This window comes from Periplaneta americana, chromosome 14 (genome assembly GCF_040183065.1).
Source record: "Periplaneta americana isolate PAMFEO1 chromosome 14, P.americana_PAMFEO1_priV1, whole genome shotgun sequence".
NCBI classification, from domain to species: Eukaryota; Metazoa; Arthropoda; class Insecta; order Blattodea; family Blattidae; genus Periplaneta; species Periplaneta americana.
In genome coordinates this window covers 76,982,797-77,044,932 of record NC_091130.1, presented here as the reverse complement: position 1 = coordinate 77,044,932, position 62,136 = coordinate 76,982,797, and the positions used below count along the sequence as shown (strand labels likewise).

The 62,136-nt window shown below is 35.5% G+C and overlaps 1 protein-coding gene across 1 annotated transcript; it reads left to right on the top strand.

Annotated features, from left to right (window-relative positions):
• The first annotated feature begins 25,435 nt into the window (after positions 1-25,435).
• Positions 25,436-38,169, top strand: LOC138713474 (hemolymph lipopolysaccharide-binding protein-like). The gene is made up of 4 exons (XM_069845600.1): positions 25,436-25,572; positions 29,605-29,716; positions 34,857-35,138; positions 36,632-38,169. Exons 1-4 carry the CDS (start codon positions 25,441-25,443, stop codon positions 36,784-36,786), a joined length of 681 nt encoding a protein of 226 aa, XP_069701701.1. The 5' UTR covers positions 25,436-25,440; the 3' UTR covers positions 36,787-38,169.
• The last annotated feature ends 23,967 nt before the right edge of the window (positions 38,170-62,136 follow it).

Here is a 62,136-nt window from a genome sequence, read left to right as displayed (position 1 = left end):
TGCTTTCAAAATTAGTGAGAAAATATATTATGAAGTTGATCAACTGGCCAATGCAAGAGGACCTGAATTTGTATGGTTCTGTCTTAAGACAGTCAGTATGAGGCAAGTGAATTTGTTTGGACGCAGATTGAAGGGAAACGCGAAAGAAAAACACGATGTTCAAAATGTCGGAGATAGAAAAATTTCTTAACTACGAACTTCATGGGGGATTGGAAAAAACTAAATTTTTTATGTTGAACTGCGGAGAAATTATTATGATGTCCTAAAAATTCTCAAAATAGAGTATACAGGAATCATCCCCAACTGTAGAGGAACTTGGAGACAAGACATACCCCTATCATTACGGAAACAGAACATTGATTTTGAGTACAAATTTTATAAAAAGACATCGGGAATCTATAAATACAGACGTGGGCCAACACAACTTAAAAATACATTAGGCTAATAACGCAGGTTAGTACTAATTGTGAATTAAAATATTGTGTGCGTTCTATTATCAATCAAAATTATATGAGTAAAACTATAAGGAAGGTAACGGACCGATAATTATGCAATCTACGCCGGCCAAGAAAACATGCCTGAAGCGCGTGTTCTAAGGAGCCGAAATTAACGTTAAAAATGTTATGTTTTATTAACGACGCTCGCAACTGCAGAGGTTATATCAGCGTCGCCGGATGTGCCGGAATTTTGTCCCGCAGGAGTTCTTTTACATGCCAGTAATCTACTGACATGAGCCTGTCGCATTTAAACACACTTAAATGCCATCGACCTGGCCCGGGATCGAACCCGCAACCTTGGGCATAGAAGGCCAGCGCTATATCAACTTGCCAACCAGGTCGACGAAATTAACGTTCTGTATAATAAGAAAGTACGTATATGCACGTACATTGCATCAACTTTTTCATATATATTTTTTTTCAATGACTGCTTTATTCACTTATAATTAGGGACCGGATTTATAGGTTTTTACCTACTTTTTCCTCACTTCTAAACTCATAATGTCTTACAAGGGAACCTTCTATCATGGTGAATTGAAAAGGCGGTAATGGCATATATTTTTGGAAAGAGGAGACAAAGATAAGTCAGCAGGTGAAATTTTTCCGCCTGAGCTCCATAGGGATAAAAGTTATGTGACTTTAAATTTAACATGGCAATCTGAGGGAAGTGACTCAATGTGCATACTCAAAGGTTAAAATGAAGTTATTTTTGAAGTCACTGCATTGCAAACGAGATATTCAGCTATTGTGCATTTGTATTGCAAACATTATGGATATCGATCTTCATGCAATGAAAAAATTCTGGGCGAAAATACTTGCGAAAGCATATCCTTCATATCTGCCTTCCGCATATTCGCTGAATCAGAAGCATATGATTTGATGTTATATAAGTCAGCAAGTTTATTTTTAGGGAACATTTTCTGTGAATCGGCTGACAGAAGATACATTGGGGAGGAGATTTGTCCGTCCATGGAAATGACTGGCGTACGTCGTCGCAGCCTCTGATACTACTGTGGGATAAAATTTCTTCCCTCCTTTGAAACGCAGGGTTCGTCAGGAGTGAATCTCTTTTTTTCAAATCGACTTTGATCAGTATTGAGGATCCAGCGAAGAGTGAAGCCACGATCGATGAACAACAGCTTCATCTTCGACACGAAGCTGTCTGATTTCTGCTTCACCTCTGTCTCTTTGCTGCGAAGTTTCTACTCACTTTATGCGCCACAGAACGAGAAACGGTACGATTCCGCTGCTTGAATCTTCATGCCCACGACTCAGAAGATCTCAAGTTAAGACGGTCGTCAGGATCAATTTGAGCTCCACCTGTAATGCCCCAAAGCCTGATAGTTCTGTCATGTATGACAGCGTTCGTACTTGACATTTCTTTGAAATGTTGCAGAACCATGGCATTATTATCTGTCATTCCAGGTTTCTTCTTCTTCTTCTTCTTCTTCTTCATCTTCACTTTTGCATCGTAATCGTAAAGCATCTTCCGTGTGATGAGAAGGAATCGATTTTTTTTACAGAGGTGAAGGATCGTCTCTTTCCGCTGACTGTATCGTTCGTATAGTCAAGCGATTTCTGCTCGTAATCGTCGTCGACTACGTTTTGATTCTTTTAGGAGAGGGACGTAAGAAGATGTGCTGATTTGCGACGACGCGATGTCTCCGTCTCTTCAGCGTCCTCCGCTTTCTGGCGTCTCGTCATTAGTTCGTTTTCTATGCCACCATAATCTTGCTGCCCATTTTCCACGTCCAAATCTGATATTTCATCAATAAGAGCGATATGTACGTTTCCATGGCCTCCTGTTCGTCTTTTAACTCATTCTTCAACTGATGAAACATCCCGATGAATACGACTGACGGTTTAGCGTCACTGGTGCCAAACTCCCGCACCACCATCTGAACCACAACTTTCGGATCCATCCTGTATATGGCACAAATGAAACGTAAGAGTAGCTGATACACCAGAATTAGCTCGAGAAAGACTTACCTTCCCGTAATAAAAGTAGGTGAACGCATCCCAGCGATAATACGCAGTATTATTTAAAAGGCACAACAGCTGCAATATCTCGTTTGCAATGCAGTGACTTAAAAACAACTTCATTTTAACATTTAAGTGTCCACATTGAGTTACTTGCTACAGACTGTCATGTTAAATTTACAGTCCCATAACTTTAGTTCCTATGGAGCTCAGGCGGAAAAATTTCATATGCTGACTTACTTTTGCCTCCTCTTTCCAAAAATATGCGGCATTACCGCCTTTTCAATTCACCATGATAGAAGGTTCCCTTGTTAGATAATTTTCCGAATCAAGGTCATAAGAGTCATATTTGTAAATTCAATTGAACCTAAAACACCTAAATTGATCTTTAAGAACTAAAAGAAGCTACATCATAATTAATATGTAGTCTATTCTTCTTTATTTACTGCTTTTATAAAAATATATTTGGAACTTTTAATTTATCTTCAATTTTTATCCTCTTGTGCACTGGAGAAAGTGACTGCGGTCTTTACCCCTTCAGTCTTTTCTTGTTTTCGATAAAATGGTTAACAGGGAATTTATTTTTCTTTTATAGCGGGTCGTCCTTCAGAGACAATGATTGGGACTGTATGGATCTTTGAATTTCCACTAATCATAGATATGACATGCCAGTAGAAATGACTGAACTTTCTCTTGAGGTGAATGACCTTGAGGGTGGTTGTCGTTACTCTGGCCACACGTTGGGCTCCATTTGAGGATGGGTGGCTCGGTGTTGCGTGAGATTCACTCAGGGTAGCCGAGGTACTGTTGTGGTATAGGATGATGTCGGGAATAATACCAAGCCGGCTACTTATATAAAAGGCAGTGTAAACTCCAAAACTATAAGTTTATTGTCGTATTCACTTGGTAAACCCTAGAGTATGTATTTCCGGCTGACTTATAATTCAATCGTTGGTCGCACTTCTGTATCGACTCTATGGCAACTCTGAATAAGACCTAACCGATACTATAAATTCAATACTCTGCCCAGTACACTATGAGCGAAGCTCCTAAACGTTGACGAGTGGTCTCGCCGATGACAAAGTTCAATCTATCGAGTCTTCGCCGGAAGAAAGACTATTAAGTTGGGCCGCCGACACGAAAAAAAGATGTCGCGCCGTCTACACGAAGAAAAGTAGTTATCCTGTCGACACGAAACGAAGTAGTTATTCTGCCCTGTATGTATGGCCGTCGACACGAAAAGGAGTAGTGATTGTGCCCTGTATGTAGGGCCGCCGACACGATGAGATGTTGTGATGCTCTTCGCTCCCCGTCACCCTTATTTATAAAAACCTATCCTACGCTAAAACTAACTATCCTATTGTTTAAAAACTACGTCACTTAACCGGCCTAAAATCTATTCTCTATTGGTCCAAAGTGACCTCATAAGTTGAACCACGATCTCTTCTTATTGGGCGCGAAATACGTCATCTCTAAATTTAAACTTTGCATTTCCCATAACATAAAATTAGTTAGTAGATCTTTAGAGAACCCCCGTTCTTTGGAAAACCCAAGCTTGGCAGTATCTTTCCCACGGGTCCAGTCCAACTTTAGGATTTTACGCATCGCCGAGTGTCTATATACAATCCCGCACAAGGTGGCCCTAAATCTGTCCGATGCTGACAGGTGACGAGAGGATGTGAACCATCTGCGTGGGAAGCTAATTCTAACCAAGTCGCCAGAACATCCCCGCGATTACATGTCACAAAAATATGGAGATATCACTTCGCTATTAAATCGATCTCTCCCTCTCCTAATTACTGCTTCAACCTGGAAAACGTCTCATTGTTGAAATTCTTGAAGTTTTCGGACAAGTTCCCAATAGAAGACTGTGATCTTCAATGTGCGATTATGAGCTGTGAACTTTTCTGAGATATCTGTGCATTCTGTCTTATTCTAATGCTCCTAGTGTTAACATTAAATTTTTATATTTTGTGTTTTGTTAAGCTATGTTAAAATAAGTGAAATCACATTTGAAGGGTTCGGAACCATTCGTTAAAATGGAGAAAGCAAGGGATAAAGTTAAGTGAATACCATAGTTTAATGAAGATTGACGTATCATTCAGTTTGAATGTGTATACTTTATATTACTTGCTATACGTTTCCATTGAATTATCGTAATAACTTCATTTTAACCCTTGTTTTCTACGGTTATAGTAAATGGCGCTTGGCCCACTATGGTTCTGAACCCTTCATTTATTACGACAATGGATTGGAAATGATTCCATCCTTACCATCGAGGGAAAAGTTATGTTATTTAAAATTGACTACAAGAGTACATTTTTAACAATGAGGCAATTCTTGCGACATCTTACACAGATTTAACAAAAATCCCAAAGAAACCTATTTCACCTATTCCAATAACCTAAAATGGACTTCTTAAAAACCTCAAAAATCGGTCCCTACTTATAATATTCTTTAATTGCCTGTCATTGAACGCATTGGGTGTAATTTCACTCTCTAATAAGCAAACATACGGAATACGTCTGCTGCTGGCATCTGATCTTATATTTCCTTACATAAGAAAATCTCTTGCAGTGAAGGATAATCTGGATAATCCATGCTCTACCAGAGATTTTGCTAGTATATAAAGTGCCATACTTTCCGATCTGTCAGCTGTACATTCTTGTTTACACGATGCTGAAGTGTGTTTTGGCGTGTTGTGTGCAGATGTGCTTCAGGGAATCATCAGGGCTCCAGTGTGCTTCTCCGCACACAAACACACTCAAGATTTGCATTGTTAGTCGTCGCAACCACACAGGACATTGGGTTGCCCAGGTAAGCATCTGAATTTCTAGTCAATAGGGGAAACTTTTAAGCTATGCATTAACGGCACTTCATCAGGTACATGATAGAGGTATTAATTTTAGCTGCATAACGTATTTATAAATGTTCATATTTTTGCTTGAATTTCTTTTAATTTTCGTTTTCTGCTTCCAATTCTACTGTCACAAAATAAGATCGCTGTATGCGAAGAGTTGATACATATGGCAAATCAATTTTGACTGGTTGGTTGGAAGTCAGTGCTTATTTTAAGCAACATAATGGTTATTTAATTATTAACAGTAATACCACAAGTACTTGTAGATTTTGGATAATTTCATTCAACTTAACAAATATTTCCAGTCATAAAAATTATTTCGAAAGCAAAGGTCGAGAAATAATTATATGATGACAATCATTCATTCGCAGTTTTCTGACCAAGAAGAGGTCTTTCACTGCACACCCAACATTCTCCAATCTTTCCTATTTTCCGCCTTCTTCTTAGTCTCCACATAGGATTCATGTATCTCATGATACAATATTGTGCCCCGAAATTTTCCCCCGTTCACCAGTCCTCCAATACATCCTTTAGTATAAGGTTTTTCTTAACCAATGACCCAACCAATTCCTTTTCCTCATCTTGATCTGTTTAAGGTTCATTTTTCCTTCACCCACTGTTCTTAGCACAGCTTCGTTTTCTTTTCTGCCTGTCCATTTCTCAAGCTCCATTCTTCTCCATATCCACATTTCATATGCTTCTAGTTCTTTCTCTTCACTTCGTCGTAATATCCATGTTTCTGCTTTTTACAATGTCACACTCCACACAAAATAATTCACTAACCTCTTGCTTAGTTCTTTTTCTAGAATTATTTATTTGACTGTCAAGTACAATGGGTCTATTGCAGGTATGTTTTCTGGTCAATATGCCTCTACTCTAAGTAGCCATATACAGGCACTCTTATCAGTTATCACTGTCTGTGTACAGTGATTTTTCCTAACTTAACTTACCGATTTTGTTCATATTCAGTGTCTACGCGTCAATTCAACCGGACATAAAAGAAAGACTTGCTGTAGACCTACTTATGCCCTCTTGGGTTTACAGAACAATCCTGAACGACTGTCAAATTGTAGCAGCTAGTTAAGTGTGTGCAGTTAAGCCGTCTGGAGCGTGAGTTTAGATTTATCTTCGTGAAGATAGAAAATATTTTGCACCTCACTCTACTTGCATTTACCTTATTTTTCAGGTGCAACTGGGACATGAAGCCGATCCGAAGGACGCAGGACCGTGGGAATTGGACTTGGACCACACCACTTCCAAATGCGAGAACTCTGAGTCTGTCTTGATAACAGCCATCGTCACAGGTAAAGGAGTTACATTGCCAAGCTTAACAAACTATTAGCCTATTTTAAGCTAATGGAGATTTTGTACTTCTAAAAATCTAGTACTCAACAGAGTTTAAAAAAAATAACAACTTGAGTATAAACGTCATTACCAATTGAGCGTCTCAAATGCTTATATCGGGATGTTTCTACATGTAATCTGTTTTTGTAATATATTAGGCCTATATAAAATGAGAAACATAACTGGATTATATTAAATTAATATCTGATCTAGGACAGTCAGAAAAATGGTAGTGTCAGCATAGGGAATAAGAAAATTTTCATTTAAGCTAGGCTACATAGGTTTACTAAAAAGTCAACATAACGCACTTTTGAAATACTAACTCAAAATTTGTTTGATAGCTAACAATTACATAAAAACCGAGACATTACTAATTATAGGGCTATTAAAAATTGAGTCACGAAAATTTAAATGTTCCGCAACAATGAATTTATTTGCGAGTAATATATTGTCTGTGGCTCAAAGATATCTAAATATATCCAAAATATAACACAACTTCCTATAGTACTCATGTATATTGCCCTAACTGGATTCTTTTCCGTGCTGGAGGTTAACGTCCATAATGCGTTCTAAGACGATACTTAAGAGACACAACAGACTTCTAATTCGGCTACCCATTACACGCATTCTACCTCCTCCTGCGGTATAGACATTGTTCACTGAGCTTGGTCAACGTCACCAAATAGTGATTGCGCTTGAGCGGGAATACATAAAACTTTGGGAGATTGCCTTTGCGTTGACGCAAATCGGAAGTGTGTACATGAAAAGCCTTCCGAGGTATTATTTTTTGTGTGGTGATACGTCTATGTTCCAGGTACAAAAGAGAAATATTGTAACGTTTAAACATGAAAAATTTACTCTGACGTCACTCGTGGTTCCATAGAAACAGAAGTGTAAGATGAACTTCGTGTCTTGTGGTTTTCTACTCGGTCCGTCTCGCTCCATTCTCTATTTAATGTGCCTCGAGGTTTCCCACACAATAGTCGTGGAAATATTGAGTATAATATGGGTTAAGTATAGCCCTATACAAGAATATTAAACTCTGTTAAAGAAAGTACATATTACTTTAGTTTATTACTTTAATTCGAGTATAGATGTTGCAAACTGTCATTGAGATTCTCTTACATCACTTTCTCAACATTTTTAATCGGTTGTTTAATGACACTGTGTCAAATACTACATCATTAAAACCTATGGTATTTATGATAACGAGGTTGAATTTGGTTATAAGACTAATAATTCGACATGAGATTACGTGACATTCTTCTTACATGTGGGAGAAAACTCGGATAGAACCAAGTAGGTAATGAACAAACGTGAATTTCTCCGAAAACCTCAAAATTCAAATTTCCTCGCTTGCCAAACTTTGGTATACTCAATTTTATAAAAACGGAATTTTTTTAACTGAAAGCTTTTTTTCACAACATAGAATCTGTTAAACTTTGTATCATCAAATATTTAATGCTATTCATGAAACAACTTTTCCATGGTACTTGCTTTCGCTTTTGTTTTTAACTAAGTCCTAAGGTTAAATACAGGGACATCATTTTATTTTTACTAACAATTCTAATATTAACCTGGCTGTACCTTTGGATTAATGGTTGGGAATCGGAAACACCGTTTGCTACCCCCTTCCACGATTGGATTTCGATGATACTGCGTAAAATACAAACAAATCACTTTACTAGGTATAGGAGGGAAGAAAAATAGTTCATCCATTTACATAAACTAGGAAATATCGCGATTTTGAGTTTGATAATTTTCATTAGGTTTCTGTTTAATCAAAGTATAGTATATAGTGTTTTTATTCACGAACTGAGCTATCCATTCGGACGTATTCATTATGCAGTGTATATTATACTGTCTACAGCACATTAGCATGCAATATAAAGAATGAAGTTAAATTGAAAAATAATCATAATATGGATATTTAAACACTTTTTGAAAATGGTGGCCGTTCATTTCGATACAGGCTTCCGTTCTTTTGTGCATATTATCGCACTATAGACTATTGTACCTAATTCCAATTACCAGTTTCGTCCTTCGTACTAATAACTCATGTTGAAATCATTCTGTATCTACTCTATAAAAGAGTACCATATGTACTGTAAATTCAATCTTCATTTCTGCTCGATCCGAAAAGATAAAATTACTCAGAGATGCTATCTACTGTCCGTCCAAGTGGTTTTGTCGCAGGGTCGTAGAAAGGCCATTTTATTTAAGTTATTTTAAACAGTTGTATAATATTACGTAGAAAACTAATTCTTAACAGAAATTAATGTTTTCAGAGAAGAACTAAGACAGCCCAGCCACTAGCCTTTACAGAGGGGCGAGCAGAAGGGTGTCGGGGAAACCGGGATGCGACGTAGGCAAACGGACGACAGTACCTGTGCGAAAATATGATTCAATATTGAGAGCTCTTTCGTCACTGAAAAACGCGAACGTATTTCTGGAACGTACTATAGGCCTACTCACTAAGTCAGTACTGTTTACTTTGACTGCATACGAGGCCTTGGTTTTTGTATGGAGTACGGTTGGAAGTTTACTAGTAGAGGGGGTGGGAGTGAAGTACAATCAAAACTCAGGTACAATAAAAATTGAAGTAAAAATAAAAGAATGTCTCTGAATATGTACACTACCGCTTGGTAAGTGTATATCTAAAATAGATATGGTATTTTAACGTCGTTGTTGAATCTGTCTACACCTCTAAACTTTGAGACATGTAAACTTTCTCATTATAACAGACGTATGACACCTATTTCTTCAACAAATAACGCTTTTAAAAGAAATACGCCTACAATCACTAAATTCAGTTAGGCCTATATTTAGTGTTTTAACACCGTGGTTGAATTTGTCCACAGCTCTAAACTTTGAGACAATAAGTTAACTTTCTAATTATAACGGACGTATAACACCATTCCTTACAACAAATAACGCATTGAAAATAAATTAAATCACTAAATTCAGTTATGTTTAGTGTTTTAACACCGTGGTTGAATCTGTCCACAGCTCTAAACTTTGAGACATGTCAACTTTCTGATTGTAGCGGACGTATGACACCATTACTTGCAACAAATAACGATTTGAAAAGGAATGCAAGCACTAAATTCAGATATGGTTAATGTTTTAACGCCATGGTTGAATCTGTCCACAGCTCCGTCGCTCTCTGCTTCGAACGTTGTGGGTCATAAACGCGTCCCGTCTCCTAGATATGAAGTCATGGCCGGCTTTGGTTACTACAAGCTGCATACCACCGGGAAGCCATGGAACGAGGCGCTACAGATCTGCGAGCAGGAAGGTGCTCACCTGCTAATTCTCAACTCTGAGGAGGAAGCCAACATGGTGGGGTCCCTTTGGAACAGGGGTTCGAAATTCGTCAATGTGGTCAACGATGCTTATGCTCATATTGGTTTTCACAGACTGCACAAAGACGAGGAATTCGTTACTATCTTCAGTGAGTTTCTTCTTATCACTGCTAAGGTTACAATAGTAGTTCAGTATTACAGCGTTAGGATCGCTATCGATTGAACGGTTGAGTCCATTGGCACAGGTCATGAGTCCTAGAATTTGATTCAACAGCTAGTTGGAGTTTAATGAATATAGGTGAAAGTGTAAAATATTGATTTAAAATATATTTGATTCCATTTAGCAGAGCAATTGATATAGCAACTAGCTACGGACTGGAAGATTCTGGGTTCAATCTCATGTGGTGACACGATTTTTCTTGTGAAACTTCCATAACTGCCGTGAGATTCAGTCAACCTCTTATAAAATTGAGTACCTGTTCTATCCTGAGGGTAAATGGCGGTCGGAACGTGGTGCCGATCACACCATCTCATTCTAGCGTCGAGGCCAAGAAAGTATGGAGCTTTACCTTCAAGCCTCCCAAGCGTCTTCATGCAGTAGTATATAGACTAGGGGATTTCTTTACCTTTATTTAGCAGAGGGTTAATACTTCCTGTCAAATTTTACTCCTGTTCTCTTGACTGTCACCTCCAGAGATTCAAAATATATTTTCTAACAATTTTAAGTGTTCCTTATTTTAATCATTACCCAAATATTATGCATCACATTGAACAACGTAAAGAATATAAATCGTAAAAATTTACATCACAAAAAATTTAGTACAGTTATACTTTATTTTTATACAAATTGCGAAGAGATAGAAAACCCGTATAGCGAAAAGGAAAGTGGTATATTTTCAAGGATATAGACTTACCCTACATGTTTTCATGCAGAAAGCTTGCTTTTCGCATGCCGTAGGTGTTTCTGAAAGTGCAGCAATTTTTTTCTAATTTGTAGATTGGAATTTGTTCAGGAAGAACGCCGTTATACTGATGGATTGTCTATTTTAATTTCACTCTCAAACACCTTCATTGAACTTCGAAGTACTTCTATCAAGCGTTAAGGTTTCAATATCAATTACCTTTTGATCGATTACCAGAATGTTCTGTGAAGCTTTCAGAGAAAAGTTCAACTGCAGTATAATTTTTCTCGTAGTGCTTCTGTTTCTCCTACCGTTCATTTCACCATGACTCCATTATCTGCTGCTATTATTTTCGTAAACTATAAGCAGGCCCTGTATTATAAAAAAATAACTACTACTTACGCGTACAGATACCTCAAACTAGAAAGCTGCCTGGAGAGGGGAAGTAGTAGAGCTAACGGAGGGGGCCCACCTAGGCTCCGATACCCAGGTATAGTCATATTATCTGAAAAGTTGACCGCTTTACAATGTATTCAAGATGTACCCTCCCTATGCAGCCTTCTCAACTGTTATTAGAACTGAGCTGTACCGTTCTAGTCCACAGTGCACAGTAGTAAGCGGACAGTGGTAGGGGAGAAGTGCTCTATGCGCCTGCGCGAACGAGACAGCTTGCTAGTTTGAGGCATCTGTAAATCTGAATTTTCTTGCTTCGCCAGGTAACCACACCCAATCTCTGTTCTTGATTACAGACCAGTCGTTGACGAGTACGGGTTTTGTAAAGTGGGCTTCTGGACATCCGGCACGAAACGTAAACTTCTGCGGTCTGTTTGGAAGGAACAAGGTGCTTGCAGATGACTCATGTTCCTACAAGAGGGAGTTTTTCTGCGAGGCAGAACTGTAATATGAGGATAAGGAACGGGTTAATATTGGTGTATAACAGCAGATAGTCTGAAGTAATACACATATGTCACATACTGCATTAAAAGCAACAACAATAATAATAATAATAATAATAATAATAATAATAGTAATAATAATGGTAATGATAATCTTCATGGATGGGATCCTTTGATTCGTTCCGTTTCCAAGATTTATATTTATTCTCGTCGACGTTTCTTAGGTTTTCCAATTCTTCTTTTCCCCCTGTGGTTTGTATGTATATGAATGTAATGGTCCACACCTGTGGAGTAACGGTTAGCACGTCTGGCCGCGAAACCAGGTGGCCCGGGTTCGATTCCGGTCGGGGCAAGTTACCTGGTTGAGGTTTTTTCCGGGGTTTTCCCTCAACCCAATATGAGCAAATGCTGGGTAACTTTCGGTGCTGGACCTCGGACTCATTTCACCGGCATTATTACCTTCATCTCATTCAGACGCTAAATAACCTAAGCTGTTGATAAAGCGTCGTAAAATAACCTACTAAATGAATGTAATGGGGTTCGAAGTGTTGGCATTCGCTTTAAAATAATGTAAATACCAGTTTGTTCTGTACTCGTCTATTTTTCTAATATATTTGAAATGTTTAATTCCTATAGACTCGTGTGCTCTATGGTCAAGGAGAGTGTATCCTGTTAGAGGTCTAAACAATCGCATTTCTGCTACTTCAACTCTCTACCTCTATGAGGATGTTAAAATTCAATTTTCTGATCCGTATAAAAAATGTAGGCAATATAAAAGTTTATATATAATTCTAAAATAGTTTCTTTCCTCACTTTTCTCAATATAGTTCGTTTAATGGAATGTGCGCAAGCAAGAAGATGACTTCTCCAAAAAGGACAAGTTTCAGGAGAAGGTAAAAACTGATTTGTATTTGTACTTAATGCAAATAAAATTCATTGCTCATAATATCTCAGAAAGGCAGACATTACCATTGTCTATTGATATGTTGTAATAAAGACGAGTGACTACATATCAGTTTTAACCTTCTCCTGAAAACTTGCTCTTTAGGAGAAGTCACCTTGTTGCATGTGCACATTCAATTAAGCCAATTAATTGTAACAGTTTGCTAATTTGTGTTTCAAATCATATGATGATTGATATGAAATATTACAGTCCAGATAATTAAATTGATAATTAAATAGATGAACTTATTCTAATAGCCTACTTGTTGTATTTTAGTTACTATAATGGTTTTTGTTCTGATGTGATGTGTTGCAACAAAACCAAATATTTTGTCTTCTTCGTGGAAATATCTAAATTATATTCTTTTGATATATTAAATAATGTGTAAGTTGCCATTTGTAAATTATCTTTGTATCTGAAATAATAAACTGATTAACAGTAAATACTAATTATCAGTGTTAAATTTCACTTCTTAAAATATTTGATGCCTTTTAATTTATCATCATCATCATTAACATCATAGTCATCATCGTCGTCATCATAATCATCATCTAAATATAAATTGAATAGTACAGGAGATAGGGGACTCTTTGGGCGATGTGACAGGTGCCTTCCGATATTCCATTTCCATTATTTATTCTTCAAATGTTATTTTTATTGCGCTCACGTAATTGGAATCAGCGACTTAAGTAAGAAATGTAATAATTAAAATAAAATGTACTCAAACTACATAATTAGTGGGTTCTTTTTATAGTACGAGCGTCTCGCTATGCTAGAAAGCACAACCAAGTGTTGAGTAACTTAAGTGTTGCCCAAGTCATAGATGAGCTGCTGATGAGGTAGCAAAGAGGTCCTACGAGTGGCCTAGTTTCGTATGGGATTGTCTTGAACTGCATAGTATGTAACTGAGTTTAATAGAGTTTCAACAATAAATTCTATCTATGAATAACACACATACACTAACTTTTTTTAATTAGAGGAGAACTTAAGTGTGCCAAACGAGTCTTGATACAAAACACATTGTTTCACGCTATAACACACATTATTATTTTTACTTTGGTCGATTACTTATTGACGCTCTCTCATCTATTGGGTTATTTAGCATCGATGGAATTTGTGACAGGGAAAAGGTAGATAGTAAAATATGACAGTATTAGAGACGAACGTGTTTGGGAAATGTGCTAAATTCAAACAATAAATGATATGGACATCAAGGAGACAAAACTGGAACAGCTATGTATCAAGAATGAATAAGGCCATATTATCAAATGTTGTACGAGATGATTTTCAACTAACAAGAGATCCCCTGGAAGATCCTGAAAAAGTTGGAACAACTCACTTCTCAAAAGGCTGGAAGCCTGTAATTAATAGGAGAAGAAGAGATGGTGTTTGGCGAGATGAGGCCTAAGATTCACTATACGATTAGACCTAAATGGAATTCGTCTTTTAGTTGGGATAAACACGGAAAAATTCTAACCACTTAATAAGCCTAAACGAGAATCGAACCTACGTCTAAATTCAACTTCGGATAAGCAAATACACAATTAGTTTCATCATTTATGTAATACCTAGACTGATTTTAAACTGATCGATACGTCCGCTGGCCACTAAATATAAATTAAAAGTAATACTAAAATTTATTATTTTGTCTTTGCTTTCAATTACCCAAATGTAAGCTTAAAAATTCGAATTAAATGTAAACTTTTACAATTGGTTTGAATACGAATTGCAAGATAAATAAATAATTATTCCAATAAAATTATGCTATAACCCGGATTATTCAACGTGGAATTAACCAATTTCTACTGTGTTACTACTAGAGATGGCCGGATTTTTAGTGCAAAAGCAATATCTTCTTTAGAATGTCTAATTATGTAGCTAATTATTATTAAGTAGTACGATAGGAAATATATTAGAAATAAAACAAGATCAAGAAACTATGCAACCCTATACATCTAAATTCCGGCAACCTCTGTCAAGTACGTGGTACACTGTTTATATTGAGTGTTTTGATCTTAGAAGCTTAAGAACGCCACTTGACACGATTGCCCTTTTTAATATACACTGAGGTGCAAAAAAAAGTGTAACACTACGAAGAAGTATGATATTCATTGAAGAAAGACTATTGTAACAAGACTTTGCCATTTAATGAGCCTGTTTTAGTTAATTTAAAACTTGTACAATATTTATAAGCCCATTAACATTTATTTCGACCCATTATGATAAAAGAAATAAGAAATGAAAGAATGTTACACTTTTTCTGTTTAACATTTCATTGCACTGCACAAAAGGAACGAACATTATTAAACAAATAATCATTTCAGTGTCTTTTTACCAGGTTTTAACAACGTATTCCCTCCTCTAGCCGCAATTACAACTTCCATTATCTCAGGAATGCTCTGAATAACATTTCTTGTACCCTAGTGATCCAGGTTGTCCCACTCCTGCTGTATGGCTTCCCTGAGCTGGTGTAAGTTTTCTGATGCAGGCAACCGATTCCGTACACGTATTCTCAGTAAATTCCATACGTTCTCTATGGAATTCAGGTTTGGAATGCGTGCTGGCCAGTCTATTTTCTGAATCCCCATCTCTTGGTAAGAGTTGATGGCACGTTGTGCTACATGGTGGCGGACATTATTCCGCATTAGAATGAAGTTATCCTCAATGAAAGGTCTAAAAGGCACAACGTAGTTCATAAGAGCTTCTTTCACATAGCGGACGGCATTGAGAGCGCCATGCTCAAAGAACACCAGATCCATATTTTCTTGCACAGTCTACTGATTCCGCCCAGACCAGAATGGAACCTTCTAGGAAAGGCATTCTATGAGAGAAAGTACATGCTCTTCAGGACTTCTCCACACTCTCTCTTATCCATCTGGAGAACATAGGGAAAACCTGAACTCATCTGTAAACAAGACAATAGACCACTGCTCCAGGGGTGGCTTTAGGGGTAGTGCTCTCGTGCCATGGCACTGCCTAAATAAAGAATAATTAAATCTCATTTTTAACTTACATTCAGAGATCTATAAGATAGCAAATGAGTTATTATAAACAGTTTGAATTTATCATGGAGTAAATGCAGCAGAACATCGATTTGAACTAGTGCGCTGCTGTACATGGTGGAAGAATTCCACTATGGCAGCTGTATATCTTTATACTGTACTTATCCTTGTCATTCGAGCTAGTTTCCAACTGCCTCTGTATGGGAATGCGCAGAAGTGTTTTGTAATCAATTCGATGGAGCTTCACGGTGGTGCAAAGGGCAAGGGGAAAGGTCTTATCCGTGCCATTCAGTTGACAACTTGATTCGAAGTGGCAGCACTATATAACGAATATTGTTCCATGCCAGGGGTGACTTTCTTCCCGGCAAATACGTTATTGAAAAGAGCTCGAGCGTAGGGAATACAGTGCGGTATCTGGCGTCATACAATTATGCATATAATTGTGCTGTGTTGATGAGAAACAAGTTATGAATAAAATAGATACTCCATTATAAAATACACTTTCTTCATCATATGAAGATAAACAGAAAGTAAATACATATGGAAAGATTGACTCTAGATTTGAACATAAATATGCAAGGGAAAGGTGCTAAAATATTTATGCAAAAATAAATAGATTTGTTGATGTGATATTAAAAATTCTTTCTTCTGTTTTCCTCGTGGCCTTTTTGAATGTATCTGGCATTGGTGTAGGAAAGGTGTGATGGAGTTAGTTCATTTATGGTAGCAAGATCTCCAAAATTTTGTACAGAAAATCATTGAACGTTTTACTGAAAATTACAGGAAAATAGAATTAAAGTATAGAACAGTTCAGAAAAGCTCAAAGTTCCGCGGATTTATTATATTAATTTATTACTACCCCTATTATTATTATTATTATTATTATTATTATTATTATTATTATTATTATTATTTAGCCTATATAAAATATTCACGACGTAAAACGATACATTATCGTTACTTTTAGTTTCTGACTTGAATGTTCTGACACTACTCAGACAAAATAGCTTCAGCCGCCACTGCACTGCTCTAACGTTCAGTTGGCATGTTGATGAGCGAACATAAGTCTTGCAGCACAATGCTTCTGAATCAACTGGGGTCTTGTGACAGATCTTCCTCATTGCAGGATCGATTCGTGGAGACGTCTCCTAACTGTCCACACACTCACTTCCAATTCATGGGCTTGATAGAGTCGATTTTGGACCTAGGTGGCAGTCGTACGCGGATCCCACAATATTTGAAGTCTTATAAAGCGATCGCCCCTCTCGATTGTGGCCCTACTACGACCTCGTCTTGGCATTCTCCTGTGCGAATTTGTTTCTCTAAAGCGTCTTCCAGCTCCGTGAACGCTTCCGACTGATGCTCCAAGTCTCTCCGCTACACAGCGATAAGATTCTCCATCTTCAATCAATTCAACAGCTCTTGCAGAGGATTTCGGATTTAACGGTATGTTGATCGTTTGAAAACTTCTTCGTAACTGCGTCAAGCAGTTAAAAAAACACGTATTTTCGTCGGTTAACTTCAAAATCACAAGTCATCTCCCAAACTGATGGTATAAAAATGTTAACAAAGATTGCCACAGATGTGCGAGTTGTAATGGTAACAAACAACAAATGCATTAAGGGTCTGAAAATTATTATGTAAGATGGCTTTTTCTTTCAGAATATTCCAGCAGCATCATAAAGCCATAAAACTACTTGTAAGTTCAACAGAGAAGATTTTAAGTTCTGGTATTTAATCACAGAATAACATTTTTTCTAGCGTTCTACTTTCTTGCACCACATAGTCGATATGTGTGAGCAGTTGTTTTCCCTTCTGAAAATTAGGCCTACCAAATCTCATCACAGTAGCCAAATTTCTGACTATAATTTACAATGTGTCCTTCGACTGTATTCTACACAAACAATGACACCAATGATATTGGCAAGTTATTCGGAAGAAATTATTAAAAATCCAGGGAAACCATTGCTAATGATCAGCCGAAGTAATGTTTTTTTTTATCAACTTACAGCTTGATTCAGGGATTTTTGCCCCTGCAAAAAGTAAGTAGACAGACTAAGAGCGAGTTACTCATCACTACTAGCGGGCTGGGTCACACAGGTCAGGCAGCACAGTCATAACATCTAACACTTCCTTCTTATCATGTCGCGGTACACACCGTCTTAAAACACAATATTCTTCCACACGTCCCGTACTAACCACTACGTCTGTTGACTAAACAATGTCATGACTTATATTTTCTTGATCTGAGTGTCCCTCAGCTTCGAGCATAGATATTATTTTCATTCGTCTCTTTCCTCTTCCCCTCCTATGCACATTTGTTGTTAAATTTTTTTCTTATGACGCAACACACAGCTCGCTCACTAGCCAAACAACCAAGGACAGGGACCATTAACGCCGAATCGAGCTGTACTTAACATTTTAATAACATAATTTACTTTAGTTTTGTAACAGAAATTATATGTTATATATAAGAAGAAAGAATTATTTTTAATACTCATATATAATGTCAGATACAAAATGGATAATTAATTTTAGTTTATTGACGAGACTTGAACAGACGTGACTTAAATATGGGTTCGATTTGTTTAATACTTGTCACAGTGAAATTACATTATAGGCTGCATGCTCCCAATCACTTTGAAACAAAACAAAACATGTTGTATTACGATATAGAAAAATATTATATTATGCTTGTTATACTAAACTGAAAATGATTTATTTATTACACAGTTCTTCTTAAAATAAACAAAATGCATGTTAATGAATAGAGATTGATTAAAAGGACTGAACATGTGGAAGGACACCACTGCCTTCGCTTGATTCCTTCCCTCCACCAACCCCTGCTGCACAATTGGAGTCTAAAAGGATAGAACTGAGCTAATTTTCCTACATCGCATCATCAATACTTCTTTGCCTAACTATCTCTCTGTGCTTAAACACTTAAAAGGTCAAAATACAACAGTGTTCATTAGCTTAATTAATAGATTACTGGACACTCCTATGTCCATATCAGACTATGACAAGGAACTAGATACAATTTATTTTATAGCTTCAGACAATGGCTACAACAGGCAAATAGTTGATAGGATCATTTATCAAACCAATCGGAATAAACAATTAAAAAATTACACCCATTTGTCAAATAATAAAGAGAAGAAGGATTACGTAAGCTTTGTTTACACAAATCCATACGTTCATAACATTACCTCCATTTTTTAAAAACTAAACTTTGACATAGCGTACAAAACAAACAACTCCTTAGGTAAAATTTTATTTAATAAATTTCCTATTACAAATTTTGACAAATTCAATAATTCAGGAGTATATAAACTGAAATGTCAATTTCCAGAATGCGAAGCAACATATATAGGTCAAACTGGTCGAAACTTCAACATAAGATATAAAGAACACAAAAATATATCTCATGAAGCTTCGCATTCAGCTTTTAGTGAACATATTTTTAACAGTCAACATTTTTTCATCAACATTAATTCCGATAAGGATATTCTACACACCAACAGAAAAGGTAAATTATTAAATATATTGGAATCAATAGAAATTTATAAAGATACGCTTGTTAACCTTCATAATTTGAACGACAAAGCTATTTATGATAATAATATCCTATTTGACCTCTACATCACTTCCGGTTTGAACAAAAAAAGATCAACGTAGTATTGGTTACGTATTCTTTGTCTTGCTCTTTTTCATATTCAGTCCTCTTTAAGATACGACACGCGGTAGAACATCTACACCGTAGGTGAGTTCAGCATTTAAATTGTAGTAATGTCCATTCTTCTAATATATTTCTTATTGTACTTATAATATAAGAACATAAGTTCTATTTTTGAAACTTATTTTTAAATTTTTTAACATCAGTTTTCAACTTCATTGATGGTTAATTTTTAATTTCAAATATTTTGGAATGAATAACATTCACATCTTGTCATTCATATTCTATAATATTTTGATATTTTAACATTATTCTTGGGTCACCATCAATATTACTTAAGATTTATACATTGTATTATCAGAATTGTATTACATATATTCCTTCCATAAGATATCATTTAAAAATATTTAATAACTATTCTTCAAATTCATTCTTAATTAAGTTTATAATGAAATTTTAATTCAATATATTAGATCATTTCACTTTAACGATATTGTCTTAGATTTTGCATTTTATAAATTTCATAATTTTGTAATATACAGTATTCAAGATCTTTATACATTCCATTCTCTTGTTGCAGTCGTGGTACAACCACTGAAGATGGGGAAGCATAGCCCCCGAAACATGTATGGTTTCTAACCAATTTTATTTATTTTATTTATTTTATAAATAAATAGTGTTCAGACAACTGTAATAATTATCTCCATTATTTTTAATCTCTCTGTGCGTTTTAATTTCTCATCCTCTTATCACAGCCTAGACACTTGTTCTAAAAATGACCCTTTATTATCTACGCCTTGCCATAAAACAGCTCACTATTCTTCCTCTTTCATAGCATCGTCAATTCGTTTCTGGAAGTTCCTACTCAGCTCCCTCATGAACTGTCGAACGATACTGCAATTTAAAAATAAATTGTTTAAACACGTGACCAGTACTAAGTCACGTAACTCCCTGCAGATTTAATTTTCCCGTTCCTTTATCCTATCATGATTGTTGTATATACTCTTATCATTGAAATTATAAATATACATTGTAATCCTACAAATTGTTAGTACATATTTTACTCATTTTTCTGAAAATGTCTTCTTTCTTCCTCATTCATGTTTAATTCTCCTTTGTATGCATGTGTGTATAAGTAATTTTCCTCAGTGTTGTATAGGGCCTAGTTATAATTTACATTTGAATTTTTAATTCTTGTAATTTGTAATATTGGTTCACTTACCACTTGCATATTCATTGAGTATAACTTCTAGTCCTATATTTTTTGTAATTATTATTTAGTATGTTTGCAATATTTTACTCAACTTGTGGTTGTATGACTATAAAAATTTTTTCTTAGTGTTCTTTATATATATATATATATATATATATATATATATATATATATGTATGTCTGTAACCATTAACTTGTATTACAGCAAACTGTATCAGCTACTTTTGTTTCTGGCTAAGTGGAAGAGAAGGCCTGATGGCCTTAACTTCGCCAGAATAAATAAATATTAAGCTATTAAATAGAGCTAACTGTGCCTGCACCATAGTGCGTTCAGATGACTTCTCCTGCTGTAACGCATATGTTAACGCCTTACCTGGACGGCAACTTCAACACAAGTGTACAGAGTTACTCTCGACACAGAAGGGGCGTTACGAATGAAGTCTGATTACAGCATTGTGCAATGAAAAGGCATTCGACGCTGTATGGACTCAATATTTAAGAATGAGATTAATAACATGAAATCTGCCTGTCTACATTCATATTCTAGAAAACTTTCTCAGTAATAAAAATTTTAATTTTACAGTAAATGACCTCAGAATAAGTCAGGGACCGCAAACTTGTGTTTCGCGAAACAGCGCCTGAACTCTGACGTAAGTGCCACGTGACAACACCCCTCTCCGCGCTGAACCTCTTCCTCTAGCGTTGTCTGTACTGTCAGTAATGGTTCACTCTGTTATCCAGTGCTATCTGAATAGTGATTTGGCGTTCATAACAGATATTTCTGAATAGCTGAACAAACTAAACTGCCGACGATCAGAACATAGTTGACATGTACAGTTATGACGCGGTGAAATCTTTTTCCATGATGATAAATGTTTGGAAAATGCATTTGAAAGAAAATAAGTTTCATTATTTTTCTTCTCTGATGTCACTTTCTAATGTTTCCGATTCAAGAACAGATAAATGCTGCGACATCCTGGAAACATTACTTTCAGAATTTAGAGATAGAAGGTTTTGTAATTTTAAACAAACGAAAATGATTTCTATTTGCAAACCTTTTTAGTACACCCATTCTGAAGGTACGACTAGACTTACAATTTGAGGTTGCTGATCTCCAAAATGACACCTTTGCGAAAAGCAAGGATTGTGGTGGTTGATATGTATTTAAAAATATTGACTCTTCTAAATATCTACTTCTTAGATCATTTGCTGCTACAATCGCATCTATGTTCGGTTCTATGTATATTTGTCAAGAATCTTTTTTTTTTTTTTTTTTTTTTTTCAAAATAAACATATTAAAATCAAAAAGAAGGACAAGCTTAACAGATGTCAGCCTTCGTGCACAATTGACAGTGCCTACTCACTGTACGAGACAATCCCTTATTTTGAGATCTTACCGAATGGAAATATTGTAATCAAGACATAAAAGATTGCAGATTAAAATTATGTAATCCTAAAAATATATTCATTCCTTCTTTCTCTTGTTATTTCTTTGTTATGAACACGGAAGGTATTACTCGTTGCACGAATGGTTACCGGCGGCCAGTAGGCGAACTAAAGCATAAACAGTAAACACTACGTAGGATATGGATGATGCAGCTCCAACGTCTTTCTAGAAATCGGCAATAATTCGTGGAACGAGTGATAGTGACGATCACAAACCCCTCTGCTGTCTAGCTTACTGAGACCGATGCTCCCTACCCCCGTCTTCACTTTGCGTGTAGCGAGTATAGCGGGTAGTATTTATATTGCTTCATGAATTTGTGATGTTTTGCGTTGTCTCCAGAATAAGGCCTGGAGCATCCATCGACAAATCTTACCTTCCGAATACACCAACAGAATGCAACAAGCTTAGTACTCAAGTGGAAGGGGAAGAAAGGGGGTGGGTACACTTCTCCTCACTACAGCATTTGATGCGCAGTGCCGGACTGTGAACTTTGAAATGCAACGTTGAACACCGTAGTTAGTATTAATATATTGTTTAATTTATTATCTTCACGTCTTTGCACAGATTTCGTAAAAGAATAAATGATAAATTATAACAGAACAAAAACGGAACAGTAATTTAAAATCAATTTGAGTACGTAACTGATCAAAATCAGAAGTAAAATTACATATGGCTGATTTAAACTGTGAAATGAGATGCTCATCTGTAATATGAGTTCTTATTTTTGATTTTGCAATGTTTATTTTCGTAAAAAATTGTTCACATATAATATATGTGGAGCCATACACGACTATGATTTTAGCTGCAGACGACCTCAGATTAGCGTGTTTTAATTTGTTTAGCAATTTTAAATTATTAACGCCTTCCAAATCTTTATACTGGGGTTTCCAAAACATGTCCTTTAGGAGATCTGCAACTTCACCTTGTATTCACGCCTTACTTTCATTATTTCTAAGCAAAAGGGATTTGCATACAATTGGGAATCAGTTTCTGTACTTCAATATGAATGAATCTTTTGTTATAAAAATGTATTTGTAGTTCATCCAAGAGGTCAATGTAATACTGTAATGTTATGTCTGGTTTATTGCTAAATGATTAGGTATTAGTTATGTTATAAGCAAGGAAGATTAAATGTGTCAATTTTACTTCCACACATCTATACAAAAATTATGCTGTCGTACGTTTGAACTGTATTTTTATTATGCCCCTAAATCTGTCGATTTAATTTCTTGAGGTGTTCTGAAATAACGGTAGGGAATGTCAGATCTAGGAGCCAATTTTCGTCCTCCAACTACTGATTTTTTGTGTCCTATAACAGTTAATTATTTATTAAAATATGAAGACAGGGGGGAAAAGCGTGATAAGTCCAAAATTATTGATTTTCTATTTTAGATGTCATATAATAGCTCTGGTACTGTACATTTGTGTAGTTTAACTGTACAGAATAACGATCTTATAGGTCCAAGGAAATTTGAAGAATGATAACCCAAAGACAACACAATATAATGGGTTTTGAAACTTCCAACTTGCTCTATGTGGAAACAATAAAACGTGACTTATCGAGTTTTTTCCCCTGTAGTTTTCGTATTGAAATCCCAGGTAAGAGTAACGTACTTCAAACATAGGCAACAATTACCGGTACTTAAAATATGTTATATGGAAACATATTGTCATCTAGTCTGCTGTCAAAAAAATATAAAAGTTATATTACCTATTGTTCTGTATGGTTGTGAAACTTGGACTCTCACTTTGAGAGAGGAACAGAGATTTAAGATTGTTTGAGAATAAGGTGCTTAGGAAAATATTTGTGATTAAGAGGGATGAATATAGACTATTATTATGATATAGCGAAGTACATAAGATATTTCCGTGCAGAAATTCTGCGTCTCCATATATGATGAAAGATAAGTGGAACAGAGAAAAATTCTCTCCAGCACAGGGAGTCGATAGTGGCTTAGTGGATGGAGCGTCAGCACGTAGAGCTGAAAACTCGGGTTCAAATCCCGGTGCCGGAGAGAATTTTCCTCTGTTCCACTTATCTTTCATCATATAAGAGGGATGAAGTTACAGGAAAATGGAAAAAGTTACACAACGCAGAACTGCATGCATGTTATTCTTCACCTGACATAATTAGAAATATTAAATCCAGACGTTTGAGATGGATAGGGCATGTAGCACGTATGGGCGAATCCAGAAATGTATATAGAGTGTTAGTTGGGAGGCCGGAGGGAAAAAGACCTTTGGGGAGGCCGAGACGTAGATGGGAGGATAATATTACAATGGATTTGAGGGATATGTGATATGATGGTAGGGACTGGATTAATCTTGCTCAGGATAGGGAACGATGGCAGGCTTATGTGAGAACGGCAATGAGCCTCCGGGTTCCTTAGAAACCATTTTTAAGTAAGTAAGACCTACATAGACTACAAAGAACTTGAAGCGCATGGTTTAAAATCTTGTCAAATCTTTATTAATATGAAACAGTCTTTGACAGACTTTAACAAATCTTTCTTAATAGTGATCAATCTTTGACGGTCTTTGATAAGTTTCCTTGTAAATGACCTATTGAATTGGAAGAAAATTTTGATGTTTTACAAGTAGCTTTAAACCTATCATCAGTGAATTAATCCAAATAACTAGTAAGAAGAAAACTTTGTATACAACAGTAGACACTAGCTTCAAATAGGGTTACCTGGTTGGGTTTTCGATTACATGGTTGGTTTTTTCCCCGAGGTTTTCCACAACCATAAGGCAAATGCCAGGTAATCTTTTGACGAATCCTCGGGCCTCACTTCACATCACTACATCTCGCCAAAATATTGTAAAAGTAAGTAAGTAAAATTGTAAAAAATATTTTATAAAATTGCGAAATGGTAGAATTGTAAAAATTGTAACATATTGTAAAAATTTGTAATAATTGTAATGGTAATCTTGTAAAATTTTGACTTGTTCCACATCTTAAAGCTTCATTGCTAATGTAAGATCTATGAAATATAATAAATGAAATGAAATGAAATGAAAAATGAAAAGCTACAAGTTTGATCTTTACATCCAAACCTATTAACGAATCGAGATACTGACTGGCGTTGTACTCGTATGTAGGTCGGAGCGTTGAATATCGCTACTTAGGTACAAATTCCCAAAAATCCCACGAAACATAATTTCTTAAATAGTTTACGATAAGTTATAATTACGGTAGCCTTACATTACAGTTACTTTAAACTTCTGCCTGAACCACAATTCACGTCACTTTCACATCCGTCTTACTCCAAATTCGTAGTGAGATTATCCAGATAATCCGGGCTGAACAAGTGTTTTGGCGCTATATAAGCGGGCCCGGGCCCGGTGCTGCTCAGAAGTGTTCCGCGCTACAAGATGTTCCGCTGCCTCGTGTTCTGCTGCCTGCTCTGGAGTGCTGGGGCCCAGGAGTGCGACTCCAGGCTGTCAAACGCCCTCAAGTTCTCCATCACGAGTCTTCGCAACCAGACTGGCCACTGGATCGCCCAGGTAAGCACAAACTTCAATAAAGAGGGTTAAGTCAGCCATTATAAATGTCGGTGTTATGGACATTATACGTAATTTCTAATTATAAGTTTAATGACTACTCTTAGGAATTCGTAGTCCCTAACTCAGAATGAAGGGAAATGAAGTTGTGCTGTATGGGCTGTGAAAAATGACGTCACAATGTTCAGTGCACGTACAAGTAAACTCTGATGTCGCTTGTAAATAAAGACCCGCTGTGTCCAAGTACAGGTTGTTATATTGTACGTTTTTATGCGATCTGTCTCACTCCATTCTCTATTTAATCTTTTTAAGTAGATTATTTTACGGCGCTTTATCAACATTTTAGGTTATTCCGCGTCTGAATGAGATGAAGATGATAATGCCGGTGAAATGAGTCCGGGGTCCTGCACCGAAAGTTACCCAGCATTTGCTCATATTGGGTTAAGGGAAAACCCCGGAAATAAACCTCAACCAGGTAAATTGCACCAACCGGGATACGAACCCGGGCCACCTGGTTTCGCGGCCAGACGCGGTAACCGTTACTCCACAGGTGTGGACCTCTATTTAACGTACCTGAAAAGTTTCCATACAATAACAATGTAAATATTTTTTGTCTGGATTATGTGTAATATATGAATATTAAATACATTACAGTACAGTGTTAAAGAAAACGCACATTATATTTTATTAGCTTTAATTATATTGTAAAATTTTCACTTAATCATTGGAATTCGTTTAAATATTCTGTCGATTTTCATCTGTAACGTTTATATTCAACTTACATTAATAGAAAAAAATGAAAGCATTTTGGAGATCGAAAATTACACTTCGGTTGCCATGGAAATGCTTACGTCATACCCGATAAATACGTGGCCAACGTTAGCCACGCGATAAATACAACAATATAAAATAGTCCATCCCTAAACACAAGGAGTTGCAGCATATATGCGTAACTTACTTGAAAGAATATATATAATTTGAACTGGTAATGCAAATTACGGGAAAACGGCTGAACGGATTTTAACGAGTGACCCCTCATTTTCATGCCTGGCATCCAAAGTTTTTCGGAAAAGTAGTAGTTTTCAGTGAAATGTCAATTTTCCTACATCATTTTCCTATTTTCCAAAATCCATCTGTTGTCAGTTTTGAGAACTAATTTTATTGAATCACGGCCGACTTGATTGAATTTCAGAAAAAAACACACACTACAATAAACAATAGGCTATTACACGAAGGCCATGACCTGCAGGATTGCCGACATATTTAGAGCTCAATTCAATTTGTTATTAAAAACTGATTCTGCAGTGTATAATTTTCTGAGTACAGCTGTGTATTGGATATTCAAATCTACGAAACTTGAGGTGGTTTGATGACATTATTACCATTAGAAATTAAATATTATAGTTAATATCATGATACATCTATTTTTCATTAATAATTGTACATAATATTGATGCTATATTGATGACATGAAAGTGAAACGTTTTGTGGTTATGTAAGTAAATGTAGAGAATATCTTAATTTAGATCTTCATTTCTATAATTTACTGAGTGGCTGCTATATATAACTACAAAACTTAAGTAAGATAATAATATTGTTATTAAAAATCGAATATTTTTATACTTATTAACCCTGTGGGGTTGGGTCTTTTTCATATACTTAATGGCAGTGTAGTGTAGATATTGATATGTGTCATTGTCTTCAGTATTGGCTCGAGAGAGCGCAAAAATTACAGTTCCTAAGGAAAGATCAAAAGGTATTACTTACTGATAAAATAAGAGGCCTACAAAATTTTGTAGTCTCCAGATCATTCCAGCAAGATCTCTTAGTAGGATAAAATGATTTTACGCTCTACATTTCAAGTTCTACATGCAGCAACTATAGACCCTACGAAAATGCTATTGTTCGAAAGCTTAGCAAACCTGACATTTTTTTAACTTTTGCCTACAATCCACAATGACCTGAAATAGCTACTGCTATCGTCCTGACATTTTTACTTGCTTTTTCGCGTTGAAACTCAAACACTGAAGTTGGATAGGTTCAAGAAAAAGTATATGGCCTAAAAAAATCAATTCAGAGGGAGTATGTTTTATTATTATGGAAGCAAATAACTATCAAAAAGACAAGTATTCTCCATTGAAAATAAATGTCAAAAATGTTTATTTGAACTTCTAACGAACTTAGTTTGCAGCAGTATTTGCTGCACAAGCCACTAGTTTATTATAATCCTTGGAGATGGTAGCAATATATTAAACAAATAATGTTATTCAGTTGTGGAAGGGAAACAGAAGCGCATACAATAGATGCGTAACATAGGAAGTTTACAAGGTTTACAAGTTTGGCATTATTCACATAGTTCATAAATACGAGTAATAATAACAATACTTACGAAATATTCTCATGTGCTTATATACAGTAGGCCTATACCAGTTAATTTTTAATTTTCTATAGTTCAAAAACAGTTCCTTACTTCCACTTTTAAAAGTGTATTATGTTTCCATGCATAATTATTTGAGGACTGACTGTTATTTTTAGGTCATTTCATTCCGTTCATTGGTGACACTTAAATTTTATAGCAATTGTAATTATTTATCCTAATTTCATTAGACCTACCATAACCCGTGTACCTATAGACGTTAGGCCTACACATTATCATAGGGATTTCCTCAAATATTCTGTCACTTTCTTTTTGGACTATCATTTATAGAATATATATAAATGAAAGCGTATTATATTGTTCATCAAACGAAATAAATAAAAACTTCCATTTTTCATATTGCACAAAAGCTAAAGTGCAACATTTTTCACTGTTTTTTTTTTTAAGAAATGTGGCGACAAGGTTGTAATATCTACCTTTCTGTTAATGCAACAGATCCTACTCGTAATTCTACAAAAATATTCTTAAGAAGATTTTTTCACTCACCTCTATTTAAAATTTTGCTACAATACCAACGTTTCTTATAAACACAAGGTAAATAAAAAAGAACTTCAATTCTAAGTTAATATAGCAGTACCTGACGCTGAAAAACCTTTGGCCTCTGCAGTTGAAAGAGTCGTTAATAAAATAACTACTCGATATTCTTTATTTGTCGTGTTTAACCTTTTTTTTTCACCGACATAGCTACACTCTAATGCAGACTTGCAGAACTGGGCGACAATTGTGGCGTTGCGTCACTCATAGGATACGTCACTCACTCGTTCCTTTCATTCCCGGGTCATTAACTTGGTAAGGGAGGGGATTTGTATTCACATGTTTGTCTTATGTGATCGCGTACGGGCCACAGATACGTCATTCAAGGCCGGTGGGCTGTGGACGGGGAACCAACACTTTCCCCATGCTTTCCACCCCTTTCTCGCCAGTTCTGTATCCCTGCTGTAATGCAAGTAAGGTGAGGATATATTTTTGTACTGACACTAGTATCTCACAGACTGCGGCCTCGCTGTCCGTGTAGTCAGCACGATGCAGAGCCGCCGCGCAGAGATCACAGGACAAGTACATGATCAGGGGCGAACTTCCAGTTTAGTGGAATGGAAATAAATTTCCACACACAGCGCATCGAGATGCGAACAGTTTTGTTCGTATCTTCACGCGCTTTCCACGGAACCATAGCGGTAAACCAGCAAACCTACTTGATATTTTTGCTAACGCCACTCTTCAGTCTACTTTTTCGGCGATTATGATAAAGAGTCCTGTTCTGTGGTTGAGGCACCCATTAAGTCGGATTCTTTCCTCTCCGAATGATAGAATGACATAAATATGGAAATAAGCGGTATGGATGAAGATGTATCCAGGGTCGGGCACAGAAAGTTACTCAGTACTTGCTATTATTGTGTTGAAGGAAAATCCCGGAAGAAACTTAAACAAGGAAATTTGTGTCAACCAAAATTCGATCCCGGGCCTGCTAGTGTCCCAACCAAATACGTTGACCGTTATTCCAAAACATTGGACACACGAATGATAATATGAATATTTAAGATACTAAGTGTACAGGGTGTTCTATTTGTAAGTACAGTCTAGAAATTCTGCAGGTACAGGTGGAGCATGGGGCAGGAAAGAAGGAGGCGGGACCATGGGTGCTCGATATCGATCACAAGACTGCCAACTGCGAGGACTCAGAGGCCGTTCTTATAGCAGCGACAGTCACAGGTATTTATTATTATTATTATTATTATTATTATTATTATTATTATTATTATTATCATCATCTTAAAAATCGTCAAGTATGAATTAGACCTCATTAACAGTACTGTTCGGCCTCATCCAGTGATATTCACGAAAGTCTTCCTTTTCTTCTGAAACATTTTGGTTCGCAATCTGTTGTTATTTTAATAATTTTGTTTTCATTTCATTCTCAAAATGTGTTGGGTTTAATAATTTTAGTACATTTCGATTCAATTTATGAATTACTTATATTGTTGAAGTTATAAACAAATTATAAAAGAGGAAAAAATCAGATTCATTGGGCATACAATCGACATAAAATATTTTTATTTAAAACATTGGAGAGGAAAATGCTCTGTAAAAAAAAATAAATAAATAAAGGAAGGGGAAGGCCGAGAAGGAAATACATCAATGACATGCTCATTAGAATAAAATGCAACAACTATGAAAAATTAAAAAGTACAGCAGAGAAAGGAAAAACATGGTAGAAGCGACAAGGAGAAGCATTTTGCATTGATTGATTGACTGTTGAAGTAAAAGTACAATAATTCATTTTTGACAGATCCACTCACATATTGTAAACATATTTTTATTAAATTATGAAAATAGATTCTTAAAATTGATATAACTATTAAAACGTATTAATGGTTTTCGATTAATCTATTTGCACAAGTATTCTATCTTATTGCCTACTTACCTACATTTTCGACAGTTGGGACATGACAGATTAGGGGCCGATCTCGGAACTACAACCTATATTTATAGTGTGGTGGAAAATAATATGGCGATGTACATAAATGTAGGGTTACCAACGTTTGGGAAACATATGATGTTTGAAGCAGGCCTATTATATAGAACTGTAATACGTAAAAAGAGGAAATATATCACTAATTATACTGTATTATCGAATTTACTTCGCAATTGCCACAATGTAGCGAGCTGTAACAATAGAATTCAGATTTTAAAAGGCACACCGACTTTCAAGTGAAGCAGCACTAAAGCTAGCCTATACTTATAAATACTATAATAGCAGCACAACTGTTGTTACCACAGAAACACGCTCCAGGTCTATGTAAGAGGGTGGAACGGAAAGTAACGCATAATATTTTTTTGCGTTGGTATTGCGGCTGGGTTGTTGACATTTCATCGAAATATAGTTTGAAGTTTTCACTACAGACACAATTTGTTTTGCGTGTGCAGCTCTAGAAAGAGAAGCGTGAACTACGCAACAAAGATGGCGCGTATATTACTGTCGTCAACTTGTGAAGAGCTGCGAAGTGTTGTGCGATTTTTATGAGCTGAAGGACATTCCCGAGTGAAATTCAAGGGGACATGTGTGGCGTGTACGAGGAAGACTGTATGGACAGTAGTAACATTTGCAGATGGTGCGTATTCTTCGCAGACGGTCGTGAGAACCTTTGTGATTCGCCACGTTCCGGGCGGCCGGTAACAGCTGCAATCCAGTGGAATGTCACAGGCATTGAGTCGGCAATTTTGAATGACCGGTCACAGTATAGAGAACATACAGTAAAGACACCTAAGCCATTTCGTGGGAACAAATTCTGAGTGCGCATGTCACGAAACCGGGTGTATTATCTGGAACCTCCACCAGATGGATCTCCATCTACAACAGGCCTGGCATAATTTAATATTAACTGAAAACATTCATTACTCATATTTTAATAATTTTAAAGACATGAGGCAAACGAATGGCAATATAACCATAATAATAATTACTTCCGTATGCAATCATCGTGAAAATATTCACTAATTGACGCTAACGTTCAAGTCACTGTTTGAGGCTTATGTTGGTAAAATTGATCCAAGTACAACATAATACATCATGGCGTCCGTTGCGGTGAAGTGCGAGCATGAACGTCAACAATGGATATAAGTATTTTAACTTCCTAGCGATATAATATTAATGATAGATAATATACATACAAGATTATTCGTATTACTGACCAATAAAATAAATAAATAAACATTTTACTAATATTTTGATAGTGGTTTGATACTACAGACATAGTTGGATTCATTGAGAACTAGACCTTACTGAGCTTGAATTTAGTACCAACAACATCAAAGGTCCCGACAAGAGTTGTCCCTACAGATTCTTCTTATACTGTGAACCGGTGGATCCAAATGCGAACCTTATCTCAGCAGTTCAATATGTCATACGGTGCAGTGTACGATATCGCGCATGACACATTGAAATTTCATAAAGTTAGTGCCCGCTGGGTGCCTAAGAACCTGACAGACGACCACAAGGGCCAGCGAATAATGACATGCTTGGACCACTTAAGGCGTTACACTGCAGAAGAGCATGACTTTCTGAAAGGAATTTTTACTGGTGATGAGTCTTGAGCTTACCACTACACGCCCGAAATAAAGCAGGCCTCTATGAAGTGGAAGCATGCTGCTTCCCCAGCAAAGAAAAAATTCAAAGTGACGCAATCTGCAAAGAGAGTGCTTGTGACAGTGTTCTGGGATATGCATGGTGTTTTGTTGGTGGAATTTGCTAAACACGAGACCATTGTGAATGCTGCAGCCTACATTCAAACTTTGGTAAAGTTGCGTCGTGTCCTTAGTGACAAACGCCGTAACATTAATGCTGACGATGTCAAACTTCTTCATGACAATGCTCGCCCTCATGTCGCGGCTTCTGTTCGTGAAAAAATCAACACATTTGGTTGGGAGGTGCTCCAGCATCCATCATAGAGTCCAGACCTTGCACCGTCGGACTTGCATCTGTTTGGTCCCATGAGGAAATTCTTGACCAGCCATCGCTTAGCGATCGATGCAAAAGTGCAATCAACGTCCGCAGATGGCTATACTCCAACTGAACTGACTTCTATGAACAGGGTATACTGCAACTGGTAGCACGATGGGAGAAATGTGTTGAGAAACTTGGCGCTTATGAAGAAAAGTAGCTGAAATATGTGAGTTCATTTGTGTATTTTTTTTATTTTTATTCACCTATTAAACATATTTTTTTTAATTATTGTGCGTTACTTTCCGATCCACTCTCGTAATATTGAATAATGTTTTCAGAGTGCAACGTTAATCTCATGTTCCAACTCTCGAAAACAGCACTATAATATACATTCAACTAAACTCTACTAAAGATTGCAAGAGCTCAGAATGCCTCTCTGACGTCAGCAAGAGTTAATAGACAATAAAGATGCCATAGTCCACCCAGAATTAGAAAGTATTAGTAAATCAGCGAATTTGCAAGATATACTCATGTCAACTATTTAAGTCAACCAATCACAAGCGATCGGGAACAAGGGTTGCCATGGAAACGGAAAAATGTTGCCAATTTACTTTTAGTGAAGTAGTCGACGTGGACAACAAAGTGTATTACTTCGAAACAGATGTTTGGCGTATTTAAGGTATATATTCGTACCTTACGTTACTTTTTTTTTAAATATATTTTAACACTATTTTGTTTGAAACTATTTTAAGTTCGAAGTTTCATCAAATTTTTTATTCAAAGAATGCTTCCATACGCGGGAGAATATTCACAAAAGAATTAAGTTTCACAACTTTCCCTTCATCAGTCTCGTTTCAGAGTACTGCTAGTTACTTTACAAGTCATGCCATTATAAGCCACTAACATTTTTTCGTAAATACTAAATTAATATTACAAATGGGTACGATATGCGAGTAGCTATTTCATGTGAATCAGTATAAAATCAATTATATCTATAATAAAACCTACAAATTATAAATGAAGTAAATTATCTTACATTTTGAGGTCATAAAGACTGATCTAAGCTAGCTTAGTGGTAAAACACTAGATACGCATTCGGGAGATGCCGGGTTTAAATCATGGGCTCGGACAATCTGATCGTGTTTTTTCACGGTTTCCTCGATCATAAAGAGTCATTCAAAATGAAAAGTAAACGCAAACGCTACGTGAACGCCAAGCTTGCTACGCCCTCTTGTTAGAAAAACGAAAAATTAACATGGATATAACTTTAGTATCAACATAATGTGATATTCCATTTTAAAGATTAATGAAAATTGGTCTGACCAAACATATGGATTACCCAACAAATTTAATTGATACAGATTTTAAAGTATTAAATTAACTACTGAAGAAATTTATAAATATATTTTACTAACTTACTACCACATAAATCAAATAAAACATAAATCTAATCGACATAAATATCGTACTCGAGGACAAAAGCCTACTTTCCCATTAATTGAGCCTAAATGTCATACAAGTGCAGCACTTAAACATGGTGCTAGTTTCGGCCCAAGACTTTATAATAAAATTACAAACCATTTTCCAAATTCAAAATATTTAAAATTGAAGCTTTTAAAAAAGAAATTTATAAAATTATTCATGATATATAATATTAACAAATGTATTTTTTATCTTTTATTTTTGTCGACTATTATTCATGTTTTTATTGAATATCATTGGTTTCTGTCTGATTGTCATTTTATATTAAATGTGTTTTTTCCTCTCTTTTTTTTCTTTCTTCTTCTTCCTTTTTTTTTGTTCTTGTGTGTTAATAATTATTGGTTTGAATTAAGTTACTTACTATAATTAGTAAACTGTCCTTGCAAATTTTATTTTATATTATTGGCTGAGACCACACCGTATGCGAGCCTGGCTCTTGCGGTAGTGGCTAGAAACATTTTTGTTTTATAAATTTAATTTGTACTCACTAGCTAGCTACCTAGTTAGAAAAATTAAATAAATAAAGAGGAAAATCAAAAGAATAGATTGGAAAAATAAAGGAATATATAATCCCCCCCCCCAAATCCATAAATTTATTAAAAATGAGCGTTGAAATTAAAACTTGCATACCTTTTTCAAAAAATGAAAATGGATACAATTTTAGTCGGACTTGGGATATTCTTTTTACAGGATGGTAGCCTATGCAACTATGTCAAGTAGCCTAAATTGTCAAATTCGGTAAATATTGGATTTGTGATGTTTGTCTTGAAATAATTTATTAAAAAAAAAAGTAAATCAAATTTTTCACACAAAATTAAATTCCGTTACCTCTTACTAGCTACAGTTCGACTTGTTATTCTCTTTCCTTTCATTGTCTATTCTCATAAAACTACACTGCTCCTAAATAATAAACACTCGTTGTGATAGCGCCTCCGGCCGACAAGACCAGTCTTCGAGCCCTGGGTTACGACCTGATTTTCGGTTTCGGCTACTACAAGCTACACACCAACGTGAAGACGTGGGAGGAGTCGCAGGAGGTGTGCAAGCACGAGGGCACACACTTCCTGGTGGTGAACACGGACCAGGAAGCCAGGGCCCTCAAGACGCTGTGGGACAACACCCCCAAGATCCCCAAGGCGGCCCACAACGACTGGGCCTGGGCCGGCTTCCACGACCAATTCAAGGAGGGCGAGTACCTCACCATCTTCAGTGAGTGTCCTACTCTAGGTTTATCCAGAAACTTCCGTTTTCCCTACTAAACATTTATATATCTGTCTATCTTCCAATTTATCCGTTCTTCCATCTACCTTTCCATCCGCCCATCTTCACATCAGTTCGTCACCTATGTAGCCAAGTCATCCATTCATCCATCTAGCCACACACCCACCCCTACATATAGTCATGCAAACGTCCGTTGTCCCTTTACCCATCCATCCATCCATCCATCCATTCATCCATCCATCCATTCATCCATCCATCCATCCATCCTCATCTCATCTAATTAATTAATTCATTCATTTATTCTTCGATCCATTCATTCATTCAACCATATTATATCCATCCATTCATTTATTCATTCACCTGCTTTTAATTTATTCATTTGTGCATTCAATAATTTATATTTCCTGGTATTAATCAATTCATTCATCTTTCCATGCACCTAGACATCCATCATTTAATTAATTCATTCATTCGTCAATTTGTATTTAGTTTGTCATTCATTCATCTGAAGCAAGATCTTAAATATTTAGAATTAAAAGGAAAAATATTCATTATACTCGTACCAGAGTGCTGCAGAACAGCGTTTACAACCGGTTTATATTCGACCGGTTGCAGATGAACCGGCGAGGTTGGACATTCGTTCGGATATTGGACCTTGAAACGGTTGCGCCTGGCTAGACAGAACCACAGATTTAGAGGAGAGAATACCAATACAGGAACTCTGATGTCATTTTGTAACTACACAAATGGAGTAATTGGAGGACATTTACTTTTCCTAATTAAAAAAAGAGTTAGCTTGAAATTCTTAGGAAAATATTTGGGGCTAAGAGGGATGAAGTTACAGGAGAATGGAGAAAGTTACACAACGCAGAACTGCACGGATTGTATTCTTCACCTGACATACTTAGGAACGTTAAATCCAGACGTTTGAGATGGACAGGGATGTAGCAAGTATGGGCAATCCAGAAATGTACATAAAGTGTTAGTTGGGAAGCCGGAGGGAATAAGACCTTTGGGGAGGCCAGGACGTAGATGGAAGGATAATATTAAAATGGATTTGAAGGAGGTGGGATATGATGGTAGAGACTGGATTAATCTTGCACAGGACAGGGACCGATGGCGGGCTTATGTGAGGGCGGCAATGAATCTCCGGGTTCCTTAAAAGCCATTTGTAATTAAGTATTATTATTATTATTATTATTATTATTATTATTATTATTATTATTATTATTATTATTAGAAGTAGTAGTAGTAGTAGTAGTAGTAGTAGTAGTAGTAGTAGTAATTCTGAAACCGTGCATTTCTGAAAAAAACACTTAATTGGATTTTTGTGTTATCACACCACTGCCTCTATACTTCATGCACTGAGAAAGTAAAAAACATTGGAGCATTATTTGTTGTAAATTTAAATGTTGGAGACATAGTCGAGTCACATATTCTTACTCGCATCATTAGATCACAAGGTCTCATCCATTTTTCAGACGAGACGCTGAAGTCTGCAGGCTACGCGAAGTGGAATGCACAAGAACCGTCGGGCACCAATCAGAATTGCGGGAGTTTCGGCCGCAATCTGCTCCTGGCAGATTACCCGTGCTACAACAAGTTGGCATTCTTCTGCGAGCAGGAGTTGCTATAAAGACGACAACGTCATGGTCAAGGAAGTGTATTCATTTGTTTGTTGGCTAATATATGTTGGGCTTTTAGTTCTACTTCTACAGGGACATCATTTTATTTTTACTTCAACTTTTATTGTACCTGAGTTTTTTAATGTACTTCACTCCCACCCCTTCTACTAACGAAGTTCCAACCCAACTGTCGTCTATACAGAACCAAGGCCGCAATACTGAGTTAGTGATTATAGTACGTTTCAGAAATGTGTTCGCGTTTTCCAGTGACGAAAATTTCCAATATTGAATCATATTTTCGCACAGGTAATGTCGTCCGTTTGCCTACGTCGCATCCCGATTTCCCCCACTGCTTCTGCTCGCTCCACTGTAAAAACTAGTGACTGGGCTTTCTTAGCTCTTTTCTGAAAACATTAATTTCTGTTATGAATTAATTGGACGTCTACGTAATATTATGCAACTGTTCAAAATAACTTAAATAAAAGGCCCTCGCTAAGTAATTAACTATCACGTGATTCCCCCCCCCTTCTACGATACTGCGACATAACCACTTGGGCGGACAGTAGATAGCATGTCTGAGTAATTTTATCTGTGCGGGTCGGGCAGAAGTGAAGATTGAATTTACAGTACGTAAGGTACTTTTTTATAGAGTAGATACAGAATTACTTCAATATGAGTTACGAAGTATGAAGGACGAAACTGGTAATTGAAATTAGATGCAATAGTCTATAGTGCTTTAATAGGCACAAAAGAACTGAAGCCTGTATCGAAATGAACATTTTGAAAAATGTGTTTAATATCCATATTATGATTATTTTTCATTTTAACTTCATTCTCTATATCGTACGCTAATGTGCTGTAGATAGTATAATATACACTGCATAATGAATAGTTCGCATGGATAGCTCAGTTCGTGAGTAAAAACACTTATTATTAATACTGTACTGTATTTTTATTAAACAAAACCTAATGAAAATTATCACATTCAAAATCGCTATATTTCCTACTTTACGTAAATGGATGAACTACTTTTCTTCCCTTCTGTACCTAGTAAAGTGATTTGTTTGTATTTTACGCCAGTATCATCGAACTCCAGTCGTGGAAGGAGGTAGCAAACTGTGTTGTTCCAAAGGTATAGCCAGGTTAATATTAAACATATTAGTAAAAATAAAATGATGTCCCTGTACATCTTTCGATGGAATTTAAACATTTTTTAAGGAATTTTGGTAGTGATGTATGTAGCTGTACGTGTTATGGAGAAGCGAAATTATTAATTCTTGCTTATTTCAGTATGAACTTATACTAATATTAGTAGTATTGTTTGTAAATTGAGGTAATTCTATTATTTATGTGTGACATTTTGCTATTTAGCGGGATAGAAAATAAAGATATCCACTCAATGATCTATGTATTAATCAACTACCACTATTATAATTTCACTTTATTCCCCCTGTAGTTTCACTCTCCTATCACCACGGCATGGCGCGTCCTCAGGTTGCGGATAGAGGAGGCGGCCTCCAGATGTGGAGGGTAGCTGCGAATATATTGAATAAGCAGTCGTGGACAACCGTTAAGGGGTGGTCCTCCAGCTTGGGGGTTGGGCGAAGGGCTAACAACCCATCACCGTAAAAAAAACAGCTTCTTACGAAACCATACAATAAGCCTTGTAATGGGACTGATTCTCTGGCACGACCACAGCAAAGAAATAAAGTTATGAGATTTGGTACGTGGAACGTAACTAGTCTTTATAGAATAGGAGGGGTAACATTAGTAGCAAAAGAACTAGCTAGATATAGAATAGACTTCGTGGGAGTACAAGAGGTTAGGTTAGATGGGAATGGCATATCACAAATAGAAGATTACTTGTTGCATTATGGGGAAGGAAACAATAATCACCAACTAGGAACAGTATAATAAATATTTTAAAGTTTAATCAATGTGATTTATTATTTTGCTAATTTTTATTATTTGCTATGACATCTCCAATAGATATTAACGTTTTCGCCTGTTACGCATCATCAGGTATTTTAAAAGGACGAAATCTAAACTTAAACCCTTAAATTATACATAGTAACTGTGCATGAAAGGTTAGTTGATTTTTCATTAATTTTGTGTAACTAGATCTTGTTGATAGAAAAGTTCAATTTGAATTGATTTACCGAGAAATAAATATAAATTTTGGAAATTATGGATGTGACTTTTGATACATATAACTCATGTCACAATATTTTGTTGAAGAATCACTTGTTATAAAAAATGAATTATTAATAAAATTTTATAAAAGTTTGTACATGTTATACTTTGTGTCAAGTTAAAACATAACACATAATACCAGCGAAGATTATTGATAGAAAAATTCAATTATTGAATTCATAAATAATTTACCGAGGAAAATAATTGTAAATTAGAATAGTGATACATATAATACATATTACATTGTTTTGTTGGAGTATTATTTGTTATAAAATAAATAATTAAAAGGGATGGAATTTAATAAAATCTTTTTTACATGTTATATTTTGTTTATAAAACAAACACATAGTGTCATGCTAGAAATATCACTATTCTAATTTATAATTATTTTTCCCAGTAAATTAATTATGAATTCAATAATTGAATTTTTCTATCAATAATCTTCGCTGGTATTATGTGTTCTGTTTTAACTTGACACAAAGTATAACATGTAATAGTACATTATGCAACGAGCCTATAATGGTAGTAATTAAGACGCGAGTATGTTTATGAAACGAGCGCAAGCGAGTTTCATAATTTTCATACGAGCGTCTTAATTACCATTATAGGCAAGTTTCATACGACTTTTTATGCTCGACATATTTCTAACTTGAAATTATTCATAAGTATTCATGTTATTCTTATCTGACTGGGGAGCGGAACTGACCTTGTGCAATATCACGTAAATTGTGAGATGTGCGCAGACGCGAAAGTATTGATTTTTTCCGAGAAATAAATCTCATTGACCTTGATATAATCTAGAGAGTAAAATAAACATTAATCTTGATGTAACCTTGAAATTTATTTAGACATTGAAAAACGAGATGACAAATTGAATTCATTTGAATATTATTTACAATTAACGCTAATTATTATAGTAACAGAACATAACCTTCTGCGACAGTATTGGATTTCCAGTCTCCGTGACGTTTCGCTAGTTGTCTTTCGATTGCATATCCCAGAATAATCGATACTTGCGCTTTCATATTGCTATAATGGTGTTTTCTGATTGGTGGAACACCTGAACTTTAATGAATAGGTGTACTTTAATGAGGTCCATTAAAGGGCTGCTACCTGGTGTATAATTACTACATTTTGGCATGGTCGAGCATAAACATTTTTATCAAATTTTATTAATAATTTACTTTTTATAACAAGTGATTCTTCAACAAAATATTGTGACATGAGTTATATGTATCAAAAGTCACATCCATAATTTCCAAAATTTATATTTATTTCTCGGTAAATCAATTCAAAATTGAACTTTTCTATCAACAAGATCTAGTTACATAAAACTCATAAAAAATCAACTAACCTTGTCATGCACATTTACTATGTATAGTTTAATGGTTTAAGTTTAGATTTCGTCCTTTTAAAATACCTGATGATGCCTAACAGGCGAAAACGTTAATATCTATTGGAGATGTCACAGAAAATAATAAAAATTAGCAAAATAATAAATCATATTGATTGAACTTTAAACTATTTATTACTCGGAGTATATTGAATTAGATTTATCTGAAAACAAAAAATGAATTGTAAAATAATTACGAACAGGATTCTTTGTTCATAAAAGAATAAAATTAGCAGTAAAAAAAGGTCGAATTTATCAGTGACAAGTTATCGTATTTAGTACTTAAGGGTAGATGGTGCGAAATCATAGTTAGGCTATAAATAAGGGCATGTAGCACGTATGAGCGAATCCAGAAATGCATATAGAGTGTTAGTTGGGAGGGTGGAGGGAAAAAGACCTTTGGGGAGGCCGAGACGTAGATGGGAGGATAATATTAAAATGGATTTGAGAGAGGTGGGATATGGTGATAGAGACTGGATTAATCTTGCATAGGATAGGGACCGATGGTGGGGTTATGTGAGGGCGGTAATGAACCTACTTAAGTCATTTGTAAGTAAGTAGTTTAACTCTCATTTCGTCGAGTCTCAATCTTACTTGAATGTATTCAAAATAGTAATAGTGGTCAATAGCTTTGAGATCAGGAAGATAAGAATTCAGCATTAGGCAATGACTTTTCATTCATTAGGCAATGACTGGATTGGCCGAGCGAGATGGATCATGCGTTCCGCATGAGGTTCGATTCCCAGACTGATCAACCTGACTGTGGGTTTTCCGTGGTTTTCTACAGTTATTTAGCAAATGCCGGTTTGGAATTTTCATTTCCCTTCCCTCTCGTGTAGAAAAATAATTTAGAATTCATAGCATTCATCTTTCTCATCTCATTCAATAGGCATATACAGTAGGGTGGAGTGAATCTATACATGAAATTGCTTTTTTTTTATCTTCTTTTATTAATGTAATAGTTGCAAAAATCTGTCTTTTTACTTAACTTAGGAATGTGAAAAATATAGAGTTTCTATATTTAATTTTTAAGGTGCCCCAAGAGCTTTGAAGTTTCTTAAAATCATAATTTTTTGCCTTTTTTTTTTCCATATTTGTTCTATTATTTTGTTTTTTGCTAGTGAATTGCTGTAAGATCACATATTTAAACTTTATTTGGAAGACTCTAAATTACGGTTGCAGTATACAGTATTTTTCTGCATTCATCACGACCTAGTTGTACTATTCTTGTATGACTGACTGTTGGAATAGATGCCTATACCCAAATTTCCTTACTTTTGATAGCAACTCTTTCCGAAATCTCTCCAACAGTAGGTTATTTTGATTTTAAGTCGGTTTTAATTCATTTTTGACCATAGTTAATAATTCATTACGTCATGATAGTAGGTAATTGTGATGGGTTCAGCCCCTCCGGCGTTTGGAATACAGGGTAGAAGGTCAGATTTCTTGTCTCAATTAGAGTCATTGTTCTGATTTAAATACCCTGCAACATAAGAAAAAAGAATTTTCATTAATTAGCCTATATTAATTATGTCATACGTAAGAGTTTTGTGATTTTGCCCAATTTTCTTATAAATTGAGGTTTCAGTGACATTTCAACATGAAATAACAAGTGACCAAAAATATGCAGAGGCTTTTAACATGTATTTTTTAGGTATTTTCCTGGTATCCTGTTCAGATTAAACCTCTGGAGAATGTTCCCTCACTAAAAAATTTGAACCTCCAATTTTGGGAAAATTTCAAAATATGATATTCTTGGGACATCTCTAAACATGTCGACCTGGTTGGCGAGTTGGTATAGCGCTGGCCTTCTAGGTCCAAGGTTGCGGGTTCGATCCCGGGCCAGGTCGATGGCATTTAAGTGTGCTTAAATGCGACAGGCTCATGTCAGTAGATTTACTGGCATGTAAAAGAACTCCTGCGGGACAAAATTCCGGCATATCCGGCAACGCTCATATAACCTCTGCAGTTGCGAGCGTTGTTAAATAAAACATACATACAAATCTCTAAACATTAAGGCAGAGAAAAAGTATTTTGTACTGTTCTTTATGATATCAAACCACAACTTTTCCCTGGTATTACATTTTGATTCCATAAACTTCATATTTTCAGTCCACCCTAATATACAGGTCAAGACGTCTTCGTCCGCTGGGTTTCCAGCCTTCCACAATATCTCTACCTGGATTCATTCCTTAAGAGCACTTCCAAGGGCGCTTCGACACCTTGGAAAGGCCGTTGGAATGTATCCTGTGCTGCTTGGTCACCTTGGCGGTATGAACTTAGGGCGGGGGGTTAGGGAGCCCCCATTGGGTAAGTGGGTGAGGTGGTCATATGCGGCAGGTGGGCTGGTACACCCTCATCCTCATTCATCGCATAAATTCGGGGTGCAAAATAGGCCTCAATATGGCCTAACCAGCTCCTAGCCACCGTTACCTTATCTAACCTAAACTGCGTGGATATATCATAATATCGAACCTCGAACCAGAGACGAGAATAACATGGAGGCAAGGACACTTATTATTACCTGTAATAAAGGTCTTCGAACTAATACTCTACATACATTTCTGGCTTTACTCATACGTACTACATGCCCTGTCCATCTCAAACGTAAGGATTTAATGTTCCTTTTTTACTTGGTTATTTAACGACGCTATATCAACTACGAGGTTATTTAGCGTCGATGGAATTGGTGATACCGAGATGATATTTGGCGAGATGAGTTCGAGGATTCGCCATAGATTACCTGACATTTGCCTTACGGTTGGGTAAAACCTCGGAAAAACCTAACCAAGTAATCAGCTTAAGCAGGATTCGAACCCGCTCCCGAGCGCAACTCAGGATCGACAGACAAACGCCTTAACCGACCGAACTACGCCGGTGGCTTTAATGTTCCTACTTATGTTAGGTGTAGAATACAATGCGTGCAGTTTTGCGTTATGTAACAACATTATTATTATTATTATTATTATTATTATTATTATTATTATTATTATTATTACATGTACGCCACTAAAACAACGCCTCTGACAGTTCCATTGAAGGTGTGGGACTACTACAATGTTCCAGAATATTACCTGTATGTACCGTTATGATACCTTTGCAAGGTTATGTCATATTTATATGGAAGCGTTGTCATATTTATATGGAAAAGTAGCGCTCGCTGCAACCGCCAGGAAGGGATTAGGCCTACACAAAACAGGTCAGTGGTCTACTCTTGTCTTTGAGTCTAGAAGATTTTAATTTTACTTATGTTCACGCATTTAGCAAGTTTTTTACAATGTTAACATCTTTCCTGCATCCAATTAAAGTTCTGTCGCTTTTCTACTACGTTCCCTGTCATTTCAATCCCCATCCTCCAGTGCTCTCTCCTGCGTGCTGCTGAAAATTCCATCCTTCCATTTAGTTTTCGGTCGTTCCCTTGCTTTCCTACTGGTAGAACCCATTCCAGTGATATTTATTTCTCAGTACTATACTAATGATAATTATTGGCTTATACAAACAGCCATCATCATCATCATCATCATCATCATCATCATCATCATCGAAGTTTTGCAACCCGTCCTTCTACGAAGACTTGCGGAGAGAGTGGTAGATTTGCTTGTAAGCTATCCCGATGCGTCATTATTGTTAATTGTTAATTGGAGATTATAATCGAGGATCGGAATAGAAAATATTTCTTTCGGAGATTGGGTGGACGGTGAAAAGGAAGTGAGAAAAGCGAATAGATGCAGTAAAGATTAGGTGGTTAATGCAGAAGCAAGAGGAGTAGAATATTCTCTATTCTACTCCTCTTGTGCAGAAGGCAGGGAACTACTTGCATTTTGTGATGCATTTAGCTTTGAGATTCTAAATGGAAAATATGGGAGAGACCAAAAGGGGGAATTAACTATTGTTAATGCTAATGGGGGAAGTGTAGTACATTTTATTATATGCAGCAAAGACATAATACTAAATAATGCCAAATGCCAAATAATGAAATGTTTAAAAGACTTACTCGTACTTTTACATTTATTTTATTTTTTTATTGCTGTAATTATTGTAAATTTTATTAATATAATTATTGTAATATTATTGTATATTATATATCCCTGCCACTGGGTGTATACTCAATTGTAATGTTAATAAATACATACAATAAATGACGGGTCTTTAGTCTTTAAATTCAATTTTATGTTTTTATAATTCAGTATGATTCATATTACAGGGAAATTGTCCAAATTCGAGATTGCCTTTTCGGAAAGTAATTGGTAGCATGAGAAATATTTCCTGATTATTATTTTCTAGGTGGAAAATGTTAATTTGTATTCCAGGTCTCTGATCGGATCAAATCCCCTGATAAAACTGATATTTAACCTCTGTAGCGAATTTATGTGAAGCCCAGAGGGCCTAAATCAGCAAAGTCCACTCTCCTAAACTCCACACTGGGCTCTCCTGGGATCTTTTAAGGGGAGAGGATGGTATTTTTTGGTGAAAAATGAGTAAATTAAAAAAAAATTCTTTAAAATACTCTGTGATATGTGTGGAATACATAGTGTAATATTTTGTGGGTATTTGTGCCCTTATTGGATGTTGAGTCGCCATTTTTAAACTTCCTGCGTTATGGATTTTTAAATCACTCGCCCATTTTTATTGTTGTTTCCGGTAAATTGAATTAAATTTTTTTTTTTTTCTTTAAAATACCCTTTGATATGTTTGGAATGCATTGCATAACATTTTGTGGGTATTTGTGCCCTTATCGGATGTTGAGACGTCATTTTTAAACTTCCTGCGCTATGGATTTTTAAATGACATGCCCGCTTTTATCGGTTTCCAGAAACTTCATTGTTTTTGCTACATTGCCAGACAAAAATGGATATAATTTCTGAACTATTAAAGATACATGCATGAAATTTAGAACACACATTCTTTAGACTATTAGGAAACTTTTCTCTGTAACAGAATTTTGTTAATCGATTTCATTTTAAAAATACGTCCGTTTGTTTGCAAGAAAGGAAATCAGAAAATTGTTATTAAATTTTAATTGTTTGTTTGTTACAATCATAGGGACTAATATCAAAATTCTGTTACAGAAAGTTTGTAGAACATGCTTTTGCAAATACATTGCAAAAAACTGTTCGAATCTATCTTTAAAAACGGTTTAGATATATCGGTTTTAGTACAATCCTGCATTGGGTATATATATTTTTCAAATTTGGGCCCCCCAATAATTTTTTTTTCAAAATATTTTTATTTGGTTGAATTGCCACAGCTATGAGCTCTCTACATACAAAAAATTAATATTTTACACCAAATAGGAAAAAAAGTTAAAAAAAATACCATCCTCTCCCCTTAAGATGCGAAAGAGAGAGTGGTGTGCGGAAAGCAACGGGAAAATATTGCATTTATGTTTCCCAAGATAAACTGGAAACATGGTATGATGTGTCTTTTCACGGTAAGAGATTACAGATGTAAACTATCTCCCCATTCACTGATCAGGAAGAGAGAAAGAAATGGGCTGGGCCATTGCCTAAGGAGAAACTGTCTACTGAAGGATGTACTGGAAGGAATGATGAACGGGAGAGAAGCTCGGGGCAGAAGAAGATATCAGATGATAGGCAACCTGAAGATAAATAGACCGTATGAGGAAAGTAAGAGGAAATTGGAAAATAAGAAAGATTGGAGACTGCTGGGTTTGCATTGAAAGACCTGCTCTTAGACAGAAAAATTAACAAATGGATAGAGAAAATATTGTGATGATTAAATATTCTGTTGAATTAAAGGCCATTTCAGAACAATTCTGCAATTTTATGTTCTAACTACACCATTAAGAAAGTGTACTTTGTCCAACCAGAAAACTTTGTCCAGCCAATGAATATTGCTTCTGCTAACAAAACAAAACAAAATCATATCTTATCTACTTGTAATTTTCTGTAAATGCAAACACTGATTTGAGTTTATATGCGTACAAACTGAAATGTTTTCTTGGAATTCCCTAAACTGTCCTATTGCTTATTCTTCCGTTCTGTCCATTCTTCACCATACGGTAATGCATAATTCCTGCTCGGAAATATCACATGTACTTCGGTACATCATAGTAATATGATAAGAGTGACTAATCACTTCGTGTTTCAAGACGGCGCGGCGCCTTGTTCGGTCGGACCCCGGCCATTTAGTCACTCGTAATGAGTGCATCTCTGTACATAATGTTGGACATTGTGTCACGATCACATATTCTTTGACACAGTACGGTACATGAGGATAGGCCACCAAAGAGGAAACAGAGAGGTAGAACTTAAACTGAGAAGGATTCAACCTGGTATCGTAGCATGTAAAGCTGAAAACCCGGGTTCATAATAATATCTTACTTGAAGATGCTTTAACGTCTAATTAACACTACTAACTTCTAATAATTTTCTCAAGTTACTTCATTAGTTGTCTAAACTACCTCAACAGCAACAAAGTCATTGATTAACTTTGGTCTTATAGAAAGTCTTGTTCTCGACGTCAGGGACAGTTTTACCAAATATATTAAGTTCCCTAAATTACTTATGAGATGTAGACCTCCACTTAAATATTGTTAAGTATTCTAAATTTTCTTGGAATTTAAAAGAAGTTCATACTTCTTTTATAAAAGCATTGGACAAACTGTATCCTAACATTTAACGGTAAACCTATGTTAAAACTTCAACGTTCCTGTTGTGATAATAGAAAGTAAAGCTCCATGTTTAAATCAACAAAAGTGGTAACTATGGAAACAGAAAGATGAACAAAATAATGCCACAAGCTAGTACATAGAGTCACGAAGCTTGAGTTTTGAGGGTACTCGGAACAATAGACTGTGCAGGTACTATTTCGCATTATCTGTAATGAGGCGATAGTAGCGAACCTAGTGGTTAGCAACTATCTATGGATGCATATTTACTACGTATTGAGTTTCGTGACTGTATATACTAGATTGTGGTAAACCTATGTTAAAACTTCAACGTTTCTGTTGTGATAATAGAAAGTAATAAAATTCTCCATGTTTAAATCAACAAAATGGTAACTACGGAAACAGAGAGATGAACAAAATGATACTCTAATATAAATCCCAATGATATTTCCGTCATTTTTTTAAGGAGTTCTTTAAGTTTGAACTCACTTTTGAATATATGCATTATCTTCGTTACTTACTAATTCCATCATGTCTACAGCTGAATTCAGTAATATAGAATGTTCAATAATTTTAATTTCTACAAGTATTCTATGAAATATAAACATATTAGCAAATTCTTAAACTTGTATTAATTTGTAGATTAATTTGTGGATTTTACACGTCATTTTTACTTATTGAGGGCTACACTGAAAAGACGACAACGCACTGCATTTCCTCGCCTAAACGTTCGTTTCGTCGTTAATTTTATGAAATCTCCTATGTGACAGTAAAGAGCATTATTTTTTTCTGGAGGAAGAAAAAATTAATTAAATGTTAACAGGCCTACAGACGAATATGATGATAACATCGAGGATCAGTACAGGCCTGCTGATGATGTTTAATTAATTTTTTCTTCCTCCTGAAAAATTATACTCTGTACTGAAACATAGATTTCATAAAATCAACGACGATTTGCTTTTTAATATTCCAGATAACTCAGACTGCGTCTTAATTCGATTGTGTTATTACACATTTGACTCTACCATTATTATAATTTTATTCAGAATTTCAAACTCCCCCATGACTTGCATAATTCTTCTGTAACTACAGTATCGTACGCAACTTTAATAGCGAGAAATAAGACTTGGATTTCAATATTATATTCCTTGCAGTTTTCTGAATTTTTCCATTCAACTTGCGTATACACTAGGCCTATACTTTTCTTTCCTTCTTTCTTTGTTTCACTTGTTAAGTCGTCATATAAGACAATGTGGCCTAGAAAAGTTGATTTCATTTCATAAATACTAGACACATTGTAATTGCGGTTTCTCTGGCAGTGAAATCAGTGCCGCCTCTGAGATTGTCACAGGACAATTAAAAGTAAAGATAAAATCGCACAGTCACATGATATGAAAGTAAATCTTCGCCCACACAGGAAATCGAACGACTGACCGTTGGGAAGAAACGCGTACGCAAAACTAGGAAGTTACAGTAGGGAATGTACTGGATAAATAAATAAATAGATAAATAAATAAATAAATGAATAAATAAATAAATAAACAAGCAAATAAACAAATGAATAAGTGAATAAATAAATAAATAAATAAATATACAAACAAACAAGTAAACAAATAAATAAATAAATAAATGAGTAACTAAATGAGTAAATAATTGAATAAATAAATAACAAATATATAAATAAATTAATAAATGAGTAACTAATGAGTAAATAATTGAATAAATAAATCAATAAATAACAAATTAATTAATTAAATAAATAAATAAATAAATCAATGAATAAATGAATGAATACATGAATGAATAAATAAAAAAAACAAAGAAAGAAAAACACAAATAAATAAATAAGTAAATAAATAAATAATTTAATTAAATAGGTAAATAGATAAGGAAATAAACAAATAAATAAATGAAAGAATGAATGAATGAATGAATGAATGAATGAATGAATGAATAAGCAAATAAATAAATAATGTAATAACTAAGTACCTAAATAAGTAAATAAATAAACAAATAAAGAACTCTAAGGCGATATCGTAATGTAGGCTATTTATGAATGTTAATCATCACCGACCAGATAAGTAATTTAGTAGGCTATATTATATAAAAATTCGATTTAAATATTAGATAATATATACTAATCACTCATTAAAAAATTCGGAAGCTACTCATTGTTTAATGTGTTATACTACAGAAACAATCCTAAGGCAGTTTCACTCGTATTTCGAATTGCACTACATCAGCGCCATCACTTCGATCCGAATATTGACTTTGTCGACTAATCTCTAAACATATCGCCACTTAACCTTCGCCCGAAAACAAAACCCTGAACGAGAAGTTGTGCAAAATAGTTCATAGCGTTACTTATATTCGAAGAGTTTGATAAGAAAGTGAGCAATGCACTGCGAAATCACTTCATAGCTTTATGCTCTTAGGAACGTGGACTGGAATAGATGTGGTACGTAACAAATATTTATTAAATAGAATAAGCTGTAATAACTTGACGTTTATATATTACTGTAGATTAAGTTTGTAATTAGCAAAACAGTAGTTTTCTAAATGTTAATTGCTTTAATATAGCGCGTTAGAGTGTTTTAGGGTAACATATCCTAATGAAACAAAATTGTAGTGGGGCTGCTCTTTGAGGTTAAGAACTTAATTTATTTGATTTGAGTAACCTCTATCGAACAGAGCGACGGAGTGCTGTTCACTAACATACACTAGCTGTACCTGTAGTTCGTTCTTATTCGGAAATGTAGTCATGATTTAGGAGACTGAATCACGGAGATTTACCGTCACTTACGGAGCTTATTTCTTAAGACATTCTGAGCAGAAAGTGTCATATAAACATTTGTCCTAATCGCAATATTTTTAAAGTTACATTAATTTGAAGTTGTTAGTAAAATACATTTTTTATTTAGTTTTAGGGATAAAAAATATTACAAATAGAGAATGAACTATTCAGAAGTGTCCTTTCTATAATAGGCTAGTGTTCTGAAGCTAAAAATGTGTTGTTAATTGCTTTGTACAGATTTTATTTTAAACTAAAAATGACAACGATCTTACGAATTTATCACAAAAATTGTTACAAATCACACGAGTTTAAGAACTGATTCGTTACAGTTTAATTATGCATCCTTAAAGAATTTTCAAGAGTGGCGTGATTTGTAAAATTGTTGTGACAGATACGTAAGAAAATATAATTTTGTAGTTAAAAATCGAAAAAAAAAATTCTGTACGAAGCAACTATAAAATTCATAACACATGTTTAGCTTCAGAATACTAGCTATTTAAAGAAATTATACTCTTGAATAGTTATTTCTTTGTCTGTAATATCCTTTTATCCTTAACACTCAACAATAATGGTATTTTACAAACAACTTCAAACTAGTGTCACTCTGAAAATATTGAGATTAGGACACATGTTTATATGACATTTTTTGCTCAGAATGACTTCGGAAATAAGCTCCGTAAGGGACTGTAAATCATCGTGAATCACCCTGTATTATGTTAAATTATATTAAAATCTTATTACGAAAAATTTGTAAGTGCAAACAACTTGTTTACCGATCTATGTTCATATTGAACTGTTTCCCCACTTTTTTCCTTCATAAAACTTGATTATGACAACATTTCTGTTTATTTATGGTGGATATTCGGCTATTCTTTAGCAGAGGCTTGTCTGCGTTTAAGTCAATTTTGAGTCTATCAATAATACAAATAATATTAGATATGCAGACACAAGCTAAGGAACCGTAATGTGCTCCAGTAGTATCCATGAAGTGACTGCCACAAGTTTATTTTATCATACAGTTTTACGAAATGTCAAATGAAGCTAGTAGGCTGAATCAGTTGTCGGTAATTTTAAAGACTAAAGAAAGTTCTTTAGATTTTAGTATTGAGAAATGGTTGATACATAACAAGATGAAAAGCAGTGTATTTCATTCATTTAATTTCTTTATTCCGTAGATCTTACCAAATCAGTATTGTAGCTTTGAGATGTGGAACAAGTAAAAAGTTACACAATAATATGCGATACATAGGAAGCAGATTAATTCGATTTAGAAAAATAAACAATTAACCAATTGAATAGGAAGTATGGTTTGGAGAAATCTGGTAAATTCTGTCCTGAACATTTGTGTATGTATTTATTCACACTGAAATGGGTAAAGGCCCGGTGGGGTAATTATGGAGATTGACTACTTTTGGACAATTTTTTTTCCAAACTTCCATTTTCGCCGTATTTTACCGTCGTAAACTATAGAAATATTTTCATTTGTCGTAAATGAACTAAAACCTAAACTAACCTAACCTAAGGACACGTTATTACCTGTCATTTCCGAGAATTGAAAGTATTTCTTTCGTCTTTACGACGGTAAATAAGGCCAGAATGGAAGTCTGAAAAAAATAGTCCAAAATCTATAATTACCAGGGAATATAATAAGCTCTGCAACTTACCAATTAGACGTGAAGTGGTGAATCTGCTTTCAAAATATCCACACTATTCTCACACGCACAACTATCAGATAACAAACCGTGATTATTCTTGGTAGGACTTGGTTAATGAAAACATAAACTAACCAAACCTAACCTTCGTATATATAAAATGTACAACCACGCTGCCACTGCATCAAACGTCCATCCACTAACATCCAAAATTCAAATAAAAAAAAAAACAAAAGACAAAGCCTCGAATACTGCAATCGATCGATCAATCGAACTACACCCCCCATTCAAACCACTAACACTTCTTTAACACCTAAAACACTTCCTCTTCCAATCTGCTTTCAAAATATCTCCACAATTGCCACACGCACAATTATCAGATAACAACCCATGATTAATTAATAACTCACGCAATTCTTCTTCCCTCAATCTAATAAACTCTACCTCACTCGTTCTACACCCCGCGCACAAAACACGATCCACTTCGATCGAAATCGACACAGAAGACACACCGTTCAATATTGCAATCGATTGATCAATCGAACTCCCCACCCAGCAGTCAATCACAACAATCCCCACTCAAACCGAGCCACCAATCACCACAAAGCCCTCCGAATTCAACCGTATAAATCTTAATAAATTAATAATAAAAAACACAAAAAACATGTTCCCATCATTTCCGACAAATAAAAAGTAAAACACTGTTTTCACCTTATAAAACTACCCTATAATCAGGAGTCCTTATTTAAAAATCCGCCCAGTAGTCAATCTCTATAATTACCCCTGGTGGCAGTAGTAATCAATTACACTCAATAATGACAATTAATAATAATAGTAATAATAATAATAATAATAATAATAATACTAATATTAACGAGGGCATCATAAATTAAAATAAGCACGATTTAAAGTAAATCAAATTTACATCTTAACCCTAAGTTAAAACTTAAACCCACGAGTATACATGATATGTTCATACATACAGAAGTACCTTTCAGCAGTACACTCACTTCGTTCTCAACTCACTGCATTGGAACTAAGACACATTTCACTGACACTATCTTGATTTCACTAACACTTCAAAAACATTTCACTGTTAAATAATTTGTAGTCTACTGGCACCATAAACTATAAAACTTCACTGACACAAACACACTTCACTGACACAAGACACTTCACTGACACAATACACTTCTTCACTGATACAACACTTCAAATAACAATACATCAGTTACACCCTTATTATTCCGTAGAATCGTACTTACTATATTAACCTCAAAGTCGCTAGTATAGACCCCATTGCAAGCTATTTTAGCACGTTCACTATAACTCACATCCTATCATTGAAAATCAATCTCTTTTCTCTGTCACTATAAACTCTCAGAATTTGCTTGAAGTTCACTACAGCACACTGCACACCCAATATAAATCACTGGAGATTCATAATGTTTCTCTGCTTACTCACTGTACTTGTAAAACAACAAAATAGTGTGCATAATATACTACCGTCTATTAGTAAAGTCCTTAAACCTATTTTTAAATACATTTTTGGTTATTGGTAAAGCCTTTAGTAAGTCTGCAGGCAGAGCATTCCAGTCCCTGATAGTATGATTGAGAAAAGAAAACTTTTCCTCGGCCCTTCAGAGTTTTAGATTCTTCGAGATTCATGTTCGTTGTTCTCCATAACAGGAGTAGGAAACTCTTATTGCAAACAGAGCAGTCAGCATGAGTATCTACGTCGCTACAACAGCAACTGTAGCGGAAGAAGCTAAGATCTCTGAGAGTGGCTGTTTCAGTCCCTGCTCCAGACTTTCTGCATCTAGGGGATATTTTGGCCGTTTTGTTCTCGGACCCATTACATCCGATTGTTTTTATTTATTACTATTAATTTTAAGATCACCAGACTTTTACATCTGGTGGCGGTTTAATAACTGTTTATTGGTAGGGGAGAGTCGGGTAGTATCGGTCAGCTGGTAATATCGGACAGTGAGTTTCTTTCATCTACCACACGATGATAGTACCTGATTGACATGGTTACGTTTCTGTGATGTCGCATAGAGAAACGTAACCATGTCATTCAGCTACTACCATATGGTGGTAGATGAAAGAAACGCACTGTCCGATATTACCCGATGTCCGATACTACTCGACTCTCCCCTATATCTGTTAATCTTAAATTTCTTTTGGTTTCTTGTTTATTCTTTTTCGATTTTAAGTTGGGGGGGGCAATTTTCACTTTGTCACAGCATCTGTGTTTAAAGTTTTATTGTGAGTATTTTTAAATTGATGTTGACTCTTACGTTTACCAGTTTTAAACTTTAATTCTTTACTGACTTTCGAGCAAGGGTGCAAATAGCCTTAGTTACTGACGCGCCTTTCTAAAACACACTACCACTCAGTGGCGACTCGTGATATTTTTTGTATGAGATTGACGACTGATGACCAAGACAGAAACTAATACTAATAATAATATTAGTAATAATAATAGTAGTAATAGTAGTAGTATTAATAATAATAATAATAATAATAATAATAATAGAGCATGCAAGATCAATACATGTAGGGCTATGTTAGTCTTTGACTCACAATTCTGGAACTTGCAATTTATTTGTAGTGAAGTTCGATTCTCCTCCCATTTTTAGTTGCGAAGATGGCTCCTAAGCCATTGTACTGCCCCATATTTACCGATGCTCAGTCGTACGCTTGGGCAATTAATTTCTTGCTACAGTTAAATTCTTCTAAATTATCAAATACAACTTCAGATATTCATTCGGTTGTCCTGTCATCCGAAAGTCCTGTTAATTCTTGTATTTATTATAGCTTATTTTCTTTATTTTTATGTAATTTTGTTTTTATTCATTTTGTTTTTTATATTATATCATTTTAAATTATTTATTATTTCGTTTATTCTATTCTTTTAAAATGACCAATGAACTGCATTTAAGAAGACTACAAGGGTACTTGAAAATTCTTGTTGTAGTCTCTGAGAGGGTCTCCACCACCCAGAAAGAAGGGTCGTAGTATTAGGATACGTGGTCATATCCTCAAACGCGGTTAAACTCAAGCCATACCCCTCCCTCCACACTCTCCCCTGTCCACTAACTTCACTGCTAGAAAAAAACTGTTTGCTGTAAGATATTTGGATAGTTCCTCGAAAATTATTTGTGAGCTGTGCAGTGGCGACAACTAACGACAGAAAGTGGAAGCTTAAAGGAAATTATTACTTCGGGACGCATTGATAATCAAAATCTGTAATTAAAATGTTTTCTATCCTCAGAGGCATAAATTAAACTGTAGGATCATCCTCATATCCTTCATGGAGGAATCACCACTGCTACCACTACCACTACCACTACCACTACCACTGGTTGAGTGGAAGAGAAGGCCTTATGGCCTTAACTCTGCCAGCGAAAATAAAACATTATTATTATTATTATTATTATTATTATTATTATTATTACTATTATTACCACTACCATTACTATCTTTCAAAGCTTCAACATAACTAGGCACTGTATTGAAGACCGTAATACATGAATAGTGAATTCATTTTTAAAACAGCCTATACTAACAGAGAGTATTTATTTTATTTAATATTTAATATTTGTTAATATGTCATTGAGCCCAAAGGACTATCGAGAAAGTAAACAATAAGAGGTAAAAAAACAAGAAACACAATAAAAATATTAAAACACCACCTATATTGTCTAATCATAAAATTCATTAATGTTTTAAAAAGCCTTGTGAGTCAGCCAACTATACAGACAAGTCGTTTAACGGTATTCTTTTCAAAATAATAAAAAAAATCACTAGGCAGCTTATTGCATATTCTAAGAGCACTGATCGAGTAATTTATTCATTGTCTTTGACAGTCTACATGGAGATAGTAGATGGAGATAATGTGATTTGTGACTTGTATTAAAGTTATGATTAGATCTACTTTGATTAGTACTAATGTATCGTATATACAATATCTAGTTGTATGAAAAAGTTTTATTGACAATGTATGCACTTCTGAACAGGGTGCGAATTAACGGGGGATGGGGGGGATTTCCCCTCCTGTTGGGAAGTTATCCTACTCTCACAAATTCATATTAAAATCCCTGCCGGGGATAGCTTCTATCCCCCCTCACGAAATATAATTGTTTTAATACAGGTATACTTTATAAAGTACACTATATAGTAAGCAAATAAAATAATATTAATGTGTTATCATCACCGGCAAGCTGACAACAATCAATAACTGAGGAATTACACATCTTATCTTAAGCCTGCTTATGGATGTAATAAATTATTACTATAATCAAGATGCAAGACAAGCAACTCAGTGCGACCAAGCGTTGAGCAGTATCGAATGAGGATAATAATAATTTTATGTATGGTATTCTCTATCTAGGATTTTATCCCCCCCCCCCCATCAGAAATCTTAATTCGCAGCCTGCTTCTGGATGTTGTGAGTTTATAAAATCAATACAGGCACTGTGGCTGGCAACTGCAAACGGAAATCCCTCAAATTAAAAATTAAAAGAAAAGTGCGTGATTATGAAAATGAACATCTATGGGTAGGCCTATATATTTTTCAAAATCTTTATTTAAACAAAAGCAAATTCAGAAGAAATACAAATCCTTCAAAATAATGCTTACTATTTAGCAACGATATAGTGAAAGTGTTTCCGGAATGTGGAAAGGAAAGCATGAACCACACACATACTATGCACAATTCGGCAGTGCAAGACACCAAAGAAGTCTAGTAATATAGTTACATAAACGACATGTAGTGGGAGGCCTCTTCCAAGGAATTGTCGGATATTCTTGCGATGGAAAATTCTTGTGAATTTTGTAGTCGAACCAACTTTAACTACACACAGAAACAAATTTAACCTACAAGTAAAATAAGCACCGCCATTGTATTGATAATTTCCTAGAAAGCGTCGTTCAAACATATATCAACCAACTTTAACTATGCACAGAAACAAAACTAACGTAATTGTATGTTAACCATTATCCTTGTGTCTCTGGTCTTACAAGAGCTGCTACTGTGTTTATGCCCACGTGCTGACATTGCGTGGACAGAAATAAAGGAAAAGCTTAGAGAAACTTCACCAAGTGTCACTCACTGGAAGCACAATTTTATTAGCCTACTTAATCCTAACGAGTGTATCTTATTTTATATTATGATGAAGGATCGGTGAAGCGTAGAAAAATTCTCGCCGGCTCTAACCCGGGTTTTCAGCTCTAAGTACTGACGCTTTATCCACTAAGCCACACCGGATACCAATTCCGATGCCGGATTGAATCCTCTCAGTTTAAGCTCCAACTCTTAGTTTCCCTTTAGTGGCTAACCCTCATGCACTGTGTCACAGATGTGTGACAGAGGATTCAATCCGGCATCGGAATTGGAATCCGGTGTGGCTTAGTATTGTACAGAGCGTCAGCAAGTAGAGCTGAAAACTCGGGTTCGAATCCCGGTGCCGGAGAGAATTTTTTCCGCTCCATCGGTCCTTCATCATATGATAACACAAAATTCCTGCATGGAAATATCATATGAAGAGTCCACTGCAAGAATGATGGATGTCATTTGGACTACATTTTGCAGGAGAAGCAATTGAAAGTTTGAAATGCTTAGCGCTCAAAGCTTAATTGTGATTTTCCGATCGTTAGTGGACAATGACTATCAGTGTTAATGCCATATAACTCTCTATGTACATTCTATATGTCTTAAGCTATGCATTGACAGTCTTGGTTCATTTTCGACAAGAAAGTGACATCCATCATTCTTGCAGTGGACTCTTCATATGTAATTCGTACATCGCTATAATATTATTTTACGTTGCCTGTACCTGGTTATGATTGCGACACCAAAATAACTCCCTTGCCTAAGCTAGAAATTCCAAATCTATGCTTACTTTCCTCCTGTATAGTAACCATATTCGCTTCCACACAATTATTCCCAATTTGAACCAGATTTTAATGCAAGAAAGAAACGCCAAAGCTCTAAACATACAAAAAGACCTCAGGAGTAACTTTATTTTATCATACGTGACATGTAAAACATTTTACTTCCTTGAATTTGTGATTGTTTAGAAATACAGAATAATATCTTCCGAAAATAGAGGAATACTCTTTGATGTATACATATTTGTAAACTGTTACATTCTGTAAATTCAAAAGAAAAACTGAAACTGTGTCGGGTGAAGTTCCTGGGTAACTCAGTCGGTAGAGCGTTGGTACGCTAAGCCAAAGGTCCCGGTATCAATATCGAGTTCCGAAACAATTTTTCCCTTGATTTTGTTTTTCTGCTTCACTGAGAACTTTACTTGAAAGCTAGATTTGCTATGTTAAAATAACACAAATTATAACAAACAGTGTAGTAATAAATAAGTGCCGCAGTTACCTGTGTATTTGTTGCATCTTGAAAAGTTGTGTTTAATTAAAAAAAAATAAATTATGGTTTATTTAACGACGCTCGCAACTGCAGAGGTTATTTATGAGCGTCGTCGTTGTGCTAGAATTTTGCCCCGCAGGAGTTCTTTTACATGCCAGTAAATCTGACTGTTCAATTTATGTTTTCAGCACTAAATAATATCATATTCTAAGAAAACTTGGCAATAATAGAATTTTAGTTTGTGTATTTAGTTACAGTCTGTATAAAACTATTATAATTATTATACCATGCGTCATTCTAAAATACAAATCATGGATTAGACGTCATAACCACCTGCAAGAGCCGTCACAGTGCACAGTGACAGTGAACTGCATCTGGAACGTAACTAGAAACAACTTGTAACTGCTGCGTCTGGCTCCGTCTATCTTTATTTGATTGAGCACGAGTTGCCCATCCATGTCCAATACGTATGATGTACACCAACACACTGCCTAATCACAAATAATTTGTATTTTATATTTCAAGAACTCTTTGAGTTACAAGGTTGAAAGCTTTTCCTTTCGTATTTCTTTGAATCAAAGAACATTCCGGAAAATATTAACGGTTTATTCCTGAGACACCCAGTACATAGAAACAAACCTAACCTAACCTACCCTAACCTAAACTAAACTAATGTAAACTAAAGTAAACTAGACTAGCCTAATCTGACCTTATTGGCATTAAAGAGAAGAGAATTGGAACCAGCATTCCGCAACGCACGTCTAGACATGATGCCTTAGATCACGACGCAACGGCATGGGACTACTTAGAAAGAGCCACTCTAGAATATACCACCAACCAACTTCAACTCTACTAGTCACCTATAACCTAACTTTATTACCTCCTCATACAAGCGGACTAACGCAAAAGCACGAAAATTCATAAAGTAGGGCCTACTAAATCTATTACACGTAATATATTCCGATCCAAATATGACCTGTTTACGTGGCTGACGAGAAAGACAGGCTTCGGCACGAATTGGAGTCACGTGATTATCATTGTCTAGTCATGGCCACATTGACAATCGCATAATATAAATACATGTTCTAAGTTCTAAATGTGACTAAGAATGTGACGTTGCGCCGTAGCCTGTCTTTCTCGTTAGCCACGCCTGTTTATTAGTGACGTCATGAGTAGTATGGCTTCAGATGTGTAGTCGTTCACATAATTAGAAGCAGGGACGCGAAACATGTACTCTCTAAGTACCTTCCCCTTTTTTCTCTTTCAACCCGGTCCAATGCCAGTGCCCAACACGCGGTGTTGAAACCCCTCTGCTGTGATCACTGGCGTTGACTCATTACTCTCTACGAATCTTGCGTTTACTTCTTGAGTAAATAAAGAAGATGGCTTCGAAACGAAGATTTAATTTCTACGATGATTGGAATGAAAATTATTTTTTCCACTTCAAGATGGAAAAGCGGAATGTTTACTTAGGGTCAAACATAAGAAACTTCCGCCATATTCAATGCTAAGTACAAGCCACTGCAAGTTGACGTTGAGTCAATGTTCCGCCCCGCTACTTCATAAACAAACGGTACTAAACATTGGAAGGGGTTGAAATGGACTTTTTACCCATGATGGTCAGTTTTCCATCGCTGATTAGAAGTCTCACGTGGGATTTCAGAGATGAGTTCTTTATTATAACCAGGCCTGGCGGTTTGGGTCCCGTGGACGTAAGGTTAATGATACATTTACTATAGCATACTTATATGTTGGTTGCGTGGCATGAGCAGACGGTCATATAAACGAAGGTGTATGCACCGGCGTACTATAGGCTGTGTGCACGAACTGTTCTATTAGAAGGCTACAACTACATACCTACTACTTACGCAGACTACAAGTTGTTCTACCATTCACCCAAACTTATTAAGACATTTGTGATACCCCATTTTGATTATTGTGATTCCTTGCTGACAAATGTAACCCATAACCTAGGTCAGAGATTACAGCGTGCTCATAATATGTGTATAAAATTCCCCTGCAATACGCGCAAATTTGATCATGTAGCACCATCCCTCGGGCTTCTATCATGGGTTCGCCAGAAGGAACGAAAAATCATGCATTCACTGACACTGCTATTTAAACTCTTGCATACCTCTACTCCTACTTTGTCAGTAGATTTACTGGCATGTAAAAGAACTGCTGCGGGACAAAATTCCGGCACATCCGGCGACGCTGATATAACCTCTGCAGTTGCGAGCGTCGTTAAATAAAACATAACATTTAACATTTCTACTCCTACTTACCTAGCTACATGTTTTCAGTTTCTCACAATAGTATGGAATCAGAATCAAGCATTTCTATCTCTCAACACAGAACGTCATTATATTCATCCTCCTATACGGTATCATTATCTCGTCTTTGGAATTCTCTATTAGAGACATCAGGGATTGCCGGACGCTATCGAAATTCAGAATTAAGTTGGAAACGCACTTTTTGTCTAACGAAATGTATTAATAATAAGTTACTAGGTGTGTCGATTACAGATAATCACTTATTATTATATTTTCTTGCTTGCATTATTAATTTCCTTTTCTCTTTCGTCATTTAGATTAATAATGTTAATATAGATCTTAACTCTGTTTAATAGTAGTATACAAATTAAAAATTTTAAATGATATTTTTCCCTATCTTATTTGTTTTGTGTTACTGTTAATCTAAATGTTCTTGTTTGTCTAAATGAACGTTATTATTTTTTTTGTCGCTGTTTACATATAACTGGGGGCGTGGGAGAGAAGGCCTGATGGCCTTAACACCACCAAGATATATATAAAATTTATTATTATTATTATTAATTATTATTATTATTATTATTATTATTATTATTATTATTATTATTATTATTATATAAACAATTTCATATGTCTGCTGTGTCTTTTAGAATCACAGTGTTTTTGTAAATGATGACGTTTATTAACTTTTATGTTTAACTTACACACTTTATGCCATAATTTATTTTCGTCCTTGACTGAAAAGTAGTAATTTCCGAAGTCTTGTACAAGCACAATCAAATTTTCAGATGTTATTGGCGGCATTTTAATACATCTTCAGGGTACCTTTGCTAAATCACAAATGATCTCCTTATAGGCAAGAAAATGCAATAAAGAATGATAAAACAACCATCTAGGTAGGGCACATGTCATTGTGTGTATTTCTGGGAAGCACATCTTTCAAAAATAAATTGGCGTCACTTTACATTTGCGTCACTAGATTCTTTACAATCAAGTTATTTCAAATTTACTGGTAAACATTTCATGTCATAAGTCATAATAATATTTAATTTCGTCTTACAGGTAACAAGGCCTGAGTGACAGTTTTCAGAAAATAAGAAGCATGGAAATAAATGAAGATCGAATTGATGCCGAAGTTATTGATCTCATTGGAGACATTAGCGCGGGGGTAATTCGTAAAATTATGAATTACCCCTCTGTAGACATTTTTATGGACGAAATTAATACAGCGCTTATGGATTTCATAGTATACTTGGGGTATCTCAACATGAATGAAATACTTGAAGGGGTAGCTAACATCACTCCAGGGGTTTTTATGGAGCTTGGAGTAATATCTGTTGCGGAGATTGTAGAATCTATGATGGATCGTCACAGAATGCCAATTCCTCATGAATTTGCAGTGATCAAGGAGCTTAAAGATATTATTAACTCCACTCAGAACTCGATGGAATTCTTTGTAGTGATGGGCAGAATGGCTTTGAGGAGTGCTGTGAAGGAGATAATGGAAGGTGCACAGCTGCATTCAGTCAAAGAGGTGAGATCAATGATACAAGAGGCTATAAGATTGAGGTTTGATGAAATAGGAGAGGTCCAACAAGAAAGCTTAGATAATCTCTTGGAAGATGGATTATTGACCTACGACGAAGAAGAAGGTGAACAAGTGATAGTCAACTCAGAATGTGCCTTGCATAGAGCAGCGTTGTGTGGTACTCTGAGACCTATAAAAGTCAACATGCTTATTAATAGTGGAATTAGTGTGAACACTCTCGATAACCATGGGTTCACGCCGCTGCACTACGCTGTCATGACAGGAAACTTAAGGCTAATAACCCTCTTGGTTGCAAAGGAAGCAAATGTGAATGTGGGAAGTTCAAAATACAATCAAACTCCTCTCCACTGGGCAGCTCGTCTCGGAAAAGTAGACTGCATTAGGAAACTATGCAAACTGGGTGCAGATCCCAAGTTATTAGATTCGACTTTGAAAATGGCGACACCTCTCCATACAGCTGCCATACATGGTCAAGTCCAGGCGGCATTATCACT

Coding starts and splice junctions, on each gene's coding strand:
- LOC138713474 (XM_069845600.1), top strand. CDS start 25,441: ATGTTCCGCTGCCTCGTGTTCTGCTGCCTGCTCTGGAGTGCTGGGGCC. Junction 29,717..34,856: donor TATAGCAGCGACAGTCACAG/GTATTTATTATT, acceptor TCGTTGTGATAG/CGCCTCCGGCCGACAAGACC. Junction 35,139..36,631: donor CGAGTACCTCACCATCTTCA/GTGAGTGTCCTA, acceptor TCCATTTTTCAG/ACGAGACGCTGAAGTCTGCA.